The sequence below is a fragment of the Heloderma suspectum genome, chromosome 9, assembly GCF_057233095.1.
Source record: "Heloderma suspectum isolate Gila_16-S chromosome 9, 16-S_ref, whole genome shotgun sequence".
Taxonomy (NCBI): Eukaryota; Metazoa; Chordata; class Lepidosauria; order Squamata; family Helodermatidae; genus Heloderma; species Heloderma suspectum.
In genome coordinates, this window is record NC_139466.1 from 43,112,595 (window position 1) to 43,173,542 (window position 60,948).

General features: G+C 47.4%; 2 protein-coding genes and 1 pseudogene across 2 annotated transcripts; all 3 read right to left on the bottom strand.

The window, feature by feature from the left end:
• Positions 1 to 17,857: 17,857 nt before the first annotated feature.
• LOC146338672 (voltage-gated potassium channel KCNC1-like) lies at positions 17,858 to 18,643 on the bottom strand (annotated as a pseudogene).
• A 7,101-nt stretch (positions 18,644 to 25,744) lies between these two features.
• LOC146338673 (voltage-gated potassium channel KCNC1-like) lies at positions 25,745 to 38,781 on the bottom strand. Its single transcript, XM_084814263.1, has 3 exons — positions 38,433 to 38,781; positions 31,488 to 32,024; positions 25,745 to 28,149 (listed from the first exon to the last, which is right to left on the bottom strand). Exons 2-3 carry the CDS (start codon positions 31,980 to 31,982, stop codon positions 27,355 to 27,357), a joined length of 1,290 nt encoding a protein of 429 aa, XP_084670389.1. The 5' UTR covers positions 31,983 to 32,024; positions 38,433 to 38,781; the 3' UTR covers positions 25,745 to 27,354.
• Positions 38,782 to 42,769: 3,988 nt separating this feature from the next.
• Positions 42,770 to 59,675, bottom strand: LOC146338674 (voltage-gated potassium channel KCNC1-like). The gene is made up of 4 exons (XM_084814262.1): positions 59,575 to 59,675; positions 59,220 to 59,271; positions 51,815 to 52,328; positions 42,770 to 47,475 (listed from the first exon to the last, which is right to left on the bottom strand). The coding sequence occupies exons 3-4, from the start codon at positions 52,304 to 52,306 to the stop codon at positions 46,657 to 46,659; spliced, it is 1,311 nt and encodes a 436-aa protein (XP_084670388.1). The 5' UTR covers positions 52,307 to 52,328; positions 59,220 to 59,271; positions 59,575 to 59,675; the 3' UTR covers positions 42,770 to 46,656.
• Between the last annotated feature and the right edge of the window lie 1,273 nt (positions 59,676 to 60,948).

Sequence of the window (60,948 nt, forward strand, 5' to 3'; positions counted from 1 at the left end):
AGGACTTCCCAGGTTTACAGCAAAACAACCCTTTTTCTTAAAAAAAAAAGCCAGAATTGTTTTTCCCTAAGAGGAAGAGTACATCTCCAAAGAGAGGTGGAAATGTTTGGGGCAGGGAACCCTTTATCAATGTGATTACATCCTTAAGTCAGGAAGAAATGAATAACTTCATCTACTTCATAAATTAAAAAGCAGGAAGTAGTGAGAAACAGTGCAGTAATGCAGTGAGGGCAAGCAGAACTAATGTTTTCTCTTGACAGAACAAGTCACTAACGGCAGCCACAGGCTGCTTCAAAGTCAGCCATAACTGTCTGCATTGCTGTGCTTCAGCACACATCTCAAGGATGGGCAAATTTCCCCACTGAATTTACCACTGGTCCTTTTATTCACCCATTGCCTGGTCCTGTTCTGCTCTGCCTTGCCCTGTTCTGCCTCACGGACTGGTGCCTTGGCTTTGGAACTGCCACCATTGTCAGAAGGGGACCTGCCACCACCAGGGCCTGAACGCGCAAAGCAGGCAGGAAATAAAGCATCTGAGCACTCTTCGGAGCGCTCTCGCGCGCGCTTTCTTCCTTCCTTTCCATGGCTGTCTCACCATGAAGGGGCATGGATACTGTGAGCTTCCCTTCCCATGTCATATGGTGCTTATTGGCTTCCCACAGTCACATTTCCCCCTTTGTTTCCTTAGCAGGAGAGGCTGTGATGCATCATGACAATGTGTGTGTGTGTGTGTGTGTGTGTGTGTGAGAGAGAGACAGAGAGAGAGAGAGCACAAAAGCAATGCCAGGGGGGCTAACTCCATTGGTTTGAAATGTGAGTCTCTTGTCTCCCAACCCCTTTTCCTCTTTCCTCCTCCAGCGTTGCCACCATGTAGTATTTTAATCAGAGGAAACAGATATACCAAGGAAGTGGAGTGGGAGGGGAGGGCCACATCACAGCCCCCGTCTGTCAGTGTAAACACTTGATGATTTCCTGTTATTGTAGCCCCAAATGTGCCATGACATCATTTCAGGGCCTCCTAGGAGGAGGAGGAAAAGGCTGCCTTCGCAGACCACTCCTGGCGTTAAATGGGGGGAATTTTCGACCCTATAAGGCAGCAGACCTCATCAAATCCCAGCCACTGAGAAAAAGGCAGGATTGCCAGGGCTTTCTTGTTCTTGGCAGTGCTGAGATTCCACAGACAGGAAAATCTGCTTTTACTTTTCCTAAAGGGAGAGGGGTTAGCCGCATGAAATGTTGGCAGCTGGAACTGAACAGCTGGAACTGGAAGAGAAAGAAACTGTGGAAGGAGGATGAGTTGGAGGCAAGGAAGGAGGGGTCGGAAAGGCTCAGGCCACCCCCCTCCAGTTGTGCAGCCAAGCTTGGCTTCTCAGGTTTTGAAGGAGTGGCAAAGGAAAGAAAATGGATCTAGTCTACAATTGCAGCTCCCAGAATACAGCATTGAATCCAGGCCTTCCCATTTTTTTGGATGCCCAGCACAGTGGCCTTCTGGGTTAAACATGGAGGCACACTTCACTTTTACCTTCAAAAAGGTGCACCTCAGTTTTCTCAATCAGCTTCTTCCACGCAAGTGTGGAATCAGCAGCGCCATTAGTATTGCCATCCTGCCCAGCCTGTTTAGGCTCAGCTTGGGAGTGCTCTTTGCGGGTAATGGTTTTACTGCTGGGATTTTCCCCAGCCCCGTTTGTTAGCTGTAAGCAGAGGCCCAGCAAGGCCCAGCCCCAAACTTTTACTGTTGCCCAGAGCCCCGAGTGTCCATTGGTGCCAATGCAAGTTTTTTTGTCCTCAGCTGAATTACCACACAGGGGGCTATTTTCAAAGAGGATTGCTGCTGGAGAGGGAAGAGTTAGCTCCCCACATGCTGCAACATTCCCCATTACCAATCTCTCCCTGCAGGGCAATTTCACTTAGGAAGACTTTTTCCATTGGTTTGGGATGATCTGAGGTATGGTGCAAATCAACTGACGAATGTATTTTATTTGAGATGATTTGGATGAGAAATTAATGGGCTGGCTTTGCCTCCTGTGAAATGTAAATAAATCCTAGTATTTCTGTATTTACATGGATATAAATCAACATACATTTAATGCAGATTTGTGCCCTGTGGGCTTGAGCCCCGAGGGCTTCTCCACATGAGTGATTTATTGCGCCCTCGTCATTGGCCACTCACAGATGTTCGTGGGTCCTTTACATGACATCGTCATCCTCCAGAACGTCTCCCATGCCTTCCCCTGGTAGTTTTACTTTTAAAAAGGTCGGAGATAATGCACCATTTAAAATTATGGCGGGATATCCCCAGGCTGTAAAGTCGGCGTTGTGCTCTAATACAGCCACTAGGTGGCGCTGTTTAATTGACTCCTATGGAGCATTGTTGAGAGGGGAAGTTTTCGATTACAAATCACGTGGTCGCCGTTGGTGGCCGTCTAAAGGAGCCCAAAGCAAATGTGGAAAGACTCCAGAAGAAGAAAGCCTGGTAAGTAGGGATGGACGGATTCACCCGCACCTGGCTTCATCAGGTGCTCGTCAAGCTGCCACCACTGCCTGCCCCTGCTTGCGGCGGTGCACGAGCTTCTAAACGGCCGGGTGAGCACCCGAGGAAGCTGCAGGGCCACTCACCCTTGTAGCAAGCCACCCTTGTGTACAACAATGGCAGCTCCGGACCTTTTTTAATGTTGTGTAATTGGCTGTCAGGGTGGACACTGAGCCCATAGAATCCCAGAGTAGTTCTGATTCTGAGGAAGAGGAAGAGGAGTCGCTTCCTGGGAGAGGAGCGCGCTCCTCTTTCCCAGGGCCAACAGCTGACGGAGATTCCTCCCACCAGCATTCCTAGCTTAGATAGCAGTCCTGGGAGTGACAGAGCGTGGGAAGCAGACTTGATGGACATGCGATGCCGACACAGAGAGCGGCGCCAAATGGAGGGCGCAGAAAGGAGGCGTAGTGCCTGGTTGGCGCGCAAACAACGGCTGCGCCCAGAGGATCCAAGGGAAAAGGGGAGGGACTCTCCCTAGTCCTTAAGTTCAGGGGTCTGCCAGTAATTCCCTTTCAAACGGGGACCTACTGTTCCAATGTAGGGCATAGGTACTCTGCTGCTTATATCTAGTTGCTAACAGTAGAGTTGTTAAGTTGTAAAAGAGGAATAAAGCTTTGAAAAGAATCCCTTTGTCTGTGTCTGGACTTGGCTACTGTATTAGACTGAGAGAGGCCTCCAAGGAGCCCTTGACATTGGCAGCTGTAAAGGCACCATGTACTCAGCATTAAAAATACGGAAGTTCCTGAGCTCGCCCGTTTACCCCTTGTTCTCCCCTCCTTGCAAGGAGGGGAGAACAAGGGGAGAATGTCCTTGCAAGGAGGGGAGAGTCTGCTAGACGTGCTCACTGGATGTGGGGCTGATCTGCAAGCGGGTCTGGGTGAGCACAGAGGCTCGGCGAGCGGGTCCAGCGACCATGAGTGAGGAGGAGTCTGCCAGGCTCCACCCCCTTCCCGGACACTCACAACATCCCTCCTGGTAAGGGTGCGGGGTTTCTTCCTCGATGTAGAGACGCCCCCTATGTTTTAAGTGTGCTAACAGCAGCCCTGGCTGCAAGGCACAGTTGCCTTAAGGAAGACCCATGAGATTTTCCTCCCTCCCGTTGATGTCTTTGCTCCTCCTCTGGTGCTCTGTGCTGCATGGGCCTGCCTGCTCTGGGTGGGACAGAGTGACGGATGCGACCTTGGCTCCATTTGCCAAGGCAAACGTCAGTCTCCCTGGTGGCACACTGGCAACCTAAGGCATGCCCAACAGTAACGAGCCAGAGTTGTGCAAAACAAAAACAAAAAAAATGGAATTGTTTGGATACGATGGAAGGAGACCTCGAATGAATCAAAAGAGGCAATTTCCTGGTGAAGGGAAGGAAGGTTCTATATCTAGCAGAAGTTTTAAAATGGTAAATTTTAAATAGACCTGGAACAAAGAGTAGTTGTAACCTTTTTTGCAAATCAAACTCACTCACGCACTTAGATTTGCATCATATGAATTCATGAAATTAACTGAACTCCAGTTTTGCCCTGAGCCTTTGTCTGTCAGCCCTTACTTTAAATGAAAATTAGCATTTACATCTGTGAGCTAGAACTTGCCCAGACTTCTGCCTCTCCTGCACCAGTCTGAATGTTTCCACTTTAGCGGCTGCAGTACAACTGGTACTTCATGTGAGGATTCCTCCAGCTCATGCTTCTGAGAGCACTGCAGCAGCTTGAGAGCATGAAACATTGCCAGATCAGATGCACTCTCTTCTGACTTAGCTGGTTCCAAGAAGCTGCCTGGTTGTGCAAGCAGAACAGAGCCCTCCCCACCTGACAGAAACCCTTGCGCCCACCACATAGAGTCCTCTCTGGCAGAGTTGAACTGCACAACCGGAAGAATGCTGAACCATACTATTTCAGCGTGAATGCTCTCCTATATGCATCTACATGGGATATATAAACCTCTCTGCACAAAGAAAGGTAGCTTATCACGGAGAAGTCTGAACTAGAACCCTTCTCCCTAATATACTAATATTTAATAATACTAATCTTTTCTAATATGCAGGGAGCATTCTCAGATGTAGGAGCACTGAAAGACATGATTGTAACTTTGAAAAGTTTGAAAAAGTACATGGCTCTTCCACATAAAAAGATTCCCCACACGTACAACAGTAGCATATCAGGGTTTCGTGGACCAGGACCCTGAACTCCCTCAAAGGATCTTAATCCCTTGTCTTCAGAGGAGGCCCCAGAGTTAACTCAGGAAGGGGATTTGGCCATGGAAAAGTATCATGAGGTTTCTACCTCCTTAGGACCTAGTTCCCCAGAAAGTCCCAGGGGTTGTCTTCCCTGCGTCCAGAGGAGGTCAGGAGGTTACGTGCCATCTTTGGAGGACTCTGGCCTTAATGACACTCACATGCCACAGCCACTCCCATATCATTGTAGTTTGAGGTTGCTAAAACTGGCCAGGCCCCTTTAAGAGACAATACCTCTGTTAGTGTAAAGACGAAGCCAAGTAGCCTAAAGCACTCAAATTCCTACTTAAGGCTCAGTCTTCATCTGCTCTTTGCTGGAGCAACACATAGACATCCCTGGCTGGTTTCCAGCCCTAGCACTACTCGGAACTTTCTGCAGTGTTGATCCCTGCTAAAGATGGGACCATAGGAACCCAGCAGGGGCAGTGCCAATCACAGGGCTTGGTGTGTGCCACCCCTACGAACCCCCTCCTCTGCCTGTCTAAAAATAAGAATGATTTTATTTTTTTTTGCCTTGCCACCACCGTCTTCTTCCATTGCAGCAACAGACTGCTGTTGCTGCTGTGCTGGGACCAAGAACTCCTGGTCTGGTGCAGCAGCTCCATTTCTGAAATTGCATGCGTGCAGAGCCTTTTCTCATGGGGAAAGGCTTTTTGCAATTGCCCAGTGGGGTGCACTCCCCTTGCACAGGGGAAAATTATTTTTAAACAACTGGGCTCAGGCCTTAGCTAGCTAATTACAATCCACACCTTCCTTCCCAAGGGAGGGGGTTGTTCTGTGTGCCGTTGGGGCACACAGCAGCCAGTGACAATGCATTAGCTTTTGTTCACCCACCCTTAGCTCCATTTGGTGGCTAACTCACATTGGATAATGTGCCAAGCCAGCCTATCATTGATCTTTTAGGTGGTTGCTGAGCCAGCCAGCTCGGGTGGTTTTTCTCTGGCAGAGCAGCACGCAGCGTGCCGGAGGATACAGCAGCAGCTCCAGTGTTGTTGTTGTTTTGCTTTGATGCGTCAGTTGCTTTGCTAAGGATCATCTTGCATTATGTATTTCATTAAGGCCACAATGCACTCCTATACACACTTATTTGGCTAGGAGTAAGCCCCATCAAACTCACTGAGCCTTACTTCTGAGTAGACTTGCATAGGATTGCACTGAGAATTCTTTATGGAGGGCCTCGGGGTTGGGGAGGATTTCCCTCTTTGTAGGTAGGCTTTCTTAATGCACAAATTTATCACCTTTCCATGGTGATGGTGGGCTCATTTCTTTGTATATGGAAAGCAATTAATTAATTTTAAAATAATTTCATCTATATTAGGATTTTTGCTGGCTTAGACAAGGGCTGGGTTCACACAACACACTAACCTACACTCAGTGGTTGAGTGTGGGTTGTTTTGAACTGTGGGTTATCGTGTGGTTTGAATGCAGCACATTTTCTGCAGGGTGGCTTGTTGACCACCCTGAACAACCCAGCAACAAACCATGAGTTCTCAAGGTGGCTTGTTCGAGAAAAATAAGCCACACTGCATAGTTAACAAGCCACCCTGGGGAAAACATGGAGCATTCAGACAACACGATAACTCACACTTTCAACTACAACTCACGATTCAACAACAACCCACACTCAGCCGCTGAGTGTGGATTAGCATGTTGTGTGAACCCAGTCAAGGTGGCTGTCTTCGCATGATCAGTGGAGGAAACAATACAATATAGGTTGTTTCCCCTGCACCCATGCATTCCACTCGCCTGCCTGGCATTTACTTAATTACTCATGCTGCATCATGGGTTGCAGCATTGCCCAAACCCAGAGCATGGCATGGCGGGGGTAGCTTCCAACCCAACCCACAATCCCTACTACAAGCCATGGGTTGTGGGGTGGGTTAGAAGCCAGCCCTGCCATGCCATGCTCTGGGTTTGGACGATATGATAACCCACAATGCAGCATGGGTAATTAAGCAAATGATGACCCTGTGCAGGGGCCGGGGAAACAACACATACTGTGTTGTTTTCCCCCACTGATTGTGCAAACTCTGACGGTATATGTAATTTTCCCCTCTCAGCTGTGATGGGAGAAATCACCGTGCAAGAGGGGAACACATTTAAATCTGTGTCCCCACATTTTGTAAGAACGCATTGGGGCTTGGTGTGCGGGGTGGAATTTATTTAAATGTCCTTGGACAGAAACTGATGAATGGCTTGTTTTTGAAGATGGACTTTGGCTTGTGTGGGATTGTCTCTTCAACAGAAATCCTTTTGAATTTACGACTGCAGCCGTTCATGACGATGCTTGTTATTGTTGCCGTTGCCGTCTTTGGTGTCTCTCATGCTGGCGTGTGGCTGTGTGGATTCCCCCCTCCCACTCAGGGTCTTTAAGTCGCTTGATTCTCTGTGCAGTGGGACTTGCTGCTGGAGCAGGAGAATGTGGGTCTAAAGGAGGGCTTTGCGGCGGGCGGGCTTGTATGATTCTCTCCTCCCCCTGCTCCCCACACACTTGGTCCTCATGATTTCAAAGGCACGTCAGTCCGTTTCCATCTCTGTGCAATGTGGGTTGTTGCTGGAACAAAAACACGAGGCTCCAAAGGAGTGTATTTTTGTGGATTTGTATTACTGTTGTTGTTGTTACACCATGCAAAAGGATGGATTGCGGATGCTCGGGGAACTTGCTGGGTCTAACTCTGGGATACCTCAGTGCTGCAAAGCAGGCCATAGTTGTTATATCTCTGTTGCTGGGAAGGAGAGTAATGGATGACATCACTGCAGTGTAGTCCAGTATCTAGTCTACTAGTGGGTTGAGCGGGTGGCTCCTGGGTGGGTTGTTTGTTTTTGTTTAGGGAAACGCAGTCGGGTGGGTGTGTAAAATATTGAATGAAACTAAGGTTACATTCCTTCATTAAATATTTTCTGCATTTAATTTCTTTCTGCCTTCACAGTTTACAATCCTCCCAACTATATATCTTGTATACTGTATATAAATCTGAAAGTCTCCATAATACCCCATGCACCCACAAAAGCTTGTTGTTGTTGTTGTTCAGTCATTAAGTTGTGTTCGACTCTTCATGACCCCATGGACCATAGCACACCAAGCCTTCCTGTCCTCCGCTCTCTCCCAGAGTGTGCTCAGGTTCATCACAAAAGCTTATTCCAGAATAAATGTGTTAGTCCTGAAGGTGCCACAAGACTCTTCCTTGTTTTTGCTGTTAATAACGTTTCTTTGAGTTAATGTTCATGCAGAAGATGGAGGCATATGGGTGGCAGGGTGGTGCGTATGAGAAGCAAGAGGACGCTTTCCAGATTTTGACTGTTCAGTATGAGTTATACGAGTTGGCGTCAGTCTTCAGGCTCCCTCCCCAGGGTCTCTATAAACTACATTTCCAAGTGGGGTACTGGATGCATCTTGCCTCTCCTGCACATGCATGTAAATGGGGGCACACAGTCCTGCAACGCACAGGTGGCCATTTTACATGCTAGGGAGGCTTATTATGAACACGTTGCATGAGAATTATATTTTTCTAGAATATAAATATTCTCTTTGTTTTATTATATTTATGTTTTGCCTCTCCTCCAGGAACTAAAGATCTCCCCAGTTTTACCCTCACAACAATCTTGTGAGGTAGGTTAGGCTGAGAGATATTGACTGGCCCAGCATCTCCCAGGAGCTGTCCTCATGGGGGATGTGCTATGAATTGGAAGCATTCCAAGGTCCTTCGTGGCAGATGACATTGTGGCCAATCCACAGCCACCCTGAAGATTTCCGGTGGAAAAGCCAGATTTTCTGAGACTTACTCCATTTTATTTCTTTAATTCGGGTTCTCCATGCTTCTGGTGCTGTGTGCCCCTGTCCTCCGCATATACTTCTTTGGCATGATAGCCCTGCCCAGGGGTGTGTCTTTCACCTGGCCATGACCTCAGTGAGCCTTTCCAGCCTTCAGAACGACCCTGTACACCCAATTTCAGGAATTGAAAATAAAACTGCCAATATCATACTCCCCTTATACAAATCTATGGTGCAACCACACTTAGAATATTGTGTGCAGTTCTGGTCACCGCACCTAAAAAAGGACATTGTAGAGTTGGAAAAGTGCAGAAAAGGGTAATTAAAATGATCAAGGGGCTGGAGCAACTCCCTGATGAGGGAAGGTTACAACAGCTGGAATTGCTTAGCTTGGAAAAAGGCAAGTAAGGGGAGAAAAGATGAGCAAAATAGTGTACAAAATTATGCATGGTGTGGAGAAAGTGAATAGGGAGACATTTCCCCCCTCTCATAATATTAGAACCCAGGGGCATCCCATGAAGCTGATTGGTGGGAGATTCAGGTCAGATAAAAGGAATTATCTTCTTCACATAGTTAAAATAGGAATTCACCGCTAGGCCACCAATTTGGATGGCTTTAAAAGGGGATTGGACAAATCCATGGAGGATGAGGCTATTGACTACTAGTTCTGATGGCTATATGCCACCTCTGGTATCAGAGGCAGTATGCCTATGTCCACCAGTTGCTGGGGAACATGGGTGGGAGGGTTTTGTTGCACTCATGTCCTGCATGTGGGTCTCCTGTGGGCAACTGCCTGGCCACTGGGTGAACAGAATGCTGGACTAGATGGACCCTTGGTCTGCTCCAGCAGGGCTCTTCTTACATGCTTATGTTTTGTCTCACTTTTCCCATTCTTGTTTCTGACCTGTTTTTTCTTTTCATTAGAACGAGGAAGTGCATATTTTGAATGGGAAAATCGAGTATTTTCCAGAAACGTGCACTTTCCCCCACTGACTAAAGTGTGCATTTTTTCAACACAATCACAAGTTCAGGAATTTGCAAACTCCTTCCCAGAAAGAAAGAAAAAAGCGCTCCTGTTTGCATTCGGGATTGTGTGTGTGTGTGGGGGGGGCAAGTTTGAATAATCTGCAAACTGAAGATAAATTCTTGTACAGTCCTACATCCTTCTTAGCCGGGGCCTCTTTTTCGCTGTCAGAACACGCCCTCTGCTGGAAAAAAGGGGTCACGTTAATGAAAAAATCTTGTTAGAATTAGGAAAATAAAAAAACCAAACAAGCTGCTTTCAGAGAAGTGGCTCCTAGAGCTGGCTGGGTCATGCTGGGAGATGAAGGACTTTTTTTTCTGTCTAGGCATGCATAGGATTGTGCCCTAAATCATTTAAGCTACAAGCAGAATTGCAGTTGACTTTCCATGCTATCGGAGATATCGCCATTTTCCCACAGGTTCATCCAGCTACGTTCTGTACACACCAGTGACTGTGACATAGCTGCTATGGGTGGGGAAGGCGAAGCTACAGTTCACCTGGAACACCCATTCGGGGGCTGACCCTTTTTTTAAAAAGGTGATCCTTTAAAGATGATCCTTTAAAAAAAAAAATGAAATGCTAGATGTGTGTGCATTTAAGCATGATTACCCATTACTACCAATAAAATGTAAAACAAAAACAAAGTGTTTCATGTTTGTTTTGGATCAGAGGTATAAACAAGAAGTGTTTAATTAGGGGGGGAAACAGTGCTAAAATGCTGATGACCAGAAATGGTTTTTGTTGTCTTTGTATGTTTGAAATTAGCAGTGTAGTGTTACAACACAATGACACTCTTTCATTTAAGCAGAATTTCAATAATATTTTTAAAAATGGATTGTAAGTGTTTAATGGTGGGAGAACACATTGCTAAAATAGCAGTGACTGGAAAGATTTTTTTCTTTTTAATTAGTGTTAAAGTGTTACCACACTATAGCTCGTGCTCATTTAGGCAGTATTTTGCTAATATTGTATTATTTTTAAAGTATAGCTGGAAAAGCATTTAAATGCTAACTAAAATACATTTTTTTTACAGTTTAATGGGGTTATAAAATGGTCCCACTCCAAAGATTACAGTGAATGTGTTCTGAGCTGTGAGAGGTTTACCTGCCCGATATATCACTGCCCACATCAAAACCATGTCTCTTTAAAAAGATTGAAGAGCAATCATAACCCAATCCATTCAGAAGTAGTTCCCATTGGGTTCTGTGGGGTTTACTCCTAGGTAAGTAGGCATAGGATTGCAATGGGAGAACATCTAAACCTGTGGATATTGCTGTACGCTGCCATCCTTCTAAAACAAAGGCTGGATCTACACAGAGATGTTTTTTGAGGCAATTCTGTTTAAATCCAGATTTTCATGAAATCAGGTTAGCTCCTCTTGAGGCAAACTGTAGCCAGTAACACGGTGTATGCATTAAAACAACAACAACACTTGCATGGTGCAAACGGCACCTGAAGCCGCATTGGTTTGGGGTTGGGTGGACGGAGTCATAGAATCATAGAATCATAGAATAGTAGGGTTGGAAGGGGCCTACAAGGCCATCGAGTCCAACCCCCTGCTCAATGCAGGAATCCAAGTCAGAGCATCCCTGACAAATGGCTGTCCAGCCTCGTCTTGAAGGCCTCCAGTGTGGGAGAGCCCACCACCTCCCCAGGTAATTGGTTCCATTGCCGTATTGCTCTGACACTCAGGAAGTTTTTCCTGATGTTCAGCCGGAACCTGGCTTCCTGTAACTTGAGCCCATTATTCCGTGTCCTGCACTCTGGGATGATCAAGAAGAGATCCTGGCCTTCTTCTCTGTGACAACCTTTCAAGTACTTGAAGAGCGCTGTCCTATCTCCCCTCACTCTTCTCTTCTCAAGGCTAAACATGCCCAGTTCTTTCAGTCTCTCTTCATAGGGCTTTGTTTCCAGTCCCCCGATCATCTTTGTTGCCCTCCTCTGAACCCTCTCCAGTTTGTCTGCATCCTTCTTAAAGTGCGGTGCCCAGAACTGGACACAGTACTCCAGATGAGGCCTAACCAGTGCTGAGTAGAGGGGAACTAGTACTTCCTGGGATTTGGAAGCTATGCTTCAATGAATGCAGCCCAAAAGAGCATTTGCCTTTTTTGCAGCCACATCACATTGTTGGCACATATTCAGCTTGTGATCGACAACAATTTCAAGATCCTTCTCGCTTGTCGTGTGGTTGAGCCACGTCTCCCCCATCTTGTAACTGTGCATTCGGTTTCTTTTTCCTAGGTGCAGAACTTGGCATTTATCCCTATTAAATGTCATTCTGTTGTTTTCTGCCCAGCGCTCCAGTCTATCCAGATCACTTTGAATTTTGTTTCTGTCTTCCAAAGTATTAGCTATCCCGCCCAATTTTGTATCATCTGCAAATTTGATCAGCATTCCCTGTCCTGTGAGTAAAACTGAATATCATCCACTGCCTAGGTGCAGGGCAGTGAATGAGTGGAGGCTTGCTCCCCGCACCTCTCCACCCCCCTTCCCATGCTCAGTGAGGTGCAATGGAGAATGAGTTACTTCCAAGTAGGCATGTTTAGCAGACAGCTCTCCTCCATGTCCAGCCCATCTCTGTGGGATTAGGGGTCATTTGGGGGCCATCAGCTCTTGAAATCAGTAAGGCTCTGTGTGTTTTTGCACCTCCGTAAGAGCATACCTTCGCACTTCCATAACAGCATAGTTTTAAAATGACAGGCTTGAGGCTTCCTCCCCCCCCCCCCACTCAGTGAAGTACAATAGAGGACGAGCTACTTCCAAGCAGTCATGTGTAGTTTTAAAACGACAGGCTCGAGGCTTTCTCTTGTCACTCCCCCTCCCCATTCCTGCGGTCAGTGAATATTTAAAGCAACAGGCAAAAGAATTCTCCTGACCCCTCTGCTCCTATACTTGGCAAAGTGCAATTCTGGGAAGACATGTTTAGCCCTCTCCTCCCTCCCCCCCAACTTTCCCTTGTGCCGATCAGCACTGCTCCTAGAAGCCAGCATCAAGGGCAGTTCAGGTCACACAGACTCTCAAACTGTGCTGAAGCCACTGCAATGGGAAAATCCATCAGAAAAGCAGTTTCCCAAACCCTGGATTTTACAGCAAGAAACAGCGCTCTTGCCATGGAGATGGGCATACATTCTCTGCAACAATCGTCTTGGTGTGACAGCAGGACCAGAGTAAACACTCCATGTAGTCAGGCCCAATGTCAGACTTTTAGTGGTAAGGAAATAGATGAAAGCAGCACTGGGAAAGCATGGGAGGATTACTAATGGATGATGATACCATGTAGACCACCCTGCTATGGAATGTGAATGAATGAAGTATGGTGATTCCACAATGAGTGCCTAGTATGGAAGAAGACAAGGGCAGTGAAAAACAACACTTTTACTAGGACTAACTAAATTTACAAAGCCTTGAGCTAGTTCTTGAGAGTCACAGAATTGTTCCTCAAAGTTATCCCACCCCCCACCCCCAAAAAAAGAGATTGAGGAGAAAATCTGCAGTTTGTTACAGTCAAGGTAACATAGGTCACCTCCTCTGGAAGTCTTCAAATGGTGATTTGGGAATCTCTTTTCAGATCACCTAGAATCAGAGCTGGATTATGACATGATGAGGACCTAAGCTATGTCATGCTTAAAAGGCCCCATAGCATTACAAAAGAAAATATTATTCAAACAAAAAGGACAATGAAAATAGAAATAATACAACTTTATTTTACATATATATTTGGCAAAGATGCAAAGAAAAACTTTGCAAAGAAAAACTATAATAATTAGAAAAACTAATAATCTAACAAAACCATCTATCCTTCAATAAGCCTATTTGCATTAGGAATACCTTTAAATGAAGATACGTTATGATTTCTTAGCATTTATGAACACTTTTAATGTATGGAAACACAAGAGGAGTTACACACTTCAGCATTACTAAATTGAAGAAGCAACGCAACCTGCAGTACATCTGTTTGCATATCACATAAAATTTAAAACATTTTCTATCATGGTTTTTGGTGAGCAAAGTAGTTGATAATGTCAAATGATAGGTTATGAAATTTATCATTTTCTATGCAGGCAGCCTTTCTTGTAGTATTGTTTTTTAAAGTTCCTTCTTGCTCTTTTTTCAGCTACAAAAATGACCTTTATCCTGAGCAGTTCATTATCACTAAACTCAAAAAGAGCCGTAATTTGGCTTCTACATTTGGGAAAGCCAACTGAATTTTATTTCTGATGATGACTTGATATAGATCCTTTAAATAATTTCTTAGCATTTATGAACACTTTTAACGTATGGAAACACAATGTCCTTTATTTTAATAATAATAACAATAACAACAACAACATTATTATTATTGTAAACCTGAAATTCAGCCCTTTTGTGTATTCAGAGGCCCCTTGTAATGTGAGGCTCTAAGCTGTAGCTTACTTAGCTTGTGCCTAAATTTGGCACTGACTAGATTAGTTGAAGCTTAGTGCAGAAGATATCAGAACCGGACATACTCCGATAGGGAATGGAAGTGAGCTAAAGCCAGTTGACATCAGCAAGTTTAAGCACATATAGCTCTGCATTGGTTTGTGGCCCTCTAGTTGCATGGGGAGCATGCTGAGGAGGCAAATGTCTCTTTGGAAGTAAAGATGCCGGCAAATGCTGCAGCATCAAGCCTGCGGAACAGCCCAAAGGCAGCTCGTGGCATTGTCGATTTCCACTTCCCCTTATAAAGGACCTCTTTTCGTGTCCCTGTTTGGATTTGTTCTAAAGGGCCAACATGACAGCTTGCATAAGGTTTTCAGTGATGATTAGGCATTCTTCTCGAGCTAATATATGCAATCACCCAGCTTGCCACTGCTTTCCCTCCTAGCACATCTCATCTCCCGCCCCCACCGCAGTACTCATGACAACTCCTTGCCCAGTGCTGGCTACAGGGTTTGAGACTGATTTGGGCAAGACAGAGTCAGTGAATCCCTTTAACCTGGAGGTGGTATGGGGTCCAAATGATCCCATACGGATGTTGACTTTCTTGGGTGCTCTGCGCAAAAACGGAATGGCAGTATTGCTGTGGTTCTTGGCCCCCCTGAAAATCCCAGACCCCACCACCCTCTGGAGCCAGCCCTGTGCCTGCTTGTGATCTAGAATTGGTCAGGTTACCTCTCAATCTACATGCAAGAGGTTTTGCATGTGATGGGCACAATGTTAGCATCTGCTCTTGAGTGAGTCAGAGGGCCTGTTTTTCACAGGCAGGTAGGGCAGAAAACAACTTTGTGGGAAGCCACTCCTCCTCAAAGGGGTCAATTACCCTGGTTTGACATGACAAGAGGCAGGTGAGTAGCTATCTCCTTGGGTTCTCACTTGATTTTTGGAGAAAGGCAGCAGATTTTGAGTTTCATGAAAGGGCAGCAAATTGTTAAAAGTTACTTGATTTGTTGTTATTTTTACTGCTAGGGAAAAGTGCTTGTGGCTTCCAGTGCCAAAATAACTTACCTGGCCCAGGGTGGAGCAGAACCATTTGCTGCTTTGCCTCAGGCACCAAGATGTCTTGGCCCAGTTGGGTTGTGGTGGCTGATGGAAACCATGGGGCAGCATATGAAGAGTTCCTAGCTTCCCACAGATTCCCAGTCAAGGGGTGAAAGGCGGGCCATCGACACGGCACTGCTTTCACCCTTCACTCCTGCGTTAACGGCGGAGCATCGCAGCTGCGAATGAGCTTCTGCTGCAGTCCAAGCGTGATTTACTGCAGATTTCTCCAACGGAAAAATCCGCTGTGCCCTGCTATGTGGCCATTAAACTGCAGCAGTCGCGCTGCTCTTTTTTTTTACCATTATATATAAATGCACAGCTGCACAGCCACATGAGGTTGGGGGTGCAACACTTCGGGTTTTAGTGGCTGTTTTGTATTTTAGGGGTTCTTTTGTGTCTGTCCATTCCTCTTTGGTAAGATGTGGTTAGTCTGCTCCTTTGTTACCATGCCAACTGTTTGGCATGGTAACTCTCGCAATGGTTCGCACATGCAAAGGGGCATCCGCACGTGAGAGGTACATGCCTACCCATCATTCCAAAATGGATACCTCTCTGTTACTGCACAGCTGCAAAGGAGTAGGAGGAGGGGGAGGAGTGAAAAGGTGTCACAGAGTGATGCAATCACTAAGCTTACCCCACACCCACAGCCAACTGCGAAGTCAGTTTGAGGAAGGGACAGACAGCACGGTAAACCTTCAGCAAGCTAAAAAAAATCGCAGCAAAACACATCTGTGGAAATCTGCATTTTCCTTCGGAAAACCATGGTTAGGCTGAGAAGTGGCAACTGCATCGTATGTCCCGAAGGTCCTCAGATTGCAGCAGCCCCGGAGTAAATGGCTCATGTAGATGGGGCCAGGGAAGGTCAGGAGAGTCTCACTTCCCTGATGTGGGGAGTAGTTCTAGAATTAAAAAATTAGTCAAAAACTAGTCAAAAACTAGTCAAAAACTAGTCAAAAACAAGTCAAAAACAAGTCCTGCCAGACAAATCTGATCTCATTTTTTGATCAAGTCACCTCCCTTGTAGACCGTGGGAATGCTGTAGACATCATATACCTCGACTTCAGCAAAGCTTTCGACAAAGTGCCCCATGATATCCTGATGAGCAAACTAGCTCGAAGTGGGCTAGATGAAACAACGATCCGGTGGATCCACAGTTGGCTACAGAATGGGACTCAAAGAGTGCTTATCAATGGGACCTTCTCAAGCTGGGGAGAGGTAACGAGTGGGGTACCGCAGGGCTCAGTCCTGGGCCCAGTGCTCTTCAACATTTGTATGAATGACTTGGAGGAGGAGGTGCAGGGAATGCTGATCAAATTTGCAGATGACACAAAATTGGGAGGGATAGCTAATACTTTGGAAGACAGAAACAAAATTCAAAGTGATCTGGATAGACTGGAGCGCTGGGCAGAAAACAACAGAATGGCATTTAATAGGGACAAATGCCAAGTTCTGCACCTAGGAAAAAGAAACCAAATGCACAGTTACAAGATGGGGGAGACGTGGCTCAACCACACTACGAGCGAGAAGGATCTTGGAATTGTTGTAGATCACAAGCTGAATATGAGCCAACGATGTGATGTGGCTGCAAAAAAGGCAAATGCTATTTTGGGCTGCATGCATTGAAGCATTGCTTCCAAATCCCGGGAAGTACTAGTTCCCCTCTACTCAGCACTGGTTAGGCCTCATCTGGAGTACTGTGTCCAGTTCTGGGGACCACACTTTAAGAAGGATGCAGACAAACTGGAGAGGGTTCAAAGGAGGGCAACAAAGATGATCAGGGGACTGGAAACAAAGCCCTATGAAGAGAGACTGAAAGAACTGGGCATGTTTAGCCTTGAGAAGAGAAGACTGAGGGGAGATAGGACAGCGCTCTTCAAGTACTTGAAAGGTTGTCACAGAGAAGAAGGCCAGGATCTCTTCTTGATCATCCCAGAGTGCAGGACACGGAATAATGGGCTCCAGTGACAGGAAGCCAGATTCCGGCTGAACATCAGGAAAAACTTCCTGACTGTAAGAGCAATACGACAGTGGAACCAATGACCTGGGGAGGTGGCGGGCTCTCCCACACTGGAGGCCTTCAAGACGAGGCTGGACAGCCATTTGTCAGGGATGCTCTGACTTGGATTCCTGCATTGAGCAGGGGGTTGGACTCGATGGCCTTGAAGGCCCCTTCCAACCCTACTATTCTATGATTCTATTCTATGATTCTATGATTCTATAATTGTTATGGATCTGGGCTTTTGCAGAGTGTTTTCAAACAAAAATTCCAGTATTTAGGAAGTCTTTGGGTGCCAGTTAACTATCCATAGCTGATCAGTAGACTTCAAACAAAATGTACACCAAAAATTATTTTAGGTGGAAGGTGGATTCAATTTTGGTTTAACAAGAATTAGTAGACGAAAAATCTTTTTGATCCATTTTTCATTTGTATTAGAAATATACTTGTATATAAATATAACTTGTTTAAAATGATATAAAACATTTTTGTTGTTAAACAGAGCTTTGGTAAAGATTCTTAGATCTTAATAGCCTAACAGGAAATATAATTTCTTAAATGTTTCTTGTCCTTAGACTTCTAGTCCTAATGCCTTAAAAAGGAGAGATTTCATTCTAACTACCAGGTTCGCCATTCAGTACTGAATAGGCTGTTCAGCTGACTGGTACACAGGCCTGGTGAGCTTCTAAGAAGAATCTCCCACATTCTAAAATCAGCACATATTTATACTTTTTGGTGTAGAAATTTCCTCACAATGGAAGTGTGGCACTCTGGAGTTCTCAGGATGGCAGTGTTGGCAGAAGCAATGCTCATTCCTTCCTCCTCTTCATCTTCTCCTTGATTATGGCGGCATCATAATAGCCCTTGAACTTGATGAAAAAGATTGGGATTGGGATGACAATGGTTAGCACTCCACTTACTGCAGCGCAGGCTGCTATCACTTTGCTGAACACAGAGATAGGGTACATGTCTCCATAGCCTACGGTGGTCAAGGTGATCACTGCCCACCAGAAGGAAGAGGCAACGTCATCGAAGAATGTCTCAGAATGATTTCCAATGAACTCTCCATAATAACAGATGGTGCCAAAGAAAAGGGGTTCAAAGGCAAAAATCATCATTACGAAGATGAAGATCTCTCTCAGGATGGACCTGAATGTGTAGGGCAGGACTCTCAACATCACAGGGGTCTCCACAAGCTTGGGTATCTTGAGGAGTTTGACCATATACAAGGCACGGAAGAAGCCCAGCCAACATTCGAGGGCCTGAATCTTGTGTGTGTGTCCAGTTGAGAAGAGTTTGATGTAAACTGGGAACAAGGAGAGTAAATCAACCACATTCAGAGGGTTTCTAAGGAATTTCTTTTTGTCTGGGCAGAATGTGAGTCATATGAAAAATTCAAACGTGAGGCAGAGGATGAAGAAAAGCTCCAGATGGAGGAGGTAAATGGCCTGTTTGTATGAAGATATCTGGGGAAAATGGTAGTGATGCCTGTGGCCATCTGTGGTGTGGTTATGACTTTTAAAGTATAGATAGCCATTGGATTCCACATAAAAGAGGATGATGATACCAGTAGTAAAGAGCAGGGAAATTATCATTAAACTTTGCAAAGAAATAGGAAAGTTGGCTGTAACTGGTTGTGAGCATCAAAGGATACCAACGTTCCTTGCTGTTCTCCAGCATTTCTCATCACCCTAAACTTTCCTTGGTTCACACCTTAGATTCTCTCCCTGTGATTATAACATATTCAATGACCAGCTCTGATGAAATGCTCTCTGATCATGACCCCCAAGCAGGAATTGTTTGCAAGGGAGGTCTGATGGCTTCTGAATAATCCAGAACAAGGAGACTGGGCAATGCCCATTGACCACAGTGTGTGGGGGGTGGGGTGGGGTGGGGTGGAGGGGGATATTACCAGATTCTAAACCTGGATCCAGCAGCGCATTTCAGCTCCTCGTGGGCAAGCCCTGACTCCACACCTCACTTTTAATTGTCTCTTTCTTTCCAAAATTTCTGGGAAATCTCTCAGAGAGAGCTCTGGGTTTGTCTTCTACACTTTCTTTCCCAGCTTGTTACATGAGCTGGGGAGTTCCCTGCCAGCCCCTTCGCCAGTTGTCCCCTTATCCCAAATGTATTGTTGTTCCGAGATGGGTAGGTGACTGGGAGGGCTTGTGGCCGTGTGAAGAAACAGCCTGTTGTTACAGCCTGGCTTTGCTACTCTCTCTGGGGCCTAAAACAGTTGTGGCTGCTTTGGTTACAGTTGCTAGAGCAGGGAGGCTTCGAGTTGACTGTGAAAATGTCTAGGGGAGAAGCTGCCTTAGTCTGGATGGTCTGGGAGGTCAACAACAGCGGTGTAGTGGTGGCGGGTCGCGCTGGGGCGTCGCTCCGGCACTTCTTTTGAAGGCAGCCCCCAGCCGGGTCGCGGTCTGCTAGGGAAGGAGGAGGGAGCAGAGGGAGTGCGGGCGGCTGCCTCTTGGCTGCTGGCCAGACAACAGGAGCGAGACAGCAAGAGAGGGAGCCTGAGGGAGCTCTGCAGCCTCCTCTCGCCCCCTTCTCCGCCTCAGCTCTTGGCTTCTCCCGTCCCTGCTCCGTGCCTGCATGCCCGGCGCTGCCCTCGTCTCCTGCAACACCGGCCACCCGTTCAGGGCTGCAGCTGCTGCTGGCCACGGCAGCAACAGGGCGGCGCTGCCACCATTATTTACTTATGAGGTGGGGCAGGTGGCCAGTTTGTGCCAGTTTTTAGGATTTATCACACAATCCTATGCATGTTCACTCAGAAGTCAGCCCCACTATGTTCAATTGCCGACTGGGCTTTCTCCCCGGTAAGTGTGCATAGGACTGCAGCCTTAGCTGCCTTCCCAAGATCTCTGTAAATTTAATTTGAAATAAAGACCCGTTGGACTGTACTGTTAATTCCTGAACATTAATTTCTACAGTAAGTGGAATTGCCAGATGCAACCTGCTCTGTCAGCTCCAATTTTTGGCACAGGGCTGGCAGGCACCTGGGCAAACAACCCCTGGTGGAGGGGAGGGAAACAGGGAGAAATCAGTTGTGGGGAGGGGAGAAAGGTGCGCGCGCGCGTGTGCAGTTCAATCCAGCTGGGTGTGTGGACGTTTCTGTTGGGGGAGGGGGGAGATGTAATGAAGGAGCGTAGGGAAGGCTGATGGGTAATGCTGGGGCGCCAAGGGAGTGTGCAAGGGGGCACGAGAAGGGATCTGTCCATGAGCGTCGAGTTGTGAAGGTGAAGCTTCCATAGAGTATCTTATTTTGAAAACCCAAAATGTTTGTGAGTGAGTGGGTGAAAAAGATTTTAACACCCCTGCATTTTTTCTCGGGCGTCCAACGGGAATCCCCCTGCCTTACTCTCAGCTGCCCTGTTTTTGGTTCCCAGCTGAAGGCTGTGTATCTTGCATGGCTGTATGATCTCAGAAGGGGCGTGGCCGTGGGGGGCGTGGCTGTGGCTGTCGCGAAGGGACCCGCCCTTCTGAATGTGCCACTGCACTACTGGTCAGCAAAGGTGACTGGCAGCTAGAAGTTCCATAAGGAACAAGACTGGCCAGGAGATTTGAAAAAGGTCAGTGAGAAGTCTGGCTTCTGGGCCTGCTTGGCAGCTCAGTGGAGCCCTTTTCTGAATCCAAGTGGGAACCAAGGTGACAGGCAGCTCTGTCTGGAGGGGAGGCGGGCAGCTCCCACATTCCCGTAAGGGCCTGCGAAAGCCAGGAAGAGCCAGACTGTCAAGGCAGTTCAGGGTCAAGGTTCAGCCATCCTCGTTACCATTCTGAATGCAACAACTGATCAGAGAACTTCGCGCGCGCACGCACGCACACATGCGTTGCTGCTGTTCCTGAGGTTTTCCTGTCTTGGCTAGAAAGTACCTGAAACTTTTCTGCCCACATGGTGTGCGGGCACATCGTGGGGAGAAACCATGTAAACAAGGCACCTTTGAAGACCTGCCCGGCTGGCAATCATGCATTCCATTCATTCTTACATTCATATCTCATCTTTTTTCCTCTTGCAAGGAATCCAAGGCAGCTTACATGGTCCTCTCCATTTTAGCCCCACAACAAGCCTGTGAGGTAGGTTAGGCTGAGAGTCAGTGACAGGCCCAACGTTTCCCAGTGAGCTTCATGGCCTAGTGGGGACAAGAACCCAGGTGTTCTGCGTCCCAGACCAACACTCTAACCACTACACCACACTGCCTCTCAAGATATAACAGCAACCTGTCTGGGCAGAAGACTTTTGGCATTCCTTGCTGCCAACAGCAGCAGCCACACTGTTAAGTGCACCGGGCCCTAGACACGTTTACTTTAAGTAAAGCAAGTCAGAAGGCGGAGGCACACGTTTGGCAGGCCCTGCCTCTTGCAATGCGCAGCCTTTGGACACTTTGTTTCCTTCTCCCCCAATCCTAGTCCATCCCCCAATCCCCCCCCCCCCGGCACCCAATCCTATTTACTGAAATGGAAGTGCTGAGAACGGTCTGAGGACAACACGCCTGTCTCTTTCAAGGGATCCAGTGTCCCTGGCCCAATGACTCAGCTTCCCCATTTCCAGCACTTGCCTGTCACGTGCCCCCAGTTCTTGCCTACCAGGAGTAGGGAGGAAATCTTTGCTGTTCCTCCTCACCTTTTACTTCCCTCTTGCCTGGGATGTGGAAAGATGCCACTATCCCATCTCCCCAGGTGTTGGACATCCTGCTCCCCCAGTAACCCCTCCCTAATTCCACCAGATTAAACAATGGGAAGTATTCCCTGCAAGAAACCTTCTTCTGGGCATCCAAGGTGAACCTTACATACCAACAGTGAGGGAATGATATTAAAGGCAAAGCTGAAGTACTTTGGCCACACAATGAGAAGACAGGACACCCCGGAGAAGATGCTGATGCTAGGGAGAGTGGAAGGCAAAAGGAAGAGGGGCAGGTGGATGGATGATATTGTGGAAGCCACGGACTCGAGCTGGGAGGAGCTGGGGGTGGCGGCGACGGCCAACAGGAAGCTCTGGCACGGGCTGGTCCATGGAGTCACGAGGAGTCGGAAGCGACTGACCGAATAAACAAAAATGATAATGGTATAACTTCTATGTGTAGATTCAGCCTATCTTATTGTTTGATTTCTTATGCTGCTGGTTTGCTTCACTACACCTCGTTGTAGCTACAACCTAGTCTCTCTTTTTTGGTTAAATAATGTTTTAAATTGGCTGTGGAGTGGGGAGTGCTAGCATGGCACTTTCCTGCTTATTTCCTGCTGCTGAGGGAGAGAAACTAGGGAACCGGCTAGGGTGACTCACCCAGTGGGACTGCAGGGAGCAGGGCAGATCACAGAAACAGTTTCACAGTTCTCCTCCTCCTCGGCTCAAAGAACACGGAGATCTTTGTTCTCTGAGGATGCACTGGTTTCAGGGGACTGGGAATGCAGAGCAGTGTGAGTGCTTATCAGAGAACTTGGTAGGCACAAAGAACTTGCACTCTTTGGCCAGTGGTCGCAGCTGTTCCTGGGATGCAAACTGCACCTTTGCATCAAAACGTCTAGCTTCGCTTGAATTCCTCGGGTATTTGCCTGATCAGGAACCTCTAGATGGGCCTCAACGTTTCACACTAGATGAATGGAAAGCTGGTGGCAATTGAAGGATGTGCAGAACCTTATCTAGAAATATGGGTAGCATCGTTGACAGTTTTGGTGATTTCCCTGAAAATTCCTGCCAATATGTTGTCTGAGGAAGAAATGCAAAGTTTGCCTTTTCACTGTAGGCAAATCTTGGTAGAAACTCTGATGTAGATCTAGCCCATTTTTTCCTACTTGAAGAGTTGACCTGCAGTACTCAAAAGCTTTCACATGCTCAGCAAGGAAGATGGGTTATCATATTCCTTTTGCTTTGCAAACCTCTAAGGGCTGCATAGATGCAAGGATTCTTTTCTAACTGGAAAGTATTTCCTATGTGGAACACAACTGCACAGCACACCCTTCTGTGAGGGAGGAAGCAGGGAAGCTCAAATCGCCTAAAAATGGTCATGCCTGGCAATTGCACATATACCTTCCCCACCATGTGTGCATGCACAGGGATGCCACATGTCCATCTTTGCTTAATGTATGTGTGGCAAAAAAGATGTGCATGCTGTCATCATATCCAACAAGCAAATTTTTACACACTTCCAAAACACTCCTAAACATTCAGCAGTCTGCAAATGTAGCCTGTCGTTTCTGTCTGGGTCTCCCCCACTTATTCTCACCCTGTGCCAGTATCCTCTTATTTTGCCCCCTTCTCAGATCTGCTTGGAAATGCTGAATGCCTCATTGCCACACCATGAGCAGCACATGAGAAGCATCCTTTGCTGATGCTCCTTACCTTCACAATCCCGAGGCAGCTGTGGGTGGCCAGAGAGGGAAAAAGAGAACAGGAAGAAGACAGTGAGGGACAGAACAAGTTGCCTGAAAACAGGATGTTTGGTGGCCCAGTTCCAAGCCTGGAGCCCTAGGATGCCAGAAAACAAAGCCAGCCAATCCAACAGAAAGGCCTTTTGAGAACCGCCATTCCCACCCGCTTCTCTGCAGACCTTCCCATCAGCAGCAACTGGCTGTTCTTCAGGAAACATGTTTAAATGAGCCAATAATCCCCCTGCCAGTGGCGTCCTTCTCCCACCCACGGCTCCTCAAAGAGCACTGGTGTCTTGGAAATCGGCAGAGTTCAAAATGGCTTGGCTCCGTTCACAGCAGAATTGCTGTGCAACAAGGAAAAAAGAAACCCGAGCAAGAAGAACAAATTGTTTTTTCCTCGCATTTGCCACTCAACCTTGAGGCCTCTCCCTGATATTTATATTCCTTCAAGTAAAGATGTAGAAATGAGGCCATTTCTGCACTTGTTGTTGTTGTTATATTTATACCCTGCCTTTTTTCCTCTTGCGAGGAACCCAAGGTGGCTTACATCGTCCTCCTCTCCATTTTATCCTCACAACAACTCTTTGAGGTAGGCTAGGTTGAGAGTCAGTGACTGGCCCAAAGTCAGCCAGTCAGCGTCATGGCTGAGAGGGGATCAGAACCTGGATCTCCAGAGACTCAGTCCAACACTCTGACCACTACACCACATTGGTGATGTGGAGAGTCACATGAGGCTGGTTCTGGAGTGCTCCAGAATGAATGGAGCCAGGTATATTGATTGTGTTATACATACATCTCTAATAAATCTTGATGCTTCCATGAACTTTGAGTCATGATCCTGTCTGGATTTACAAGCTATTGTGTGCCTCTGAGTTTGGGGCAATGGTGAAAAGTGGATTTCTCCTTTTGCCCAGCAAAAATAGCCAACCACCCTGTTCTTTTGCTGCCTGCCTGAGATGCAAAAAAGAAGGGGTTGCTGAGCACCTGTAGGCCACAAAATATGGCCTGATGGGTCATAGCTATGCAGGCTTGCCCTGTGGGTTACCCTAAAAGGGTGTGCATTTAAGAGACTTGGGGCCAATCTAAACCGAAACGCCTTTGTGAAGCGAACTGGTTAAAATCCACATTTTCACAGAAATGAATTAGCTCCTTCTACAGCACACACAACCCACAAAAGCGCTGAATTCCTCCCCTTTTGTAGGGCAAACAGGAACTGAAGGAGCATTCGTTTGGGGTGGGATGGACGGAGTCCCATGAGTAGAAATGAATGGGCAGCCAAGGAGCGCAGCTTGCCCCCTGCCCCTCCTCCCTCACGGAAGAGCGATATTGTGAATGACCGAGCAGCGAGGTACTCCTACGTCTACTAGTAGCAGGCCCACGGCTGCTCTTGCGTGTCCTTTCCTCTCCTTTCCCCCTGTAGATGTGGCTGTCTGAGGGATGTGGGTGGGGGCAGGGAAGGAAGAGAGAAAGAAGAGAGATGTTCACAAAGCACTGGATCCTTCGTACTACTACTACGACTACTAGCAGACGCTGCTCTGGTCCTGGCAGTGAATGACAGAGCGGCAGTAGCAGAGCGCTTGAAGGCTCAGTTCACTCATCCCTACTTCTGAGTAAGCATAATTACCCAGCGCCCAGTGAATGACTATTTACAGGGAGAAGCAGTGATTGAGCCCAGGTGGCAACAGTGCTGTTCCGTAGCAGGAGGGCTGGGAGCTCAATGAATCTTTAAAAGGAGAGGCAGTGGCCGAGCCCACGTTCGCAACAGAGCAGTTTTAAGAAAAAGGGTTGGCAAAGGAATTCCCCTGACCCCTCTGTTCCTATAGGCAACGTGCAAATGAAGGCAATGAGCTACTTCTGGGTAGACATTTAGCCCTCTGCTCTCCCCACGCCCTCACCCCACACAACTTTCCCTTCCACCAGCCCGCAGTGAAGCCAGCTGAGGTCGCACGGACTGCCAGATTGCACCGAAACTACTGTGACGGGGAAAAAAGTCACAAAATGAGAATGAAAAAGAAACAGGTTTAGGGCAAGAAACACCATGAGGGCTATGCGTGTCATCGGACACATTTGACTTGGGGGCAGAATAGCGTCAGAGTAAAAGCTCCGTGTAGAGACCCTCCTGGATTGCTTCGAGCAGGGAGAGGGAACGCTGTTGCCTCACTAAGTTTAAGTTTGCTTATGTTTATTTCTGAGCACTTTGCTATCTGTCACAATAGGTCAGGGGACAAGAGTGCTTTTCTAAGCTGACTAGGTAGCTGTGGCATGAGTTTCTGATTGGCAGTCATCTGCTACATGAGAAACATAAAACAGACATGCATCACAGTGCAGATTAATAAAGCAGAGCCTTTTAAAATCCAGACATTTGTAATGTAAAGCTATAATAAAATTTCTTTTTAATAAAGTGCAGCATGAAAGCAAAGTATATGAGATATTTACGATCCCATTATATGAAAGAGCTTGCTTTTTTCCTCCAGTAGGCCACGATCTTTATCTCCTCCAGCATTACAGTCTTGAAATGGGGGGAGGGCATCACAGATAGTTTCCAGGTGTCAGCAATCCCCTCAACAGCTCTCTGTCCACCTCTTTCCATGCTCTACCCCCTCGGTCTGTTTCAGCATCCTGTGGGCCTGAGGCCCTCCTCTTTGGAAAGTCAGTCTGAGCCTCAGTAGGACATGTATAATAAATTGTGCTTCCCCATTGGGCGCCCCACACCACCCCTGCTCCCTTTGGAGACACATGGTTAAAGAGCATCTGGCTGATGTCTGCATTAATCAGAGTATGGAAATCCCAACAGAAACTCCTGTGGGATAATGGAGAGAGACAGAGAGAGAGAGAGAGAGAGAGAGAGAGAACCTTGTACTCTCACTGGCCCCATAGAGGAGGTGGATCTGAGTGAAGTTTCTGAGCATCCTTAGGGATCCATTATACACTGGTCTCTAAAATACAAAGATCAAAATTGCACCAGCTACGGTGTGAGCTAGATTCCCTCCCCAGAGCTGGTGGAAATGCCCCTGCCATGGAGCTGATGCTAGAGCATGCAGGGATGCAGCAATGTTATGATCGTTGACTCATTCATTTCCGCTTTCGTTATGGTTGACAACACCACAACTAAGTTGATAAGAAAGGATAGGACTGGGGAAACTGCTGCACTAGCCCCAAGCACCCAACATGGCATGTGGAAGGGATATATGGCACTATAGCCCATGGTGGTCAAGGGAACCACAGATCACCAAAAAGGCTGTGAAGGCTTAGACTGTGGAGATGGAACTTTGTGAGAACAACAGTCCCTGCCAGAATAGACCTCTATGAATACGCTTGCGTGTGGATGGAGTGTCACCCAAGCATCCCCAGTGGGGAAATGATGCTATCTGCAGGGCCTGTGCCCAAACCACCACTTTCCCCCCTTCTTGGGGTGCAAGCTAGTGACCTCCATTACAGTGAAAAGCATGGAAAAATGATGGGTGCGGGAAGCAGCTCCAAGGGAAGCTCTCAGCTCTAGACTGAGGCCTACTTCTGAGAGCTGTATGGGATCAGCAGATCCAAAACTGTGCAGTAAATGCCTGAAACAAAACATTTTGCAACCAATCTTACCAGAACCCAGCAGGCAACTGACTAGCTGCTGTTAATCAGGATTCTAAAACTGGGAAATAAAATTAATAATGAAAGCAGATCATGGGCATAGATGGTCAGGGTAAGATTGTGCACTCTCCATATGGCACTGGAGAAAAACGGTTGAAGGCAAGAAACATCATGAGAATGAAGGTCCCTTTTGGGATGGAACTCTGTGAATATGTTTGTGTGCAGATGAACTGTTGCTCAATACAAGTAGAGGCATTTACTACTCAAATAGGAAGGGATATCAAGCGTGTGCAGTGGTGGGTGAGCCATTTAGAAGTGTGTTTTCTTTTTCCACAGTTGAAAATGTGGTACTCTGGCATTCTCAGGATGACAGTGTTGACATTTGTTTCCTCATCCTCTTCATCTTCTCCTTGATTACAGCAGCATCATAATAGCCCTTGAACTTGATGAAAAAGATTGGGATTGGGATGATAATAGTTAGCACTCCACTTACTGCAGTGCAGGCTCCTATAATTCGGCTAAATATACCAAAAGGTATCATATCACCATAGCCTACGGTGGTCAAGGTGATCACCGCCCACCAAAAGGAAGAGGCAATGTCACGATAGTAAGTTTCCGTGTCAGCTTGAATGAGCTCTGCATAATAACAGAGGGCACCAAAGAAAAGGATTTCAAAGGAAAAAATGATAACAAAGATGAAGATCTCTCTCAGGATGGACCTGAATGTGTAGGGCAGGACTTTCAGCATCACAGGAGTCTCCACAAGCTTGAGTAACTTGAGGAGTTTGATGATATACAATGCACGGAAGAAGCCCAGCCAACATACAAGGGCCTGAATCTTGTGTGTGTGTCCAGTTGAGAAGAGCTCGATGTAAACTGGGAGGAGGGAGAGGAAATCAACCACATTCATAGGGTTTCTAAGGAATTTCTTTTTGTCTGGGCAGAACGTGAGTCGTATGAAAAATTCAAACGTGAGGCAGAGGATGAAGAAAAGCTCCAGATGGAGGAGGTAATGGGCCATTTGGCATGAAGATGCCATGGAAACATGGTGCAGGTGGTGGTGGGTATCTGTGTTGAATTTTGAATCTGGTCTTGTTCTCACACAAAGGATGATGATGATAGCCATGTTGAACAGCAGGGAAACTATCATCAAGCACTGCAAAGAGAGAAGAAGATCCATCGTAAGTTGCTGTGAGCATCAAACAGTTCCAAAGCCCATGATCTCCCCTACTCTAAGTTTCCTGAGGTCCACCCAGCTGATTCTGCCCAATATTTATTTCACATTCCATAATTTCTGCTGAAGTCCTTTCTGATGAGAACCCCAAGTAAGCCTGCTCCAAAACTAGTAGGATGGGAAATGGGGATACCCTATTTACTTTGGGGTGGGGAGTTACCATACCCCAAGTGCTGGCTGCTCATTTCAGGGAAAATCTTGAGTAGAGAGGCATTGGAACTACATTCCACATATTCTGCAATGTTGCTGGGGACCTCTAAGTATTTTGAGGCGTTACTGTCACTGGGGAACATGAGAAATGTAATTCCCCATGACTTCCTACTCAGTCCTCGGAGGCACTGAAAATTACATTTCCCATGCTTCCCAAGTTAAATGAACATTCCATGTGGCTCTTTACCAGGGCTTATAGGGGGGGGGGCTTTAAGCCCATGGGAATGATTCCTCCCACCCCCTTCAGAACAGAAAGTTTAAGAAAGGTAAGTTCAGCAATCAGGAGAGCCAGCCCCATTAGGACCCCTTTTACCTCTAAGTGAGGAGTGTGAATTAACTCATCAGCTATCTACGGTCCTTCATTCCAGCAGAATTCCCCACTGGAAAAAGCAGGAAGGACAGAATCTGTAGTTTCAAGCTGCTTTTGGTTTCCTGCAATGATGCTTATGAGGTGGGTTTTAACATTCATAAGGGTCTATGAATGCTGGGTCAAACTAAATGGAAGGTTCACTTGCACGATTCTTTCCTCTGATGGGTTTTTTTTTTAATGTGAAGAAGCCAACCTGGTTCGCATGACATGACAAGCTATAGTGAGTTGTCAGCTTTGTTTGTTTCACGGTGGCTTGTCATGATGTCCCAACCCAGCCCAGTTTCCTCAGTGTAGCTTGTTAACCACGCACAAGGCACCCTGAGAACCCTCAGGCTCATTGGTGGGTTGTTCAAGGTGGCTTGTTTTCAGAGTGGCTTGTTGTGACATGTGAACCCGTCAGAGTGGCTTATGCATGGCTTGCTGGAAAGGACTGCAGAGCCACCTGGCAAGAATGGCACAAAACCCAATCTCTCCTTGCAGTCTCACCTCCCTCCCTCCCATCCGCCCCTCGTCTGATACATCTTTGCCTCCCTAGTCAGCAACACCCTTTCCCCCCCACCTTCGGCAAGATTTGATATAAAAAAACACAAACAACTTCTGGTGAGATTTGCACAAATTCACGTAACTACTGTGCTTATTTGCAGTAACTATTTCACTTTAGCAAATTTTTGCAAATTTCATCAGAAATTTTAAAAAAGTTAGATATGCACAAGTCTCCCTGAAGGTGATTCCCCCCCCACAAAATAAACTCTACTCTGCTAATGAGTGCATTTGCGCTCATTAATGGAGTAGGCTGCTGACGTTGTGCCACAAAGGCCTAGGGAATATGTGCTGGGAACAGGTGGGAGGACTAAGGGAGAAATAAGCCACAGCAAGCCACAGAACACCTGATCATCTATCAGGAATAACATGGGTTAGCGAGCGAACAACCAACCCAGCATGGCTTATTTTCAGGTTGGCTTATTGTGACGTGCAGACCAGCCCAGTGGCTAGAACCGAGAATGGGAAGAGGTGAGGACTTCCTACCACCTGACTGTTCCAAATCACATGCGTGTTGATCAGTTGGTGGCTGCAACACCAAGCAATTTCTTGAATGCATGAATGGACCATAGGAAATACAATATCACATTTGGCATTGTCTTGATTGCTCCTCCTGAAAGACAGACCTACACCAAGCATGTGTGAATGGACCAGCATAGAGAGCATAACATCCTCACACCGCTAGACCTTTCGTATCCCCACATGAGACTACATCACTGATGGCTGTTCACACATTCATGTGCCCATCGCAAACCCCTTGCATGGAGCAAACATGTGGAGGTAGAGCAGAACCATACTTCTGGCCCCACCCCCGATGCTGCCACCCCACACTGGTCCTGCCCCCCCAAACCTCTGGAGGAGAGCTGGAGGTCTGAAAAGGGGCAGCTGCAGGCGTGCAACTGTGCACTCAAAGTAGCTCCTTCCAGTCAGGAATCAGGATTCTCCCATTAAGCAGAGTGAGGCAGTGGATGCTGGGGCAGGGGGACGGCGCAGTGGCGAGTCAAGGCATCAGCAGACAGAGCTGTGTGTGTCCCAAGGCTTTCCCAGTGCCCTCTATGCTAGTCTGCTTCCCCCAGGTGTACGGGCGGAGGCCGCCCCATCGCTAGTGTTGAAGCTGCCTGTTGAGCTGGCTTCTGTAGTGGACAGTGGGAGGACGCCATCTTGTCCTTCACCTCAAGCAGCAGAATGTCTTGGGCTGGATGGTGCTTGGAGCACCTAGGCATGAACATCCGTAAGAACATAAATGCCTGTGTTCAGACCTTCATCTCTCTGTGCAATGATCTGGGGGCACGGATCAACCTCTGCAGTGCAATTGCTCCTCCACCTCTTTTCTCTAAGGGTGGAGGAGGACATCTGAAAAGCTGCCCAAATGGTCAGCAGTCAAGGGTAGAGGAGTTATGAGATTTGCACCTGAGGGACACTCACCACACCAGGGAAGTGGGACCCTCCTCTCCTCCCCATGCACCCCTTGGCACTGCTGGAGCCTCCTTCCCCCCTTGACAGGGAATCTTTTGGCATCTAGAAGTTCCTCCTGCGCTCTTCTCCCTCATCCCAAGGGCTGCTCCATCTCGATTAGAAGGGCTGCCCCTTTTGTGAGCTGGGGCTGCCCCTGTTCCAAACCCTGCCTGCTAGTTGCCTAGACGTTCTCCTCACCCTTTGGCCTTTCCGACCTATAATGAAAAAGCCAAGGTTGGGCTTCTGGGCCTGCCTGACAGCACAATGGAGCCCTTCTCCACATCCAAGCGGGAACCAAGCAGAGGGGAGGCAGGCAGCTCCCAACTGCCATTTCACTATTCTGCCCCCTGCTCAGCGCTCTCACAGATTGTGAAGACAACCAGCAAATGTAGATCACAGTTGTGCAGCATGGGAGCTTGGGATCATTTCTGTAGCATGGCAAAATCAGTGTGGGTGTAGTAGACAGAGCTCACTGGCTTGGCCTCGCCTACCTCAGAGGGTTGGTGCGAGGGTAAAATGTGGAGGGGGAATGACACACCCATGCAGGCTCTGGTTAGAAGAAGATGCATATGCATATGTGACAGCGATGTTCATTTCTGACTTGAATTCTAGATCCCCCTGACCCTGACAGCCCTTCTCCACCTCCCGGAGCCCATCTTGGATTGAAGAGGAGCTTAAGCATTACCATGGCCCATCGAGAGGAATAGGGCTCTTCAAAGACAGCCCATATTTGGGGCTGCCAGCGAGCCCACCAACGGCCACTCCATGTTTCGGCCTGGCCCAGGAGACCTCCCTGGGGGTCGTCTTGCTCAAGGACGTGCTCAGCATCATAATCCTCCTGCTGGCTGTCTGCCTGACTAAGCTTTGTCCAGCAGCAGGGGGCCAGCGGGGTGTTCGTAATTCCCCAGAATGCTAGCTCCTCCTCAAAGACAGACCGGCAGATGTCCGCAGGGCAGTGGAGGTGCCTGGTCCTGTAATAGTCCAGGACCTGCCCAAACAGCCGGGCACTTCGGTCAAAGAAGAACTCTTGGGTGCTGGGGTTGTAGTCGAACGTCGTGGCAGCCTGGGCTTCTGTGAGGCTGCACAGCTTGGTCCCTGGGAAGGTTCTCAGGGTGCTGCTGTAAGTTTCATAGTGCACCCCGCCCACGTTCAGCGTGATCTTTTCTGTGGACGCCTCCATCTTTCAGTTGGAGTGATGAACCAGCCGGGTTCCCGGAAGGACCTGGGAAAGCCAGAAAGAGACAGGCTGTCAAGGCAGTTCAGGGCCAAGGTTCAGCCATCCTCGTTACCCATTTGAATGCAACAACTGATCAGAGAGCTCACTCACACGTGCCCTTCTGCCAGGTCGCAGCTGCTTCAGGGGTCGCTTCTGCATTAGCTGAAGAATATGAAACGTGTAGGGATGTCAGAGAATTTCGCCATGAATCTCGGGGAGGCCGAATGCCAGCACATTCGGCCCCCCAACATTGGTGGCGAAACGGTCTGCCCTGCCCGCCTCCCCCTGGGACGGGACTTACCTTGGGCGAATCCTCCTGGCAGCGGCGGCTCCAGCGGCGGTTTGGCTGCGGCGGCTGCGGCGGCCGGTCTTCCGACTGGCTGCCGCTGCCGCCACTTCCAGTAAAACAACAACAACAGAAAAATGTGATAGGCTACGTAAAGATTTACGTAGCCTATCACGGCTAGATTTTTAAAAAATACCGTGATAGGCTACGTAAATGTTTACGTAGCCTATCATGGCTGAGTAAAAACAAAAACAAAAAAAACGTGTGTACGCAAATGGCGGCGCCCATGGGCGCCGCCATTTGCGTTCCTTATTTTGGCACGTCTAGTCTACGCTATTTGCTTATTTTGGCATGTCTAGTCTAGTCTAGTCTGGCATCTACGCTATTTGCGTTCCCCTTATTTTCGCCGTAGTCTATGTAAATGTTTACGTAGACTAGACATGCCAAAATAAGGAACGCAAATGGCGGCGCCGCCATTTGCGTACGCGCGGTTGTTGTTTTTTTACTCAGCCATGATAGGCTACGTAAACATTTATGTAGCCTATCACGGCTGACTGCAGGGACGCAAACGACGGCGGCTACGTCCGCTGCCATTTGCGGCCCGGCCGGCCAGGATTTGGGGGTGGAGGGACGGAGCGCCTCCCCCCCCGGCCAGAATTTCAGGGGGAGGGACGGAGCACCTCCCCCCCAGCCAGAATTTCGGGGGGGAGGGACGGAGCACCTCCCCCCCAGCCAGAATTTCAGGGGGAGGGACGGAGCGCCTCCCCCCCACTGCAAATCAAATTTTGTTACAGGTAAGTGACTTTCGTACATCCCTAGAAACGTGCTTGCAGATGATGATGAGCAACTGGGTAAGAATGCAGTGTTGAAGACCTGTCTGGCTGCCAATCATGATTGAACAGCAAGACGCCTGGGCAGAAGAGTTTTGGCATTCTCTAGCAGACAACTACAGCAGCCACACTGTTCAGTGCACCCAGTCCTGTTCACGCTTACTGAAAAGTGAGTCTGACGCTGGAGACACAGGTAGTGTCCAATGTTGCCTGCACACTAGTGGGACCTGCCATTAGCACAACTGGACGCTAGCACTTCGTAAGGCAACTGGAAAGCGCTGACATACTTGTTTCTGGAGTGGGGCGGGTCACTGGAGCTTGCAGAAAGGAGCTCCGCCGACTTGCCCGGTTCTGGAAATGAGTGTTTCCGCTCTTTTCCAGGGTTGCTTTTGAAGACACTAGTTCCTGCTGTGCTAATGGGAGGTCCCCCAGTTGCAACGGAATTAGCAGAGGCACAACGGCAGTACCGGATGCTGCCCCGAATTTCCACAGACCTGCCTCTTGTGTTTCACAGGTATTTGTTTTCTTTGGCCTCTTTGTTTTCTTCTGCCTCTCCATCACCCCCAATGTGTATATAATAGATATTTGACATCTGTAGACAATAACACTTATGATCAGATGGCGCTGCTCCGTGAATCCCATTATACATATATTGTTAAGTGTCACGAGACTATTTGCTGGGTTTTCTCTGTACTGTAGAATATTTTGAGTAGGGCAGATCAGAGCACACAAAATTGTTGTTGGTGGGATGTTTTCTCTGTGTTAGTGCATGTTTGTTTCTCCTCCAGTGAGAAAATGCTAGATTATCTGTTCATTCATTTGTGTATTTATATAGCAAAGTCAGTGAATGTGGCACCTTTACTGGGCAGCATAACCAAAAGTTGGGAGCTTAGCATCTAAATCAGGCATGGGCAACAAATGGCCCTCAGCCTCATTTCAAAAGCTCTCTCTGTGTGATCAGTTCAGACTCCTGGCAAGACTGATCTGTCCTGCCCCTGATCTCAATGTTGACCCAGGAAGCAGGAAGAGAACAAAGCAGGGACATTCAGGAAAGCTTAAGAATAGGGATGTCATGGTAGTTTGAGAAGGGGGTGGAGTCCAGTGGACTCCCCACCCCGCTGCTTGGCTTCTCGGACCCTGTTTGCCACGCCTCCGCCGCTTACCTGACCCACTCGCCGAGCACCCGCGCAGTCTGCAATCGCCCAGCAGCCGCTCATTCCCTTAGCAAGCCACCATTTTGTGTAAAAATGGCAGCTGAGGGTTTTCTGGATATGCAATGTTACATAAATGGCAGCTGTAAACGGTCCACTTACACAACATTACAGGCATAAATGGACTGTTCATGCCTGTAATGTTGTGTAAATAGCTCCTTTACAGCTGCTATTTACGTGACATTACATATCCAGAAAACCCTGAGCCGCCTTTTTTATGCAGAATGGCAGCTTGCTAAGAGGACGGGTGGCCCCACAGCCCTTGCCAGGTGCTCCAGCAAGCAGGGGTGGGTGGTGGCTGGGGAAGTGCCCTGTGAAACCAGACGGAGGTGAGCCTGTCCATCCCTAGTTAAAAATAGGTTTGTCAGGTTCTGCCCATTTCAAGTCTGGTCCTGCCCATTGCAAAGTATTTCAGAAATGGGACCAGCCAACTAACAGTTCTGTGCATCTTTCCCAAAGTCTGATATGTCCCAGTGATAACGATGAAGTGAGTGAACTTAGAGCACAACTGAGATGGCACGGAAGTAGCGCCTGGCCAAGGAGGGGTCACAGAGCTTTATGTGCCACTTTCACTGATCAAAGCCCTGTACCTACATTGTTGTAATACTGACAATGACCCTGGAGGAGGAGGAGATTTCCCATGCTGAAGACAGAAGAGCTGTAGCTGAGTTAGTGCAAGGTCACCTGATGAGTTTATGGTAAAGTCCATCCAGGGATTTTTTGACTTGACTCGAAAGGCCAAACTAAGTTATTTATGCTTTTTAAAAAGTGTGCTTAAACTGACTGCATCTATTTCAAAGAAAAAGCTGTTGCAGACTCCCAGATCCAGAATGTGGTCCAGATCTGAAATGGGGACCCATGCCTGTTTTCTGCCAAATATCCTGCCACCCCAGCTGCCATTTGACCCCAAAGGTTCTGTTGACTGCATAAAGCAGGTCTGAATCAAAACTCCTAGCTTTTCTCAATTTCCTCAGATACTTTACCCGATCAGGAACACCTGGATAGGCCTTAACATTTCACATTAGATGAATGGAACTTGGTGGCACTCAAGAATACATATATTGGTGGCATCATTTTTTGTGTTTGATTTCCTTGAAAATTTCTCCCAATATTTTCCCTGAGGAGGAAACACCAAGTTTGTCTTTTCACTTTTGGCAAAATTCTGGTGGAAACTGAGATTTAGATCCCGCTTTCTTTTTCCTGCCTGAACAGTAGACCTGTGACACTCAAAAGCTTTCACATGCTTGGCAAGGAAGATGGGTTGTCATTTTTCCTTTGCTTTGCACACCTCTAAGGGCTGCATAGATGCAAGGATTTTTTTCTAACTGGAAAGTATTTCCTATGTGGAATGTAATTGCATAGCACACCCTTCTGTGAGGGAGGAAGCAGGGAAGCTCAAGTTGCTTAAAGATTGTCATGCCTGACAATTGTACACATACCTTTTCCACTGTGTGTGCACACACAGGGATGCCACATGTCCATCCTTGCATGGACATGTGGCAAAAAAGATGTGCATCCCATCATCATATCTGACAAGCAACCTCTTCCTAGGGATGGGAGGAGAAATTAGTTCAGTTTGCCTTTTAATGCGAACTTATAGTGGCAAGAAAAAGTTGGTGAACCCTAATGATAATTATGGAAATTATTCATGCCACGTTTGGGCATGATAGCCTTCGTGAATCAAAACCAGTCCTTTTCTAAGTATCCAATAGGGTTTATTAACCAATTCTGTGTCTTGTGAAATAAACTGATGTATAAATCAGGAAAACAATGAGTACTTAAGAGTCAGGGTATGTGCAAAAGTAAGTGAACCCTTGGTTGCATCAGCTCAAATAAAGGGAATAATTAGAATCAGGTGCTTGAGTAATTAGGTAGATCTTCAGGAGTGAGTTTGGAAGGCCCCACCCTATAAAAGGATCAGAAACTTTGTGAATTTGGTCTTCACCATATGGCTGTGTGGAAACATGTCATGCCACGATCAAAAGACATCTCTGAGGACCTCAGAAAAACAATTATTGCTGCTCATCAGTCTAGAAAGGGTTACAAAAACATTTCTAAGGACTTGGGGCTCCACCAATCCACTATCAGATAGACAGTCTACAAATGGAGAAGGTTCAAGATCACAGTCACTCTACCCAAGAGTAATTGTCCTACCAAAATTTATCCAAGAATAAACCACCGCATCATCCAGGAAGTCAAAAAGAATCCCAGACTAACATCCAAGGATCTGCAGGCCACTCTTGCCTTGGCTAATGTGTGCTCATGACTCAGCGATCAGAAAAAGACTGAACAATAATGGTGTTCATGGGAAGATAGCCAGGAGGAAACCACTGCCCTGTAAAAAGAACACTGCGGCCTATCTGAAGTTCGGTAAAGTTCACATAGATGATCCCCAAGACTTCTAGAACAATGTTCTCTGGACAGACAAGTCAAAGGTAGAACTTGTTGGCCTCATTGAGAAATGTTATGTTTGGCATCAGTTCAAACAGAAGAACCTTATCGCAAACATCAGGCATGGTGGTGGAAATGTGATGGTCTGGGCCTGTTTTGCTGCTTCAGGACCTGGACGGCTTGTCATCATTGTCAATGTGCCATCATTGACACAACCATAAATTCTGCAGTGCGTCAGAAGATTTTAGAGGAGAATGTCAGGCATGTTTAGCCTTGAAAAGAGAAGACTGAGGGGAGATCTGATAGCACTCTTTAAGTACTTGAAAGGTTGTCACAGAGAGGAAGGCCAGGATCTCTTCTTGATCATCCCAGAGTGCAGGACATGGAATAATGGGCTCAAGCGACAGGAAGCCAGATTCCGGCTGAACTTCAGGCAAAACTTTCTGACTGTTAGAGCAGTATGACAATGGAACCAGTTACCTGGGCAGGTGGTGGGCTCTCCCACACTGGAGGCATTCAAGACGAGGCTGGACAGCCATCTGTCAGGGATGCTCTGACTTGGATTCCTGCACTGAGCAGGGGGTTGGACTCGATGGTCTTATAGGCCCCTTCCAACCCTACTATTCTATGATACAAGCAGATCTACAAAAAATGGCTGCGGAAGAAGAAATTCTGTGCTTTAGAATGGCCTAGTCAAAAGTCCGGACCTAAACCCCACCAAAATGTTGTGGCAGGACCTGAAGTGAGCTGTTCATGCAAGAAAGCCCTGAAATGTCTCTGAGCTGAAGCAGTTCTGTAAGGAGGAATGGGCCAAAGTGAGAGACTAACTAACCAAAACCAATGTGAGAGACTAACCAACAGTTAAAGGAAATGCTTACTTGAAATCATTGCTACTCAAGGGGGTGCCACCAAGTACTGAATATAAAGGTTCACATACTTTTTCACACATTTCAACTGAACGTTGAATCAGTTGTGGATAAATAAATGTTGAAAAAGCATCAAGTTTGTGTGTTATTTGTTTAATCATGTTATCTATTGTTCTTTATGTAGGATTATGAGGTGAGATTAAGATCTAATAACATTTTAGGTTGGAAATATGTGACAATTCTAAGGGGGTCACAGACTTTTTCTCGCCACTGTACCTAATTTTGCACTTTCGAACCAAAATGCGATCTGAAACTCAACCTTTGAAGTTTGCACTTCCCCTAACTGTGCAACAGTCTTCCAATGAAAAAATGTGTATATTAAGGAAAGCAGTATGCAGAACTGCATATTGTGAAACAACATTAAAATTCTTCATATTAGGAAAATTGCTTACAAAAATGTATGTTTGACAGAATTGTATACAAAAGTGCATGTTTTAGGAGAAGTGCAGACAAAAATGCATATGAATTTCATGCAAACTTTAAAGAAGTCTCAATGGGTGAATTTAATTTAAGATTGCAGAAACTAAGAGAAATCAAAACTGGTTCACCCAGCCCTACTCTGACGTGCTTTCAAAGTACTCTTCAGTAGTTAGCAAATGCTATCTCTGTAAATGTTGCCTGTCATTTCTGTTGGGGTCTCTCCCCCCGCACAGCCCCACTGGTGTCAAACTCCTCTTATTCCACCCTCCTTCTCTCATCTGCTTGCTGAAAGCCTCATTGCCACACCATGAGCAGCGCATGAGAAGCATCCCGTTGCTGATGCTCCTTACCTTCACAATCCCGAGGCAGCTGTGGGTGGCCAGAGAGGGAAAAGGAGAACGGGAAGAGGACAGCGAGGGACAGAACAAGTTGCCTGAAAACAGGATGTTTGGTGGCCCAGTTCCAAGCCTGGAGCCCTAGGATGCCAGAAAACAAAGCCAGCCAATCCAACAGAAAGGCCTTTTGAGAACCGCCATTCCCACCCGCTTCTCTGCAGACCTTCCCATCAGCAGCAACTGGCTGTTCTTCAGGAAACATGTTTAAATGAGCCAATAATCCCCCTGCCAGTGGCGTCCTTCTCCCACCCACGGCTCCTCAAAGAGCACTGGTGTCTTGGAAATCGGCAGAGTTCAAAATGGCTTGGCTCCGTTCACAACAGAACTGTTGTGCAACAAGGAAAAAAACCCGAGCAAGAAGAACAAATTGTTTCTTCCTCACTTTTTCTGCTCAGGCCTCTCCCTGATATTTTTATTCCTTCAAGTAAAGATGAGCAAATGTGGCTGTTTCTACACATGAAGCTGTTAAACATTCTTTGAAGTACCTCAGATTCGTAATGTGCATTGTAGCACAGGAGACTGAAAAGCATTATTTACAATTCCTTGATGAGGGCCATACTTAAGGGTCAAAAACATGTTGGATTGATTTCAAAAGATGTGTTGTTTACCCCATTGTTTTTTCTCTTGGTGACCTATTTTTGGGATCCCATTTTGTTAGATAATGTGAATGGAACCCTGCGTTCACCAGAACATTCATGTCCATTGCAAATGCTTCTCTTTTTCACTTCCACGTGTGCAGCGTTCCAATATAAACAGAAACAACGTGTGAGGCTCTGGGTGCTTGTGAAACTCTGTAGGAGAATGCTCAGGAACACCACATGAATTTACTTTCTCAAAACCACATAGGGAGTCTATAGTAAACCTGGAGATAAGCCTTATTTTAATGATGTGATAGTAGAACACCAACTACTCAAGCAGAACAGTGGTGAGATATATGAGGGCAAAGAAGAGGCAGCAGTGTTTCAGTTGTATTCTCTTTCAAGGGAGGCCAGTCTTAGCCTGACTCTTGGATTCTGAGCATCAGTAGAGCCTTCCTTATTCAAACAGCTATTAGATAAATATTTAGGTACCATTTTGTTTCTTTTTAAATGAGGTCCCAATTGCTATTGGAAATATTTTTATCCAGTGGTTTTAAGAGGATTATATTGATGGGTTAGATCCAGATTTAGTCATACATAGAGCAGACCGACTGAAATAAATGGATCTAAAGTTAGTCATGACTAACATACACCCCGTTGGTGCAGATCTGGAAATCTGCTACCAAGATCTCTATACATCCACCCAGGAAAACCAGAGACACCATTTTGGATGTCTAGGTAGCAGTCTTTCCCCCTTAATAAACACACCCAAGATCTGGGCAAACAATGGCATTTATTCAAATTAACAAGCAGTGTGTCAACAAGAGATTAGCAACTTAGACAAACCTACAAAGATTAGGGCTATGCACCGCTTCGGTACAAAACCCGAATAATGAGGTAAAGCAGGCTGACTTGGAGGTGCCTCTTCGTGGCACAAAGTGGATCAGACCAGCACTGAGGTGCCCTGAAGTGAGTGGCTCCTCCATGAAGCACCTCATCTGCCTCATCTATTCGGAGCTCTTCTTATGCCTTCTGAGCAGCCTAGACAGGCTGTCTCCAAAATGTATCAACTTCTGAAAGATCACGTGGAAGGGCAGGAGGAGGAGGGGGAGGGGGAAGGCGAGAGGATGTGGAGGCATCAAATGTATCAATTTGAGAGAGATACGGCCACCGGGAGAGGCAGGGGAAGGGGAGAGAAGAAGGGAGGGGAGGAGGAGGAGGGAGGGAGCTTTGCTGTGAGTCAGCCCCTGTTTGCTCCTTATGAGAGAGGTGGTGTTACTGGAGAGGAGAGGACTATCTGAACGTTATTTGGCTAGAGCAGTGGTCTCCAAAGTGGGGTGCATGCACCCCAGGGGGGGCACAAGACGATGGATTGGGGTGCGCGAATCGCCTGATAATTGAGCAGCCTCCCGCTGCCCTGATGAGCTACCACTGTGTGCAATGATGGTGGTGGCGGTGGCGGCAGCAGGATGGGATGGGAGCTGAGAGGGAAGCTCCATGGCATTTCTCTCTCCACTTCAGTCCTAGCCACTGGGAGCAACAGGCACAGCAGAGGAAGCCTTAAACCTTCCCATTCTCCTTTGGCAGAATGAAACCAAGAAGAAAGCGACTGGGTAAAATGAGGACCCATAAAATGGGGACTGGGTAAAATGAGGAACCATAAAAACAAAGAGGGATCCTCATGATTTCATATGATTTTTAAAGGGGAGAACCACAAAACCACCATCCAATCACAGAGCACATCTGTCTCCATGGCCTGAACCAGAAAAATCACAGACCTGCCACCCGTGGGTAAAGCCATTGTGCAAAAACATGGATCCTTGGCAGGGATCCTCTTGATTTCATATGATTTTTCTGGAGCAAATCCCCCAAACCACCAACATAACACAGAGCACATCTGCCTCCATGGACTGAACCAGAAAAATCACAGATCTGCCACTCACGGGCACAGCCACAGCGCAAAAACAGGGAGAAACAGCGCCCCCCCATTCCCCAGAACAAGACGGCTGCCAGCATGCATCCAAAGGGCCTAGGAGCGGGTGGCAGGAGTGGCGGCAGCCTGCCCTCATTGGCAGGAGTTGGCCTCCAACTGGGCACCCTCCCCTCCTTGTAAGGAAGGGAGAGAGCGCAGCTGGAGGGAGACTCCTGCCCTCATACCTGTCGGCGGCTGGCCTGCCGCAACTGGCAGCATTTCCCCTGCAGCGCCTTCCCCAGCAGCGCCGGCAGCGGCTTCCCTGGCGGCACCTGACAGCGCCCCCCCCCCCAGAACAAGGGCCCAGGTAAGGAGCTGGGGGCTGGGTGGCATGTTGGGGGGGTGAAGCTGGATTCGGATGTCCAAATCCTGCTTTGGCTTTGTAGCCCAGGGCGGGTTGCGGGCCTCCTGAATCAGCCCAAGCCGAATCGGGCCTGTCTCGGAAGCTCCAGAGCAGCTTCCAAGTCGGATCAGGGTCCATGCACAGCCCTAATGAAGATATCCTAAACCCAAAACTTCCCATCACCTTCCAAGGTCAGATGTGTCAATTTAAAACTGAATGTTCATTCAAGGATGCTGTCGATGAGTAGGGCCCCCTTCTGTCCTCCATAGTGACGCAAAAATTGGAGAGAGCATTGCAGTCTACCACGTTCCAGGAAGAGGCAACAGCAAATTAGCTGTGTTGCAATAGGTCCTGTTCCAGCAGAGAAAAGCAGCCAACGGGATGTGTCACAATATAGGCTTCCAACCAGCAGATGGCAACGGAAAGGCCCCATCTCCTTTTGGTCTGTGCGGCCCCAAACCAAGAGGCATTGCAAAGCCAGAGCCAAGGTGTTCATGTAGTTCAAAACCTCCCACCCTAGTAGCGACTTCAGCTAGGAAGAATGAACACACCTATCTATGATTCCAGCCAATAGGAATTGCAGCACAGGTCTCTCTATGGCAGCCTTTCCCAACCTGGTGCCCTCCGGATGTGTTGGAATACAGCTCCCAGCATTCCTGACCATTGGCTATGCTGTCCAGGGCTGATGGGAGTTAAAATGCAAAAAATCTCGAGGGCACCAGGCTGCCATAGAGCTGGCAAAACTGAGCAATTCTCCATTTCAGGTGTTCAGCACGAGGATAGTTCAGTTCTATGCTTTGCAGGAACCTGTCAACTTTTTAATCTTCACGCCATAAGGGAAACAATAGTTCTGCATCTCCTCCACCTTCCTTGACCAGATCTGTGCTCCCAATCCCACTTGGGCTCAGGGCGACCAAGCAGGGTGACTCGACTCGAGGGTGGCTGGCAAGAAGGCAACCAGCGTCCCAATACCTCCTTGTTCCTTAACATACTCCAACATGCCAACGTGCAAATGGGGTTCTTCACAGCTGTGAATGTTGGGCTATGTTTGCCTCTTTTGATGTAAAAAAATTAGGCCCAGTTCCCACTTTATATCTGAACGGGGAAACACATGGATTTAAAAAGTGGCTGTTTCCACCATCAGCTCTAGTTTTCCCTTGTAGGGGCCCTGCCCTGCCGTTTCTGCTACTCCATAATCAGCCATGTATACTGGCACCGGTCCGGGAGAGGTTTCCTTGAAAGGCAAATACCGGGTTCGGAGAGGCCATTTTTGTGGGGAGCAAAGCGTTGGATTCCCCTACTTCCTCCCTCCCCCCGCCCAGCCCTGTCCTGAGGCCGCTCAGCCCCCTCAGCTGCTATTTACATGACAACAACAAAAATACGTGCATTACTTGCATAAACAGTCATAAACGGTCATGTTTAATTTGGCCCGGAGACATGTGAAGCAGAAAGTAATTGCAGATTTTTGCAATGTATAAATATAACAGAATTTATTTCTTTAATGAAGCACAGTGCGAAAGCAAAAGATAACACATTATATGACTTAATTATGTAAAAGTTTCCCTTTCCCCCATCCAATAGGCAACAATCTTCTCTTAAATGCTACAGTTCTCAAACGGAGGGGTCTCTCTCTTCAGCATCCTATTGGGCTGAAGGTCACATTTTTTAAATCTCTGAGGGCCAAACAAACTACATATTAGGTTAAGTACATTTTTAAAGCAAAACTTGCTTGATGCTGTGTAGTTTGACCATGATCCTTGACTGCACACAAGCCAATTCTCAATATGCCATTGCTACTTCCTACCACTTAATGACACATAGGTGAAATGCACCTGATCTATGCCTGTGTTAGCCAGGATAGGAAAATCCCAACAGGAACTCTGGAGGGTAATGTGTGTGTGTGTGTGTGTGTGTGTGTGTGTGAGAGAGAGAGAGAGAGAGGTGTATGTATCTGCCCCATGTACGTGTGGGGCAACCTGGACACTGTAATGTTTCCAGAGTCTAAGCCTAGCAGTTGCAGGCTCAATGGCCCAGGGGGCTGTCTTCATGAGCGATTTAGTGCAAAGTTAGAGCAGTCTGAATTCCTTCACAACGGATGACATCGTCACCAATCTGCTGCCGACCAGCTGCTTCCCGCTTGAAACGCAACATTTTCTGAAACTCCTTTCTCTCCAATTTTTTTTCACTGAAAGTGGCTCCTTGGCGGTTTTACCACAGTGTGCTATTTGTGCCCCCCCCCCCGGATTAAATCCTGGGCATGCCTCTGTGACCTGTCAGTGGCGTGGTCAAGGTGGCGGGATGCCCTATTCTCTCTTATTTCCCCAATGGAAGTAGCTTTTCCCATAGAGAAAATCTCCAGGAGCACAGCAGCAACCCCTCACATTACTGCAGTAGTGGGGACACTCAATCACCTTAGGTAGCCTGCTTTTACTCTTTAACATATCCCCCCTTCTGTGCATGTTTACTCAGAAGGAAGAAGTAAATCTTGCTCCCCTGCAATGAAAGGGTTAAAAGCTAATTTTAGTAACTCGCCCTAAAGCGCTCTTTCACATCGCTATTGTGATGCTGTGCTTCTTTGATGTTCTGTAGTTTCTCTGATGTAAAGTCCTTTCTCTGTTGTTATGTAAAGTCTCTTCTCTGCTTTATTGCAGTAATGATCTTTTCGGTTTACAGGAGCTTCTCATTTAGAGCAGTGAGAAGGAGAAAGGGAGAAAGGGTGGGGGTGGAAGCAATAACTCCAGAGCAGAGTGCTGGAATGGGGCAACACTGAGGTACTAAGCTGCTCGGGGGGGGGGGGTGTCGCTTCAGATGCTGCACTCAAGCACAGGGATTTTGGCTTCTTCAGGAAAATCTACACACATGGGGGAAATTGTTTTCCATTGATAATAACGTGGTAGCAGGGGGGAGCCTGGACAGGCGCGGGAAACAAGCCTCTCTCATTGGTTGAGCAGCCACTGCCAGTTTGACGACGTTCAGTTCTACTCCCCCCAGCCCACCCAGAATTATGTTCCATTCAAGCACTGTGTGACCCCTGAAAACCAGATTTTAAAAGTATGGTACTACTCTCCGCTTATCTTGCTTCGTGTGTCCTTGATGGAGCAAAGCTGATTCCATGAAAATCCATGTAATACTCCTACACTCTGCTCATTCTGTTGTCATGAAGATCTCCCACCAAGAGTTCCAAGGCGGTCAGCAAAACAGGGATCAGGCAACAGGCAACAGTCCAGTTCACAGGCAACCAGGTCCCAAGGCAACACAGCAGACAAGGAGAGTCAGTGTTCAAACCAGAAGGACTCACATAAGGAATCAGCCAAGAAAACAGTCCAGAGTCAAGGGTCACTGGATTCAGGAAGGTCAGGTCAACTTTGCTTCCAGCAACTCTCTCAACCTTATGCTGCTTTTTTTTTTTTTTTTTTTAATGCGGAGGCTGTCAGAGCCACATCTCAGCCTCAGTTGTGAACTGCTAGTGACCGCAGCTGAAAAGGTCCTCCTTGTGAGCAAGCCTCCCATGCATAAGTAGACTTTTTCTCTGGCTCTCCTTCTGAGCTCCTGTCTTTCCAGGCGGCGTCTCTCCCAAGGGCTTGGTGGTTTCTTTAACTCCCCCTCTGAGGCAGAGTCCTTGTCCTCCACAGTTGATGTCCTCATGGTAGTTGCCCCTGAGGGCCCAGGTTCCGCCTGCTCTCTTGGCAGATCCTGGGTATTGCTGGTGGTGGGTTTTCCAGCTCTTCCTCTGAGGAGGAGTCTTCCAGCAGGGGCATGACAGACCCAGATCCATTATTACAGTAGCCTCAAACTTGGAAAGATCAAGGCTGCATTGGCTCATGTGAACAGCTGTGTTTCATCCTCCCCAGTGTTGGTTGAAATGCCCTTGCCCTGGCATTGTTTCTAGAGCATATGCAGCTACTGTGGTGCTTTTGAGGTTGTGCCTTCAGGGGCAGGATGAAGTGAAGGCCACCACTTTGCCCTCATTTGACTCACAAAATTGCAGGAGGATCCATCTCTTTCCAGAAGCAGGGGCTTACGATTGATCCTCTGTCCGATCCAGTTGGATGGGAGGGTCTAATGGTGAGGGAATGAGCGAATGGTACAGGGCTGGGCCACAGTTACATGTTGGGTTTGGCTGGCCTTTGTATTACTTGCCCTGTTCTTGTTCTTGAGCTGCAGGTGTGTGTGTGAAAGTGTGGGCATGGGTGTGTTTGGGTTTCCAGACAGGTGACAGAGTATGCCCGTACATACCAGTTGCTGGGAAAAACGAGCAGAAGGGTGCTCTTGCACTCATGTCCTGCTTGCGGGCTTCCCACAGGCAGCTGGTTGGCCACCATGGGGACAGAATGCTGGACTAGACAGAGAGGCCTTTGGTATGCTCCAGGATGGGTCTTCTTATGTTCTTATGGCATAGCATCAATTCGCTATTCATCTGTCATCTGAATTTGTGGGTATTGTGATTGTACTTTCATTTTAGGCCTCTAGGATAATGTTCTTGATGATATTATTATTAGCTTTTATACACTTTTTAAAATGCCTATATTATTGTACTGGTGTGTTTTGCTTATATTGTCAGGCACTATACGCTTTCCTATGTGTTTTCAAACTGTTAGCTCTTATTCATTTTCTCTTTGGTTATTGTGACAGGATACTATCCTTGAACTTGGTAAGAACAATCAGGCCTGGCACCTGGAATAATGATAGTAACATTTTGCCACACACTGCTGCCCAAACCCCAGGCAGGGCATGCTGAAAGAATACAGAAAAAGCCCAGGCAACTGTGTCGGTTCATTAGAAAAATCCAAAACCCACAGAAAGACAATACCTTCATTGGGACCAACTAAAACCTCCTTCTCTCTCTCTCTCTCTCTCTCTCTTTCACACACACACACGTATATATATGACACATGTCATATCCATGGCTCAGAGTTTTAAACAAGACCAAAAGCACTCATTACAGCCTAGAAACGATGGACATTATGTTGGGAATGAGGCTGTGGGCCAGCCTGGGAGGAGGCAAGAAAGTTTCAAAAGAGTTCAAAAGGGTTTGACAAGAAAGAAAGAAAGAGAGAGAGAGAGAGAGAGAGAAAGATCATGAGTATCAAGGTCTCGTTCAGGTTGGGTCTCTATTAATACATTTGCAGATGGAGAATTGCTCAATAAAAAGAGATGCAGAGGCACTCGCTGCTCAGATGGGAAGGGACAATCAAGTAAGCAGAAGCTTTTGCTGTATGGGATGAGCTATTTGGAAGCATGTTTCCTTTTCCCAGAGATAGTTGGAAGTGTGGCACTCCGGAGCTCTCAAGATGGCAGTGTTGGCATTTGTTTCCTCATCCTCTTCATCTTTTCCTTGGTTATGGCAGCATCATAATAGCCCTTGAACTTGATGAAAAAGATTGGGATTGGGATGACAATGGTTAGCACTCCACTTACTGCAGCGCAGGCTGCTATCACTTTGCTGAACACAGAGATAGGGTACATGTCTCCATAGCCTACGGTGGTCAAGGTGATCACTGCCCACCAGAAGGAAGAGGCAATGTCATCGAAGAATGTCTCAGAATGATTTCCAATGAACTCTCCATAATAACAGATGGTGCCAAAGAAAAGGGTTTCAAAGGCAAAAATCATCAAAAGGATGACAATCTCTCTCAGGATGGACCTCAGTGTGTAGGTCAGGACTCTGAACATTAGAGGGGTCTCCATGAGCTTAAGTATCTTCAGGAGTTTGAGGAAATACAGCACCCGAAACAAACCCAGCCAGCATACTAGATTGCGGTTCGCTTTGGGATGCCCAGTTGAGAAGAGCTCAATGTAAACTGGAAACAAGGAGATGAAGTCGGCCACATTCAGAGGGTTTCTAAGGAATTTCTTTTTGTCTGGGCAGAACGTGAGCCGCATGGAGAACTCGAGCATGAACCAGAGGACGCAGAAAAGCTCCAGGTGGAGGAGGTAAAGGAACCTTTTGTAAAATGAGAATTCAACTTCATGGTGGTAGGAAGTATAATTGTCATGTTCACTGGTGGGGTGGTGAATAGGAACGTAATGTATTTGCTCATGAGTCTTCGCTATAAAAAGGATGCATATGCCAATATTGAAGAGCAGAGAAACAGCAGCCAGGCACTGTGGAGGGAGAAACAGAAAGTTCGGCTGTATCAATATGCTTATTTGTGACTGTGAGCATTGCATCATAGCCAGAATCCCATTTCTATCCCTTTCCATGCAATAAATTCCCACCAAGAAGGAACTGCTCCATCTATTATCCTCATGTACATAGTTACTGAGAGAAATTATCTGAGTTAAGGAGATAGCTCTGTGATTTCACAGGGCAACCACACAATTTGATTTCTGCCACTGAATGCAGCACTCTGAAGTTCTGAGGATGGTTTTTTGAGAACTCCCTGAAGCCAGATTGGGGCTCAGCAGGACTTCTGGTAGTTGGTATATGTGTGAGTTTCAATGTTGTATTCTAAAAAGCTTCTTTCCTTCTCCCACCTGGTAGCAGAATCAAAAGAAATTATGCAGAAGTAATAGGAGCAAAAAAAAGAACTGCCTGAAGTCCTCTAAACTACCACCACATCATCTGTATTATGCCAGTAATAATTTATATAGCACTTTTAATTGCCAAAAATATTTACTTTTGGTATAATTTGTTTATCTTTGCAACAACCCTAAAAGGTATTTCATTATTGTGCCCATTTTAGAGACAGGGAAACTGATGCTAAGGATAATGAGCTACTTTGTGCCAAAGCGTCCAGTGTGTGTGTGTCTCGCTTATAGTGTCCTTTCCCCCCAGTTAAAGTCCCGCTTTCTACAGCAGCTGGGAGGAGAATGGCAGCAAAGGGATGTGTTGCTGTGCTAGACAATGCCTCTGCTCTCCCTGGTCTTGCTGCCCCCCAGAATCTTGCTCCCCAGGCCAGGAGTACTGTTTCTGAACCCCTTCATGAATCACTGCCTTGTTGTGGCGAAGGGGCTTGCGTAACTCAGTGAAGCCATAAGCTATGCTGTGCAGGGCCACCCAAGACGGACAGGTCATGGCGGAGAGTTCTGACAAAATGTGGTCCACTGGAGAAGGAAATGGCAACCCACTCCAGTATTCTTGCCAAGAAAACCCCATGGAATGTATCACAAGGCTAAAAGAGATGATGCTGGAAGATGAGCCCCTCAGGTCGGAAGGTGTCCAATATACTACTGGGGAAGAGCAGAGGGTATTTCCAAGTAGCGCCAGAAAGAGTGAAGCGGCTGGGCCAAAGCCGAAAGGACACTCAGCTGTGGATGTGTCTGGTGGTGAAAAGAAAATCCGATGCTGTAAAGAACAATATTGTTTAGGAACCTGGAATGTCAGATCAATGAATCAAGGTAAGCTGGAGGTGGTCAAACATGAGATGGCAAGATTGAACATCGACATCTTGGGAATCAGTGAACTAAAATGGACAAGCATGGGCGAATTTAATTCAAGTGACCATCATATCTACTACTGTGAGCAAGAATCCCTTAGAAGAAATGGAGTAGCACTCATAGTCAACAAAAGGGTGGGAAAAGCAGTACTGGGGTACAACCTCAAAAACGACAGAATGATCTCAGTACGAATCCAAGGCAAACCATTCAACATCGCAGTAATTCAAGTCTATGCCCCAACCACTGAGGCTGAAGAAGCTGAGGTTGATCGGTTCTATGAAGACCTACAACATCTTCTAGAACTAACACCAAAAAAAGATGTCCTTTTCATCATAGGCGATTGGAATGCTAAAGTAGGAAGTCAAGAAATCACCAGGATAACAGGCAAGCATGGCCTTGGTGTACAAAATGAAGCAGGACAAAGGCTAATAGAGTTTTGCCGAGAGAACACGCTGATCATAGCAAATACTCTTTTCCAACAGCACAAGAGGCAACTCTACACATGGACATCACCAGATGGTCAATATCGAAATCAGATTGATTGTGTACTTTGCAGCCAAAGATGGAGAAGCTCTATACAGTCAGTCAAAACAAGACCTGGAGCTGACTGTGGCTCAGATCATGAGCTTCTTATTGCAAAATTTCGGCTGAAATTGAAGAACGTAGGGAAAACCACTAAAGCATTCAGGTATGACCTAAATTATATCCCTTATGAATATACAGTGGAGGTGAGGAATAGATTTAAGGGATTAGACCTGATAGACAGAGTGCCTGAGGAATTATGGACGGAGGTCCGTAACATTGTTCAGGAGGCAGCAACTCAATCCATCCCAAAGAAAAAGAAATGCAAGAAAGCCAAGTGGCTGTCTGATGAGGCTTTACAAGTAGCTGAGGTAAGAACGGAAGCGAAAAGCAAGGGAGAAAGGGGAAGATATATCCAACTGAATGCAGAGTTCCAGAGAATAGCAAGGAGGGACAAGAAGGCCTTCTTAAATGAACAATGCAAAGAAATCGAGGAAAACAATAGAATGGGAAAGATTAGAGATCTCTTCAAGAAAATCAGAGATCTCAAGGGAACGTTTTGTGCAAAGACGGGCATGATAAAGGACAAAGAAGGCAGGGACCTAACAGAAGCAGATGAGATTAAGAAGAGGTGGAAGGAATACACAGAAGAACTATACAGGATCTGAATGTCCCTGATAGCCATGATAGTGCGGTCACTGAACTTGAGCCGGACATCCTCGAGAGTGAAGTCAAGTGGGCCTTAGGAAGCATTACTAACAACAAAGCTAGCGGAGATGACAGTATTCCAGCTGAGCTATTTAAAATCCTAAAAGATGATGCTGTTAAAGTGCTGCACTCAATATGCCAACACATTTGGAACACTCAACAGTGGCCACAAGACTGGAAAAGGTCAGTTTACATTCCAATTCCAAAGAAGGGCAATGCCAAAGAGTGTTCAAACTACCGTACAATTGCACTCATTTCACATGCCAGCAAGGTGATGCTCAAAATCCTACAAGCTAGGCTTCAGCAGTATGTGAACCGAGAACTACCGGAAGTACAAGCTGGGTTTTGAAGAGGCAGAGGAACTAGAGATCAAATCGCCAACATTCGCTGGATCATGGAGAAACAAGAGAATTCCAGAAAAACGTCTATTTCTGCTTCATTGACTACGCTAAAGCCTTTGATTGTGTGGATCACAACAAACTGTGGCAAATTCTGAAAGGGATGGGAGTACCAGACCACCTTACCTGTCTCCTGAGAAACCTGTACGAGGGTCAAGAAGCAACAGTAAGAACCAGACATGGAACAACTGATTGGGTCAAAATTGGGAACGGAGTACAACAAGGCTGCATATTGTCACCCTGATTATTTAACTTATATGCAGAGTACATCATGAGAAACGCCGGGTTGGATGAATCACAGGTTGGAATTAAGATTGCCGGGAGCATTATCAACAACCTCAGGTACGCAGACGATACCACCCTAATGGCAGAAAGCGAAGAGGCTCTAAAGAGCCTCTTGTTGAGGGTGAAAGAGGAGAGTGCAAAAGCTGGTTTGAAACTCAACATTAAAAAAACTAAGATCATGGCATCTGGTCCCATCACTTCCTGGCATATAGAAGGGGAAGAAATGGAAGCAGTGACAGATTGTATTTTCTTGGGCTCCAAGATCACCACAGATGGTGACTGTAGCCATGAAATTAAAAGACGCTTGCTCCTTGGGAGGAAAGCTATGGCAAACCTAGACAGCATAGTAAGAAGCAGAGACATCACCTTGCCGACAAAGGTCCGTCTAATCAAAGCTATGGTTTTCCCAGTAGCAACGTATGGCTGTGAGAGCTGGACTATAAGGAAGGCCGAGTGCCGAAGAATCGATGCTTTCGAACTGTGGTGCTGGAGAAGACTCTGACGAGTCCCCTGGACTGCAAGGAGGTCAAATCAGTCCATCCTAAAGGACATCAACCCTGAGTGCTCATTGGAAGGACAGATACTGAAGCTGAAGCTCAAATATTTTGGCCACCTAATGCAAAGGGAAAAGTCACTGGAAAAGACCCTGATGCTGGGAAAGACTGAAGGCAAAAGGAGAAGGGGACGGCAGAGGATGAGATGGCTAGATAGCATCACCGATGCAATGAATATGGACTTGAGCACGCTCCGGGAGAGAGCGGAGGACAGGAAGGCCTGGCGTGCTATGGTCCATGGGGTCACGAAGAGTCAGACACGACTTAACGACTGAACAACAACAACTGTTTCTGAAAGGCATGTTAAATGGTCAGAAACTGCACAGCCCTCTTTTTCCTGGAAGAGTCCCTGTGCTATGATTTCATGATAGGCAGAAATTCAACAGGCAAATGTTTTTACCCATCACTGCAGCTCCATTCCAGGAAAAGCAGCGGCAGCTGAATTTGTGCTCGTTCTGCAGGCCTTAAAAACACAGAAGGCTGGCCTGGCCTTGGCAGGATGCTACATGCGGGTGTTGCTCGAGCTGCGTGTTAAGTGTTGCAGCCCCCCACCTCCACCTCTTTGCAGCCTTGTGTTAAAGAAGCCCTCTTGGTTACCTTAGCACGCAAACTGGAACAAGGCTTTTCAAAGAGAGACCAGATTGTGGGTTGCCATCGGGCTCTCCAGCTGTTAGTGCTTCCTTCCCTCTGGGCCAGAAGGCCCTGATCATCGGCATATCTGTCCTCGTCCCAGATGTTATACTCTTCATGTTGGCTATCAGCGACATTCAGCTTCTGCCGACAACAGGGAGCCAAGGGTGCGTCACGGATCTCCCAGAACGCCAGCTCTGCCTCAAAGACAGACTTGCAGGCCACCGCGGGACAGTGGAGATGTTTGGTCCTGTAATAGTTCAGCACATCATCAAAGAGGCTGGCGTTTCTGTCAAAGAAGAACTCTTTGGCGCTGGGGTCATAGTCAAAGGCGGTAGAGGCCTCAGGCTCCGTCAGGCGCCAAAGCTTGGTTCCGGGAAAGGCCTTGAGAGTGCTGAGGTATGTCTCATATCGGACTCCCCCGATGTTCAAAGTGACCTTTTCTCTGGCTGATTTCATCTTTCGGGTCTCGCTGTACAGCCTGGCAAAAAGGAAAGTATCCGGCTCTCAGGATGATGCATGTGACAAGATACAGTCAGTTTTTCAAAGTATTTTTATTGTTATTTATTCAGCCATTTGGATAAGACAGGCTATGTTACAGTAGAACAGGGGCCCGGATGTGGCCAGGGAGAGGGTGGGCCAGAAGGGCTGGTTGGTCCACACAAGAGCTGGCCTATTGGCTGCGCATGCAGCCCCAGCCCCTGGGCAGGGAGCGCTCTTCCCCACCCCCCACCCCACCATCAGCTTAAAGCTTTCTTGCATCATTATTATGTATAGTGTTTCTAGCACTGTAGTGCTTATAGGACACGGCAACACTGTCTCAAAGTAAGGCTGTGTTCTGCTGATGTTTACTTAGAACAAATGATATCAAAGTGGAAATTGAGAAAGGAGCATATTGTAGCACTCAGGTGCCTCTCCATCACTTTCCCCCACAGGAATGCAGCCCCTGCAGGAGAAACGCCCCAGGAGATCTCTCAATACAGAAAATTCCCCAGCCTTGCCTCACTCCAACTGTACTTCCACTGGATATATTTTCACAGAAGCAGCTCTTGCTTCAATATCTTTTCCTAAATGTGAATGTAAAACTTACATTGGCCAGAATGCTCATGCACGTTACAAATTCCTCACCTCAAAAAAAGAAAGAAAAAAGAACACCTCGCCTCCTCATTGCCTTTTGCATTAACAACGACTCGGGGATTAATAGCGGCAGGAAAGGCTTGAAAACAATTTCAGCTTTGCGTATGAAAATGCTCCTGATCTTCACACAGCAAAGATGCTGGTGTCAGAACTTCCCACGTATCTGCCCCTAACAAGCCCCACCATGGTCTGACTGGTGCCCCTCTGTAGCCTTACTTGCGCATGCAAAGATTAATCAGACAACAGCCACAGCAGCTGCACAAACTCAGGAAGGGGGTGATGAAGCACTTAGCGCTGCTGCCTCTTCTTTGCATATGTACAATGGGATACAAACTTTACTGCCTGCAGCTAAGGGCCCCTGCAATGTACATGTGTAAAGGATCTGCCCCAGACCCACCCGTTCCAGAAGCGTTGGCTCCTGAGTCCTGGCTGTTCCTTCATGGCGCTGACAACCTACTTGCTCCACGCAGACTCCTCTGTCCTTGACAGACGCTTATTCATCCAGCTGGGATGTTCCTACCCTGGAGCTGGTGCCGCAAGGGTCGCTTTCCCTGCTGTCTTGCCGTCTGCCAAGCCCCTGGCCAAGGCACCGGCGGCCAGCTGCAGTGACGGAGTGGCAACCCCCCTGCATGCAGCCTTTGCCTTTCAGGATCCGCTCCAGCCCAGATGCTGCTCAATAAAGGCTTTGGCGTTGCTACATGCATTGTGTCTCTGTTTCTGGTGTGTGTGTGTGTGTGTGTGTGTGTGTACACAGGGATCCTTTTCCCCACCCTAGTAAGTTCTGGATTCAGCTGGCCTCAGAATGGGACTCTGGACACTTCCAGATAGAGGGCTCCTAGAGCTATGTGCCAAAAGGCCCTTGTGCAGTGGGTCCATCTTTCCCTCAATGGATTGTTTGTAGTACGAAAAAGGCAGACATGGTGGTGGGGGAATATGGGAGGGTGCAAAGGAAGATGATGTCAGGGCCTCAGTAAATTCTGTGACTGGGGCAGGGCAATGGCAGGATGAAAGCCTGGCCGGAAAGCCCCCTCTGAGGGAGGCCAGCAGGGGGGGAGCTCAGTGGGCCCTGGGGCAGGGCCCCTCCGCTCTCCACTTACCTGGCTCTTCTGGATGGAGAGGCTGCCTCGCAGGGTGCCCAGGGGATGAATGCTGCTGCCAGCTTGTAGGAGGCTATCTGCTGGGTTGTGGGGGAAGGGGGAGGGATAACAAAGGAGGGATGATGGGGGGACAATGACTCCTGCTGGGGCTTACCCAGAAGGCCTGGCCTTTCCAATCACTGAATCTGTGGGTGGGGGGTGGGGGTGACTGGTCCTACGATGTGCCAGGCAAGGGGTGGGCCAGAAGGGCTGGCTGGCCCATGCAGTAGAGCCCGGCTATTGCCCCATGCACACAGCCCCGGCATCCTGGGCAAAGAGAGCCCCCTCCCCCCACTCTGGCCCCACGCCATCAGCTTGTCGCTTCCCTTCATTATTATTTGTAGTGTTTATAGCATTGTAGTCCTTACAGGGCCTGGTAACACTGTCTCAAAATAAAGCTCTGTTCCAGTAATTTTTATGTAGAACAAATGGAATCAAAGTGGGAATCGAGAAAGGAACATGCTGCAAAGCTCATCATGAGTGGAGGTTCATGTTTAAACACTCTGTTGAACTTTTTTAAAGGTTTAATGCACTGGCTGCCTCCCTTGCCCTCGTGCACCAGTCCGTGCACACAACAGTGCAAGCCCCGCCAGGGGCCCTCCCATGTAGCCCCCCGCGCAATGGCCCAACTCGCTTGCCCCTGTGGCTGGCCCGGCCCGCAGCACTCTTCCCGTGTGGCTCCACTGTGCTGGGTGTTGGATCCGCTCCGCACCTTTCCTAAGTATGGGATCATTCCCTGGATTTGAACCTGGGGCTCCTTGCATGAGAAAGATGAGCTGCTCCCCTTCCTGCAGCCCCTGTGACCAGTCTTGTGGCTGAGGAAAGACCAAGGCCCAGCGATGTGCCTGGCTCAGGTGGGGTGATCTGGGAGCTGCCCTGTGGAGCTTCGGGTCCTGGGAGTTCTCTTTTTTGGCTATGCAAAAGCGGAATGGGGGCACGTTCCGCTCTTCCTTGTGGTGGGCTTCAAACTCCGATCTTCTCTTCCAAACTTGGTGCCCTACTCAGCTGCTGCTGTTCGGGTGTATGTGTGTGTGTGGCTTCCCTCTCTGCCTGTCTTGGCCCTTCCTCTGGGCTGCTTGCCCAAAGAGTCTTCTCCCAGAGTGGGCCTTGAACCCGTGCCCTGGGGAGGGTTGTGAGCGCTCTCTGCGGGCCTCCTGCCAGGGGAGCTATGCGAGCGCTGTGGCATGTGGGCTGTCCTGCTCTCCCTTCATCTGTTGTGCTCCAAGACGGTGCTTGCGGGCAGCGCGAGGAAATCCAGCCCCCTGCCGGAAGGGAGAGATGCCTGCGGTTCAGGGTGTTGCTGGCTGAGCCACCGGGGCCCATGGGGTGGGGTGTTGTGATGCAGGGAGCCGTGCTGGGGGGGGGTCCCCATTAGGTGGGCTCTTGGTCTCCCTCTGTGTGGGGGCAACGTTGCTGGCACTGTCCCCGACTGGTGGGCTTTGGTGATGAGTTCAGGGATGCTGGGAGTGTGACTCCCATTGTTACTCCCTTTGTGGGTTTGCTGGTTATGCTCAGCCCAGGAGGGGAAAAACACACGGGTAGGTTAAGGCAACTCTCCTCCATAGCAGTGGCGTATTCTCTCCCTGCCTCCCACCAACGCACCCCAGCATAATTGATGTGTGGGACTGCTCTATGGATTTGCAAAATGCTTTACAGTTTTATTATGTTTGCTTTTGCATACCTCCCCTTCCTGTTTTACAGATTCGGAAGCTGAGGGTGAGACAGCACGCGTTTGTTTATCCCGTTTACATCCTACCCTGTGTCCAAGGTGCTGAGGCTGGCATAGATAGTTCTTCCCCTCCCCATTTTATCCACACAACATTCCTTTGAGGTAGGCTAGGGTGAGAGAGACAAGGACTGGCCCAAGGTCACGCATGGAGCTTCAATGCTGAGTGGGATTTAGTCCCCCCTCCCTGTTCCTAATCCAGCTATCTAACCACTAAAGCCACAGCCAAAGACAGACTTAAGTGTGCACTATGCTGCATTGGATCACAGCCAGCGGTGCCATGGGAGAGGGGAGACATGACTCGAGATGTCCCAGAGTTCAGTGCTCTAACCACAGGGCCACACTGCGCCTTGAATCCACACGCTTTGATTTCCAATTGTTTCCGCTCAACTGGGCTTGAAAGAAAAATGTTAATTCTGCAAAATGCCAACACTAAAGGCAGAGTTAAATGCTGACAACTGGAGTGAGGATGTTTGAATTTCAGTGTGATTTTGCAGGTTTGCCCCTTTTCCCCGGAGAAACTTGCCTCAGCAGATGTTAAATGCTGGCTCCACGGCAGCGGCTGGCCTCCTGCTCGTGCCTGTGCCAGCCCTCTCTCCACACACTTTCTCCACCCCGCCCACCCCCTCCTGCTGTGGAGCAAATCAACATTCTTCTCCTTTTTTGATCCTAGATACATTTCATTTTTAAACAAAAAGAATCCTGCGAGCCACAGCTAACAGATGCAGAGGCAGGGAGTGGGCGGGGAGAGGATCCACAGAGGAAGCCAAGTAGAGGCAGGGTCACTCAGGGCCTCGGGGCCTTCAAGGTATGGGCAAGGACCAGGCAAACCTATTTATTGCTTAACTGTATTTATTACCTTTAGATCACACCTTTCCTCCAAGGATGTCACGGCAGTGTACATTTCCCCCCTCCATTTTATTCTCACCACAAATAGTGACCCAGCGGCCACATTCAGATGTCACTTTAAGCCATGGTGGCTTCATAAGATACTCATAGTAGGTTATTTTTGAAATAGTCCACAATGCCCCGCCACACGACCAGGATAATAAACTACTGTGTGTAGCTTACTAAGTGACTGCGTGTAATCTGACCCATCCCCCCACCTCCTGCCCCACTGCAGTCCTCCCGCCTGAGCAGTGGTGCTGTTTCACCCATTCGTTACATCGCAGCAGGGGCTGCAAGGAGGGACAATCCTGGGTCCACCAAAAAGGGTGGTGCTTGGGGGCTTGCAGGATGGGGACAAAAGTTTATAGGCAACCTCCCCTAGTCAGGAGGCACCCAACGCACCCGCAAAACCCTCAACTGCGCATTTCCCCCCATATCCATTGCTGGCATAGACACACTTAGCATTCTCAAAATCGCTCAAGTGCTATAGTGCTTTAGCGCTAAAGTGGAATTGTGCATTTCCCTCTTCCCCACCCCTGACATTGCTGGCAGAGCTGCTTCTGTTCTCAGTATTGCTAAAGCACTCTGTTGCTACACCACAGTTGCACATTTAAAGGGCTACCACAGTACCACCCTTGGGTATAAATGTGCAACTGTGATATAGCAACAGAGAGAAGTAGCGCTACCACAGTATGGGGTACTGAAACCAGCTACTGCAGTATTGTCTATGGGTTTAAAGGCAAAAATCCTGGGTGCCAAAAAGGGGGTGGTGTCTGTAAACCCTTGGAACTGTGCAGGATCAGGACAAAACTTGACACACAGCTTCCCCACACCACAGCAGACCAGTACTGCCTGACTTTGCTTTTTCACAGAGAAGTGGCCAGAAAAGGAAAAAGGGGTGGGGGCTGTAACTTGCTGGTAGTTTTCTGGAATGGGGCAAAATTGCACAGGTGGGGTGCCCCTGTGGGGAGCCTCCAAATGCTGTAGTGATAGCAGCACAGTTTTGCTTTTTCATGGAAAAGTGACCATGTTTTTCCCCTATTCCCCCTATTCTGCAGTTGCCTCTGTTCTTCTTTATTTCTCCTTTGCATTTTTGTGCATTTCCGAATTTGGACATGTTCAGTGTTGTGAACAAGAGATCTTTTCCTCAATACTTTTCCTTTTCCTTAACTGTGTAAATGCGCATTAGCACATTTTCACAATAGCCATCGGGGAGGTCTGTGATTGTCCAACTTCGCAGCTGTGGGATCGCGTGATCAGGGAAGGCCGGCCAGAGAAGGAAAAAGTGGGTGGGGACTATAATTCCTTGGCAGTTTGCTGGAATGGGGCAAAATTGCACAGCTGGGGTCTCTCCAAATGCTGAGCTGGATGATTGCACAATTTTGCTTCTCCATGGAAAAGTGTACTGTTCTCCCCCTATTCCCCCCTGTTCACGGCAGCAATCAGGGAAGCCTCATGACAGCGTGATCAGGGGAGGCTGTCGTTGTGCTTCAGGAAAGCTGTCACTGTGTAACGTCATTGTAGCGTGGTATCAGGGAACGCTATGCTTGTTTGGCTCTAGTTGTTCCTTGGTTGCTTTTCAGATCTCGGAAAAAGAGCTCTGCAGGTTGGAGCAGAGTGCCCATGACAGTTTTGACTGCTCTTGCCAGGCAACCCTGTCGGCAATTGGAATAAATCATGCTGAGCTCCAGACAACACAATAACCCACAGCGGGTTAAATAACCCTTACTGCAGACTGTGGGTTATCAGAGTGGCTTATTTTGGTCAAATAAGCCATCATGGATTTTAAAATTCCCAACAGATGACATGATAACCAACGATGGGTTAAATAAGCCATTGCGGCTTATTTAACCCATCAAGGGTTATTGTGACGTCTGAACCCAGTCAGCGAGCATCATGGCTGAGGAGGGATTTGAACCCAGGTCTCCGCAGTTCCACTCCTGCACTCTAACCATTGCTCCATCCGGCTCTCCCAAAGCCTACAATTTCATTCTTATTCAGAACTAGAAATATTCAGGAGAAAGGGGCTAACACAAAATTGAATTGTACCATGGTGTTCCTTTCAAGCTGCCCATCCAGAAAACAACCAGTAATAATCTGAAAAATGACAGCATTTTAATTTTTCTTTAAACTCTCCATTAGTGCAGTCTTCCTCAACCTGGTGCCCTTATAATAGAGGGACTGAGAAGCAGAATTATTATTAATTGCATTGTCCAAAGCCCACTGCAGTTGCAAAAGGAATATGCAAATAAATGATAAATGGAGCGATACAGGAAAAAAAAAAACACCTTGTATTAAAAGTGCTGCCTTATGGCACTATATGCTGAGCAAAACAGATTCAGTTCTCCATCACACTCTTAATTTTTGAACCAGCCAAAGAAAAGCTGCTGTGGTTTGTGTAAACTTCATCACTTGATAAAAATACAGTTGTGTCGACTCTTACACACACACACCCATTGAATAGCCAAGATGGCAAATTTCTTACCTGAGTATAAAAAGTTCGTGTTGAATGAGGAAGATACCCAGCTTGTTCTGTTCTGCACAAACAGAAATGGGCTTAATAATTACTCCTTTCATAACATCCCTCCAAAACTAGAGCAGCTGTGTTCGAGTTCATTCTTTACCAGCGCTGTTGTACGCCTGTGTAACTCTTTGTGAACCTCCAACAGTTCTCTATGCCTGGCAGCAAAGGCTGCTCCCCTGCACCCTTCATACTCCTGAAACATCTCCTCTTTGAACTCTCACCTCCGCCTGTCTCCTTTAGAAGCTGTCAGCTGTGTAGAGTCCACACCTATCTATACACTTTCATCTGCTTGGGAAGCAGCGGCTTTGATTCTTACCTTTAATTTTGTAGGACCCTTAGAAGAAATAGATGGCAAGAACAGAGGCAAGTAGAGGAAAAAACAGGATGTTCTGTGGCTAAAATCCAAGCTCATGGCTCATGGATGCCAGAAAACAAAGCTAGCCTATGAAACAGAAACACCACAGGAATCCTCCCTTGATCCTTCCTCCCTTGGCTTGTCCCATCAACAACCAATTTCCATTTTCTAGGGAATAGCGCTCTGGCACAGTTGTGAACAACAAACCAGATGGGCTCTGAACAGCATATTCTGTCCCTCTGCACGGCCCCCCTTTGTTCCTGTTACATCCTCAAAGGCTGATGGGGCTATGCAGGGTTCACATGTTCTTGGCAGAATTGAGAGCTAGAATGTTGTGCAATAGAAGGGGGAGAAAAGGAAGAAACAAGTTGAGTTTGTTTCTTCTTGACTATTTTCTTTCAGGCCAGTGTTAAGCAATACAAAGACCTCCCTCAGCTATACTCTTCTTCTTATGACCTGATCTGTTGACACAGTGTGATTTTATTTTCCCTATTTTTTCATGTTGTCTTCCCTATATCTCCTCACATCTACATATATTTCCCTTAAATAGTTGTTTAAATCTTACTTCTAATATCTCATCACTTTTATTAATTCCTCCCATTTCTTAAATCCACCTTTACTTGATTTTTGTCAATAAAGAGTGTACTTTCTAGAACTTCTCTTTCTGCTCCTAGTAGATAACCTTGTAGACTTCAGGTGCCGCTGTGCGCTCCTGTTTTCTTTTGCAATGTAACAAATGTGGTGTGAAAAAAATAGAATGCGAAGTTTGACCCTGAATACAAGCCTGAATTGTACGGCACTTTATGACCATAGAGATGTCGGGGAGTCGGAAGGAGGTGCCAGGCTGTCTACAACAAATGTCAATCCTGGAAATTGGAACATGATGTATTATCAACAAAGAGCATACTGAACCCCTCTTTGATCCCATGAGCCCCAACGGAGGAAAAAGGGTATAAAACCCCCAAGCTTTCCATTGTTCAGGAGGGGCGTGGTTGCATCTGGATCGTTTGTATGTGCACATACCAACAGTGCCCTCGATCCACAGGACACGTATTAAGTGCTCTGGCCAAGTACTTGATAGCGTGTGGTGAGTATGTGTTGGGTAAAATTAAGGGAAAGGATTTTACTGTCCGGGGCTTAGATAAGGGGCAGTTATGTTTGTTCTGCCATACTTAACCATTTGGGTTTAGGATATAAGACAGCAGGCGTAGGCTTGGGCCTGGCTGACACTGTATCATCATTGTCTCAGTGGGCCATTTGCGGTGTGGACCGATCTGGAGCTGAGCAACAAACAGGGACTAACTGTATATTTAGTCATTTAATGCACCGCATTTG

Excerpts from the sequence above, each read along its gene's own strand:
- LOC146338673 (XM_084814263.1), bottom strand. The coding sequence starts at position 31,982 with ATGGAGGCGTCCACAGAAAAGATCACGCTGAACGTGGGCGGGGTGCAC. Across the intron at positions 28,150-31,487 it reads ATTCCTCTCGATGGGCCATG|TGCTTGATGATAGTTTCCCT; the intron begins GTAATGCTTAAG and ends CTCTCTTTGCAG.
- LOC146338674 (XM_084814262.1), bottom strand. The coding sequence starts at position 52,306 with ATGAAATCAGCCAGAGAAAAGGTCACTTTGAACATCGGGGGAGTCCGA. Across the intron at positions 47,476-51,814 it reads GTTCCAGTTTGCGTGCTAAG|TGCCTGGCTGCTGTTTCTCT; the intron begins GTAACCAAGAGG and ends CTCCCTCCACAG.